This window comes from Sturnira hondurensis, unplaced genomic scaffold (assembly GCF_014824575.4).
Source record: "Sturnira hondurensis isolate 20B ecotype Veracruz unplaced genomic scaffold, ASM1482457v3 Scaffold0013800, whole genome shotgun sequence".
Classification (NCBI taxonomy): domain Eukaryota; kingdom Metazoa; phylum Chordata; class Mammalia; order Chiroptera; family Phyllostomidae; genus Sturnira; species Sturnira hondurensis.
The window spans coordinates 490,868-562,956 of NW_028086431.1; the positions used below are offsets into that span (position 1 = coordinate 490,868).

At 39.1% G+C, this 72,089-nt stretch overlaps 1 protein-coding gene across 1 annotated transcript; it reads right to left on the reverse strand.

Annotated features, from left to right (window-relative positions):
* Nucleotides 1-32,615: 32,615 nt before the first annotated feature.
* Nucleotides 32,616-49,371, reverse strand: VGLL1 (vestigial like family member 1). The gene is made up of 4 exons (XM_037061988.1): nt 49,170-49,371; nt 42,627-43,046; nt 40,735-40,791; nt 32,616-33,858 (listed from the first exon to the last, which is right to left on the reverse strand). The coding sequence occupies exons 1-4, from the start codon at nt 49,369-49,371 to the stop codon at nt 33,815-33,817; spliced, it is 723 nt and encodes a 240-aa protein (XP_036917883.1). The 3' UTR covers nt 32,616-33,814.
* Nucleotides 49,372-72,089: the final 22,718 nt, after the last annotated feature.

Here is a 72,089-nt window from a genome sequence, read left to right on the forward strand (position 1 = left end):
CTACTCAGCCATCAAAAAGAATTAAATCTTACTTTTTACAACATGGATGGACCTAGAGGGTATCATGCTAAAAAAAAAATAAGTCAGACAGAGGGAGACAAATACCATATTATTTCACTTATCTGTGGAATCTAAAGAACAAAATATACAAACAAAATAGAAACAGACTCATGAATAAACAAAAAAAGACTGACAGTTGTCAGAGGAGACAGAACTAGCGGGCCTGGGTGGAAACGGTGAAGGGATTAAGCAGTGTAAATTGGTAGTTACAGAATAGTCACAGAGATGTCAATTACAGCATAAGGAACATAGTCAATAATATTATGATAACTATGTAAGGGGTCAGGTGGGTATTTGAAGCATCAAAGGGGATCACTCTGTGAGGTACATAATTTTTTAAGGATGTCGCCATACATATGAAACAAATACAGAATAATATTAAGTGTAAACTATAATTGAAAAAATTTTAAATCTGTTAACAGAGTAGGTCTTACATTTGTATTCTTATCACAAAACAATAATAATAATTCATAAGAATAATAATAATGGAGGTGAAATGAAATTTTGGATATGATGAATGTGCTTATGGCAAAGATTGTGATGGTAATTTCACAGGTGTATACTTATTTTCAAATTTATCAAGTTAAATATGTTGGTATATAATGTTCAGCTTTTTTGTATGTCACTCATGTCTCAATAAAGTGGTTTGTTAAAAAAGGAAAATACCCTGTCTTGAGCTAAAGGTACTTGGAGACTATGAGGCTTTTCATTCAATTTTGGAGCTAATAGTATATTTCATATGTGTATTAGTTAAGATTCTTGTGGTTGCCAGTGACTTAAACCCAGGTGGAATTTTGCTTACGCAAAAATGGGACACTTAGTGGTTCATGCAACCAAGTCATCAGAACAGGGACAACTGAAACAAAGAACTTGATTAATTGACAAGATTCTTTTTCTTTCTTCCCCTGTTCTTCCTTCAGACTTCCATCTTTGCTTCTCTTGAGTGTCAGCTTCATTCTCTCAGACTAATTTCTTTCACACAGCTAGATCATGGCAGCTGGCAGTCCTGTACTCATAACTTCCTGAGTTGCTACCAGAGAGGAATTTATACTTAATTTTTCATCATCATCATCATCATCATCATCATCATCATCATTATATTGTTGTTCAAGTACAATTGTCTCCATTTTCCCACCCTTCCCACTCCCACCTCCCACCCTAAATCCTTCCCCCCTTTGGCTTTGTTCATGGGTCCTTTATATATGTTCCTTGGTGACCCTTTCCCTTTTTTCCCCTGTTATTCCCATTCCCCTCCCCACTGGTTACTGTCAGTTTCTTCTTTATTTCAATGTCTCTGCTTGCTTGCTTTTTGTTTTGCTGACTAGGTTCCACTTATAGGTGAGATCGTATGGTATTTGTCTTTCACCACCTGGCTTATTTCACTTAACATAATGCTCTTCAGTTCCATCCATGCTGTCGTGAAACGTTGGAGTTCCTTCTTTTGCTGCATTGTAATCCATTGTATAAATGTGCAGCTGTTTTTTTCTTTTAAATATGCTTTATTGATTATGCTGTTACAGTTGTCCCTTTCCCCCCCTTTATTTGCCTCACCCTGCACCCCCGGCCCACATTACCCTTCCTTATTTCGTGTCTATGGGTTGCATATATAAGTTCCTTGGCTTCTACATTTTCTATACTATTCTTAACCTCCCCGTGTCTATTTTGTATGTACCATTTATGCTTCTTGTTCCCTGTACCTTTTCCCCTATTCTCCCCCTCCCCATCCCTGATGATAATCCTCCATGTGATCTCCATTTCTGTGATTCTGTTTATGTTCTACTTGTTTGCTTAGTTTGTTTTTATTTTTGTTTTTTTAGGTTCAGTTGTTCACAGTTGTGATTTTGTTGTCATTTTACTGTTCATAGTTTTTGGTCTTCTATTTCCTAGGTAAGTCCCTTGAACATTTCACATAATAAGGGCTTGGTGATGATGAACTCCTTGAACTTGACCTTATCTGGGAAGCACTTTATTTGCCCTTCCATTCTAAATGAAAGCTTTTCTGGGTAGAGAAATCTTGGCTGTAGGTCCTTGCCTTTCAGAATTTTGAATACTTTTTCCAGCCCCTTGTTGTCTGTAAGGTTTCTTTTGAGAAATCAGCTGATAGTCTTATGAGAACTCCTTTGTAGGTAATGGTCTCCTTTTCTCTTACTGCTTTTAAGATTCTCTTCTCTTTTTTTAAAGATTTTATTTATTCATTTCTAGAGAGAGGGAAGGGAGGGAGACAGAGAGGGAGAAATATCAATGTGTGTTTGCTTCTCATGCACCCCCTACTGGGGACCAGGCCCACAACCCAGGCATGTGCCCTGACTGGGAATCGAACCAACAACCCTTTGCTTTGAAGTCCAATGATCAATCCACTGAGCCACACCAGCCAAGGCTCTCCTTATCTTTAATTTTGGGTAATATAATTAGGATGTGCCTTGGTGTGTACTTCCTTGGCTCCAACTTCTTTGGGACTCTGAGCTTCCTGGCTTCCTGGAAGTTTATTTCCTTTGCCAGATTAGAAAAGTTCTCCTTCATTATGTTTTCACATAAGTTTTAATTTCTTGCTCTTTCTCTTCTCTTCAGGCACCCCTATATTCAGATATTTGAATGTTTAAAGTTGTCCCAGAGGTTCTTAAGCCTCTCCTCATTTTTTCAAATTCTTCTTTCTTCATTCTGTTCTGGTTGAATGTGTATTTCTTCCTCCTGCTCCAACCTGTTGATTTGTGTCTCAATTTCCTTCCCTTCCCTTCACTGTTGGTTCCCTGTGCATTTTCCTTTATTTCACATTTCCTAACCTTCACTTTTTCCTCTGTTCAACTATACTCAACTAATTCTGTGGGCATCCTGATTACCAGTGTTTTGAACTCTGTATCTGATAGGTTGGCTATCTCTTCATTGCATAGTTATATTTTTCTGGAGCTTTGATCTGTTCTTTCATTTAGGCCATTTTTTTTGTCCCAGTGCACCTGTTATGTAGTATGGAGCAGAGCCTTAGGTATTTGCCAGGGTGGGGCAACTCCCTTCGCTTCACTGTGATGCTGTACAAGGGGGGGGGGGTCTGAGAGGGAACACTGCTGCTTGCTCAGCTCTTGGCCAGCTTTCAGTCACTCCCCACTTCCCCATGCTATCCACAAGGAAATTGGATCATTCTAGTGCTGATTCCTGGGTGAGTGGACTTATGTATGTTCTAGGACCCTGTGGGTTTCTCCAACAAACTCTCCTGTGAGGCTGGGAGTTTCTCCCACTGTTGCACTGCCCACAAGATTTCTCAGTCAGGTTTTGAGGCTTTATTTCCCCATACTGGAACCCTGGGTTGCTTGGTCTGTCTGGCTCTCCAGTTGTTCCTTTTTGTTTATCTGTATGCAAATGTGAGACCACCAGCTCCACTAGTCACTGCCTGTCCCAGTCATTAGCCACCACCTTGCTGCCTTGCTGTGAGTCCTTTCTGCCCCAGTGGCCCATTTCTGCCCCTCCTACAGGTCTGCATGAATGTTTCTTCTTTAACTCCTTGGTTGTTGGACTCCCATACAGTTCAATTTTTGGCAGTTCTGGTTGTTGTTTTTTATATTTGTTTTCACCTTCTTTTGGTTTTGCTAGGAGGCATAGTGTATCTACCTATGCCTCCATCTTGGCTAGAAATCTCTGTACCACAGCTGTTTGATCCACTCATTTGCTGATGGGCACTTAGGTTGCTTCCAGAGCTTGGCTATTGTGAAATGTGCTGCTATGAACATTGAGGTGTATAGGTTCATTCGAATTAGTGTTTCAGAATTCTTAGGGTATAATTCCAGCAGTGGGGTTGGTGGGTCAAAAGGCAGTTCCATTTTTAGTTTTTTGAGGAAATTCCTTAGCGTTTTCCACAGTGAGTGCACCAGCATGTATTCCTACCAACAGTGCACTAGGGTTTCCTTTTCTCCACAGTCTCTCCAACACTTGATGTTTGTTGATTTGTTTATGATGGACATTCTGACTACTGTGAAGTGGTATCTCATTGTGGTTTTAATTTGCATCTCTCTGATGGCTAGTGATGCTGAGCATCCTTTCAATTGTCTTTGGGCCCTTTGTATGTCCTCCTTGTAGAAGTGTCTTTTCAGGTCCTTTGCCTATTTTTAATTGGATTTTTTGTCTTCCTGAAGTGGAGTCATGTGAGTTATTTATATATTTTTGAGATCAAACCCTTGTCTGAGATATCATTGGTAAATATGTTCTCCCATACTGTTGATTCCCTTTTCATTTTGCTGATATTTTCTTTATTCATGCAGAAGATTTTCATTTTGATGAAGTCCTTACTCTTTCTAATGTCAAGTACTGAAAGTCCCAGGGGGGATTTTAATTGGCCTTTCTTGGATTAGGTGCATATGTCTATACCAATCACTGTGTCCAGAGAACAGAGTTTTGTAAGAACATAGCAATCGGCCAAATTCATTGTTGGAGTAAATAAAGGAGCATTTTCCAGAAGGTGAGTGCTGCTCTGGGTAAATAAAACACTAGATAGCCACTGTAGTGAGGCCTCATTGTCTTTGATGAAAGACTGCTGAGCACAATCAATAATAATGCCAGAAGATCCTATTGCATTTTTGTAATCAAAAGATGCTATAGACTGAATGTTTGTGCCCCCCTCAAAATCCCTATGTTGAAATACTAATCCTCAATGTGATGGCATTAGGAGGTGGGGCATTTAGGAGATGATTTGGTCAACAGGGTAGAGCCCTCATAAATGACATTAGTGCCCTAACAAGAGGTCCCTTGTTCCCTTCAGCCCTGTGAGAACATAAATAATAGATGCTGCCCATGAACCTGGGTGCATGCTCTCACCAGACACCAAATTTGCAGGTGCTTTGATCTAGGACTTCCAGTGTCCAGATCTGTGAGAAATAAATGTCTGTTGTTTGTAAGTCACCCAGTCTATAGTAACCCATAGACTGCAGCCCAAATGGACAGCAGAGTCTTGGAAAGCAAATAAATTGGTATGTTGAATCCAAAGGACTGAGTGGTTGAATATGTTTTACAAACTTCTTTTCTGTGATGAATGTATAACCTATGATTTTGTAAGGGACATCCACTTTCTATCATTTCACTCAAGGAGTAAGCAACAGGAACTTCATCCATTTTTATTATTCATAACAATACTTGGTATTTACATACTATGGCATTTTCATCAAAGTATCTCAGAGCACACAATTAGCAAGTATTAGTCAGTTTTTAGATGGGAAGTCAGAGGTGCTGAGAAGGCAAAGCCAGGCATGATGAGTCTGCCTGGGATGATAAACTTCTGGAAAGTACCTTTTCTAACCCTGGCCTCATCAGCCAGTTCAAAAGTTACATGAACTCCAGTCCAGAAGCCCAATTCCAGTCAGAAGTCAAGAAAAAAGGAAAGTCATGCTTTAATGGAATCAGAGACTCTCAGATATGGAGGAGGGCTTGAGCATCAGTTACAGCCCAACTAACTTTCCACCTGTGCATAAACTTTTTCTTGATTTATTCTTTGTGTTGTACTCCATCTTCTCTAGGGCAGTCATTCTCAATTTTTTTATTCACTCTCAAGGGCTTGTTCTGAGAATGACACCCATCTAGTGTTGATATTTAGACCAAGAACTACTCTCTGTTTTCCAGGATCTCAGTGTCTAGTGGAGAAAACAGATATATCTGTCTATGGTAGGTGCTTTAGTGAAGGTGTAAACATGGGAGCCCACCAGTGTAAATTCTTACCTTTCTCCAGAGAAGTCAAGGAAGTTTTTCTGGAAGGGATAACCCCATACCTGATTTTTGAAAAGATGAGTAAGAATCTCTTAGATGAACATGATAAGAGTGTGAGAAAAAAGCATGATGATGAATTCCAGGATCAGAAAGAAGGTCACTATGACTGGAAACTAATATGTAAAGGGAAAAGAACTCAGAGATATGGATGTACACTTGGAGTCATATCTTAGAGTCTTGTAGGACAATTTAAGGAGCTCAGAATATATTGTGAGAGCAACTGAGGGTTTTAATCAGGGGAAACAAGATCAGATTAATATTTTAGAAAGATCACTCTAGCTGCAGGGTAAAGAAGACTGAAAGTGACCAAAGGGGAATGGGGAGGGGGATAAGGGTGGGAAGAAAAGGAAGGGAGTAAGTAGTAAAGGAACATGTGTGAATGACCAATGGAGATGGACAATGGTGTGGGGACTGATGTGGGAGTGGGGCTGGGAGGTAGACTGGGTGGAGGAAAGCAAAGGGAGAAAATGGGGACAATTGTAATAGAGTAACAATAAAATATTTTTTTAAAAGAGTGGATTTGCCCTGGCCAATGTGACTCAATGGATTGAGTGCTGCCTGTGAGCCAAAGGGGTGTTGGTTCAATTCCCAGTCAGGGCACATGCCTAGGTTTCAGGCCAAGTCCCCAGTAGGGGGCATGAGTAGGGGGCATGTGAGAGGCAGCCAATTGATGTTTCTCTCACACACTGATGTTTCTGCCTCTTCCCCCTCCTTCCCCTCTCTCTGAAAAATAAATAAACAAAACCTAAAAAAAAAAGAACGGATTTGAGAGCACCAAGAGTGGCAGCTAGAGAGACTATTACAATAATCCAGTGAGAGATAATGATGGGTTGGAACAAGGTGGTAGTAACGAAGGAGAGAACTTGATAGATCCATAATATATTTTGAATTAGTACCAATAGGACCTCCAGGTAGAGCTATCCCAAAGGTAGTTGGAAATATCCATGAGGATTCCCTCTCTTACCTCCACCACAAATCTCTCCTTTCTTATTGCATCAAGGCCATAAGCAATCAAACACAGTATAGTAATTCCTATCTTAAAATAAATTCTCTTTTGATCCTGTGTACATGTGTAGCTATTTCTTTCCCAAACGAAAGTTTTGCCAATTTTTTTTGCAAAAAAATTGACTATACTGGCTCCATTTTATTTCTCATTCACTCTTTAAAAAATAGCTTTATCTAATATATAATTCACATGTCATAAATTTCTTCCATTTTAAGTATATAATTTAATGGTTTTTAGTGTTGTAATTGTGGTGGTGGTGGTTATACAAATCTTCAAATGTAATAAAATTGCATAGACACACACACAAGTACCTATAATATAACTGGTAGAATTTGAATAAATTCTGTGGATTTTACAAATATCAAATTCTTAACTTTGATATTATACTATAGTTATATAAGATGTCAACATCAGAGGAAAGCTATAAAAAGGCCGCTCAAGACTTCCCTGTGTATGTTTTTGTAACTGCCTGTGAATTTATAATTATTTCAACATAAAACATTACAAAAATATCTGGAGACCAGGTAAGAGACTCCAAATATGAAGTCATTTGTCAACTGAAAAGGGCTGTATACATGCCCAATTATTAGTGCTATTATTTCTCTCCTACCCTGTTGCTCAAACTTTCCCCATGTGTAACAGCCAAAAATAGTATTGCCAAAGTAAGTAGCTTTGTCCATTGTTGTCACTCCAAGCAAAACCAAAACCCTTTTTTAAACCTTGTTAAAGCTTATAGTCCTCTATCAGGCCACCTCCTCCAAGTCCTTTTCCCTTGCTTCAAGAAAGCAACATCTCTGATAAGGTACTAAAACATATTTATTAACATGGTAAGAGGCACTTATACAAGGGTGTTACATCTAGTCGGAATACGAGTTAACAAGAGCACCAGCACCCTGAAATTTACAGACTATATATGTATATAATTTTATATATAATGAGTGTGACATTTGTCATTAACTTACCAGAATCCAGACATAATAAGAACACTCTGCTCTTTTGCTTCAGAACTTAGCTTATTATTAGTTTAAGTATTTCCTACTCTCCCTAGCCTGGGTTAAGAACAAGAGCATTGGAGTAAGGTAAACGTGTGTTCAAATTCAGCTCTGACACATGGTGTGAGAATGCGGGCCATTTGTATTGACTTCTACAAGCCTCATTTCTTCATCTATAAAGTGAGGTCATAGTTACAACTATCTTAAAGTTTTCCTGGTGTGAGCCAACGAGATATTTAAAAATACTTAGCATGGTATCTTCTGGTATATAATAAAAGCTTAATACACAATAGTACTACTAGTAGTTTATTATTATTATTATTATTATTATTATTATTATATTATCATTATCATTATTATTAGTTTACCACCCACCTATAGTGGTATAAAATGTCTAGAACACATGATTTTAGATTTCACTCTTTGTAAATCTAAGTGAGGCTGGTCCTATCTGTACCCTCCCCCAAAAAATCTTGAGAAAATCTTCAGGTTTCAAGTAAGCCTTTACTTCTTTGGGGTCTATACTATGCTTTTCATTGAACTTCACTCTGACATTTAGGTTCAGTCAAAGGTAGAGTTCAAAGTGAAATTTAAAGGCACTTTTATGCAACTGAGAAAATTCAGTTACTGAGAAAATTCTGCAAAATGGAAAGTGCTAAGTTTTGCACAAATCTTAGGTCGATTTTCTTTCTTAGGCCAGACAACTCTGCTACACTGGTGGACCTATATGCCTAGAAGAGAGAAATGGCTATGGGAAGAAAAGAGGCCTCTTTCTCTACACAATAATTATTCTGGGTGTGACAGAGAAATGGTTGTGAGAAAGGTAAATATGGGATCTTGCCCAGTGGCTCAGTCCCTGCTGGATGTATCAAGTGACCTTTAGGCAGTTGTTTTCAGTCAGAGGCATGTTTGATGAGGCTGTAGTGGGCATGGGGTCAACACAAATGCCTCCTCTCCAACATTTTAGATGGGAAGTAATTGTGGACACATGATAAAACTGTCAAAGGCACATGATATCTGCTATGTAAAGTAAAAAACACAAGTCAATAGTGTTATTAGTTCCACAACACTATAACAAAATAGTTGTTGCAGTAGAGTGCATGTTTGTGCACCCTCCCAATTCATCTGTTGAAACCTAATCCCCAATGTGATGGTATTTGGAGATAGTCATTTGAGAGGTGAATAGGTCCTGAGGATAGAGCCCGCATTGATGGAGTTAGTGCCCTTCTAAGGGAGGCTCCAGAGAGATTCCACTCCACTTCTGCCATGTACAGACACATCAAGATATCTGTAACCTCAAAGAGGGCCCTCATCAGAACCCAACCAGGCTGGCACCCCTTCTTAGACTTCTAGCCTCCAGAACTGTGAGAAATAAATATCTATGGTTTATAAGCCACCCCAGTATATGTTATTCTGTTACAGCTGCCCAAACAGACTAAGACAGGTGTTTATGAAGATAGACAATTAAAACTTTAAAATCCCAAACTATCAGATTTACAAAGATAAATACCATATACAGTGATTTATATGCAGAATCTAAAGTTCAAAATAAACTACCAAACAAAATAGAAACACCCTCATACAGAGAACAAACTGATGGTTGTCAGAGGGGTAGGGGGTTGAGGTACTTGGTAAAAAAAGGTGAAGAGATTAAGAAGTACAGATCAGTAGTTACAGCATAGTCAGAGGGATGAAAAGTACAGCATAGGGAATATAGTAAATATAGTAAATATTTCAATAACTATGTATGGTGTCAGGTAGTTACTGGGAATATCAGGGGGATCACTTCATAAGTTATACAAATGTCTAACAGCCATGCTATATTCCTGAAGCTAATAAAAATAATATTGAAGAAAACTAAAATTGGACCTGCCTTTTGACCCAGCAATTCCACTGCTAGGATTGCATCCTAAGAACCCTAAAACACCAATCCCAAAGAACATATGCACCCCAATGTTCATAACAGCACAATTTACAATAGCCAAGAGTTGGAAGCAACCCAGGTGCCCGTCAGTAAATGAATGGATCAAAAAACTATGGTACATATAGACAATGGAATTCTATCCTGCAGAAAGAAAGAAGGAGCTCCTACCTTTTGCAACAACATGGATGGAACTGGAAAGCATTAAGCTGAGTGAAATGAGCCAGGTGTTGAAGGACAAATACCATATGATCTCACCTTTAACAGGAAGCTAAACAACAAAACAAACAAGCAAGCAAAATATAACCAAAGACACTGAAATAGAGAACAGGCTGACAGTGACCAGAGGGGAGAGGGGAGGGAATTGCAGGGGAAATAGGGGAGGGATTTAGAGGAGTGTATATAAAGGATACATGGACAACAACTGAGAAGAGTGGAAATGGGAGGGATGGGGGAACACGGGGGGTGGGATGGGATGGGAGTAATAGACAGAAAACTGTACTTGAAAAATAATTAAGTAAATTTAAAAAATAAAAATAAAGAAAAAATAATATTGAATATTATCTTTAAGTGAAAAAAATAAAATTAAAAATATGTCATGTTTAAATAATCAGCACTCCCACAACCTTTCAGACATATTATTCCCATAATTAAGGCCATATATTATCAATGAAAATTTCTTTCTGGGGTGCCTTTTGGGTATAGTGCTATAGTTGCACACATTTTAAATGATACATGAGACCTGTCTGAAAAAGATCCAGCTATTGTTAATATAATGAGAATAGTTTGTGAGTCATCAGTGTAACCCAGCAGCCAAGGAGAGTGGACTGGAATGTGCATGCATGAACAATGACAATTTCACTGTACTAGTCAGTGGAGGTGGTAGATGCTGTTGAAGGAGAATGTGTACTGTGTGGCCATCACATTCAAAATGACTGAATAAGCAGAGCAACAAATCTACATCAAATTTTGCATTAAGCTTGAACATTCCTTCCTGTAATCTATTCGGATGAATCTATTTAAATCATCGAACTTCTGTTGGGCAACTGGTGATTTGCAGCTTCATCACAATAGCATGCCCTCTCATGTATCACATCTGTGCAGAGCTTTTGGCAAAATCTCAAATCATCCAGATGACTCAGTCCTCCTACAGCCCAGATTTGGCACCCTGAAACTTCTGACTTTTCCCAAAACTAAAATCACCTTTGAAAGGGAAGAGATTTCAGACCAACAATGAGATTCAGGAAAATATGATGGGGAAGCTGATGATGATTGGGAGAACTGTGTGAGGTCCCAAGGTGCCTACTTTGAAGGGGACTGAGGCATCACTGTCCTGTGCACAACGCTTTTTGTATCTTATATGTTCAATAAATGTCTCTGTTGTTCATAGTATATGGCTGGCTATCTTCTGGACAGACCTGGTACTAAACAGTATTTTGTCAGTAGTAGCCACAAAATAAACCCCAGGGTGAATGGAAGATGTGGGAACATGAGTGAGCATTGTGGTTGAGGGATCCTGCAACTAGAAAACAGATTTGATGAATTTACTTTTCCACATTTTTTGAGTATTACTTTTTCAATTTTCAGGAACATTTGTAACTCATTGCTTGGTAAGGGAATAAGGAAGAAAAACCATATAGGCCTCTCTCATCCCAGCTAAAGACAAACACCTGAAAGTTTTCAGTTATCATTTCTTTAAGGAAGGTTTCTCTGACATTTTCCCCAGTCCCACTAAATTAGGGCCTTATGGGATTTCACAATCTCTCATTCCTTTCAATCAGAGTGCACGTCACACTTATAATTAGATAACAAATTGTATAATTGTGAATTCAGGGCTTATTTTTTTTCCTGCTAGATGATATGCTCTCTGAGTAAAGGGACTGTGTCCATCTTAGTCACTGCTTATCAGAAACTTCTACCTCAGAACTTGGCACATAGTGAATACTCAGTAAATACTGTATTTCTGAATTAATTCCGTTTCTTCACCCATCATTTATCTGAACTAGCTACATGGGTTTTTTTCTTACAAACAAGAAACTTGAGTAGAATGCAAACGAATTAATCAAAACAGCAAAGTCTCTGAAAAAGCTTAGCCCAGGTTTCTTTCTAATAGTTTATTTTGCAACAAGATTGTTTGTAACAGGAAAGGTATTTCATACCCCAGTGCCTGGATAGCTAGATCTGCTTCCTCTTTTCAGCAGGGCAGTAAAATGTTACACTATTCTTTTCCTCACCTCCATTCTAGTTTCATTTTTAGGTTGCTAACTTGACCTTTAATTTTCTTTTTTTTAAGGCATCAAATGCAAAGAGAGAGTAGGTATTTTCCCCAGGTGTTATTACCAAAGTGAGACATCATTTCTTAGGTTCTTTGTAGTTGGGGACCCAGTCACATTTCCTCACACATATGCCAGAATGTAATCCATCCTTATCCCAGGGACAATTTCTCTTGAAAATTTAAGCTGTGTTATTTATAGGAATCTATATTATCCAGAAGAGAATGGTGTGGTTTATGTTTTGTGCATAAAACCCAAGGGCTTATCAAACACTAGCCTTTTGAATATAGGATGTAGTAATTACTCTCCCCATTTAGTTCAGAATTTAACAAATGTACCCAATGTCCTACCACTCACCATTCCTATAGTATTTTGGCAGAATTTAAAAGCATTTACCCATTGGGAGCCTGTCTTGGAACATAAACTCCCCCACCTACAAAGCAACATATTAAGCATAATATAAACTAAAAAAAAGTGTGGCACTTCTTAAGAATTTCTTCTAAAATAATTATTAATATTTTTCTCTTATGCAAAATGTTGTAACATATTTTAATATATAAGAAGACATTACTTTTCTACTTCAGCTTCCAAAAGAGATGGCCAATCCTAATTATCTTTTGATCTCATCCTAGGATGCCACATTGACTCCTCCAGGAAGCTTCCTTATACACCCACCAACAGAGTAACCTCCTCTGGGCTTACAAAGCAGCCCCAGCAGACCCATCAGAGCACTTGGCCTTGAGCCTCCATTAGCTTGTTTCACATTTGGATCTTCCACTAGACTGAGAGCCCCTGAAAACAAGGAACACATCATTTCATTCATTCAATTCTGCCCTATCTTGCTTCTGTGCCTTCACTCCTAATCATACTTCATGGCTTTGCTTAAGCATTGCCTATTATACGAAGCCTTCCTTAAAACTTTTCTGCATTCCTCCATCCTAGACTGAAATATTGTAGCTTTGTGACCCAACTGAATTTGCTGTAATCACCTATTTGCTAGTCTGTGTCCAGTATGTGCTGGTTAATGTTTAATAACTGGTTTTCTGAAAAAAAAATCCTAGTTTAGAGTGATTGCTGTTTTCCATGTTATAAGTACTCCTACCATGGTCAATGTAGGAATACAATGCTACTAATGTGAGTTCACTCAGCATTGAGTTGGGAAGAAATGCCTAGCAACACAGCATTATATAATATTTGAACTATACAGATATAGTAAGTGTAGATAACCAGAAAAGCATACATAGTAATAAAAGGTAAAACAATGATTAGGAAGTGATAAGCTTTGACTTGGTATTACCTTTGTTTCAACTATATTTTTATTGAATTGTAAGTTCATATAACTTACCCTTTAATAACAGTGTGTTTAAAAGTTAGTTTGCAAATTTTCTGAATACTTAACAACTCATGAACCAGTAGGAGCTGGCTCCAGCACATCACTATCTCTTTGACTAGACTATAAGCTGTTTCTCTGACTGAGACTGGGACTGTCTTGTTTCTCATTGTACTTCCAGCACCTAGCACTGAGGAAACATTAACTAACATTCACTGGTGGCAGCCTGGCAAATTCATCCTTTTGTCCTCCCTATAAAAAAAATTTAAGAGAGAGCTCAGTGTTCTGTTTAACCACAAAGGCCGCTTGGCAAATGCTCTAGAGGAAGCCAACCAACCTCAGCTAAGAACAAGGTCAGATCTCTGTTATATATATAGCACCTCATGACCAACTTCCTACACACTGAGCTAATGTGCCACTCCCTGTTGAGAAACTTAACATGGTTCTGCAAGTGTTTTATCCTCTCCTTGAAGGGTTAGCTCCATCTTTCTTACTAAGGAAGCAAACAAGGATAGTACAGGTCTGCTCTTAAAGCCAAATTCACACCAAATCTCAATCAGCAAAAGAGAAATTTTGCCTTTCCAAGCTTCAGACACTGATTTAATTATTTCAGTATCCATTAGGGTTCCATGAGTTTCAAACCAACAGAGGAAGTTAGGCATCTTCCTAAGGTTTCTTGTAATGGATTTGGGTACCCCAGAGCACCAGGTTGGCCACCAGCAGGGCAGAGCCATAGCAATAGTCACAATGTGTTTGAGGCCAAATCCTCACCATAGAAGCCTACCTTTCAGGCATTGGAAATGGACTTTTTATAATCATAGCAACAGCTAACATGCAATGAGTGCTTCCTACCTCTGTGCTAAGCATCATGTGAGGCCATCCTAGTGACCTAGTTAATGAGGCCTCACAAAGTCTTCAACTGGTGCTACTCTCATTTAAATTGTCAGTATATTGGGGCTGTTGCCAATCTGGTAACATCAGACTGTTTGGTTGGGATGAAAAGGTTCTGCAGTTCAAACTGGTAGTTATAAAATTATAGCACAAGGAATATAGTCAATAATATCACAATAAATATGTATAGGGTCAGGTGAGGAATTAAAGCAGTGGGGTGGGGGTGGGGAGCCATCCTGTAAAGTACATGATTTTCTAACCACTTTGCTGTACATCTTAAACTAGTACAAAATTATATTGAATGTAAATTGTATTTGAAAAATACAAAACCTTAAAAAGAATACTGCTGTGGCTTTCTAAGAAATCAGAGGTAGGGAAAAATTCTCTTGGAGACTATTTTCTTTTTTGCCAGGACAGTGCATTCAAACTGGCAGGAGATGTGGCTTCCTCAGTAAGTACACTCAAATCGCCTTGAATAACTCCATTAAGAAGCTTGGCAAGAAGAGATCCCAGAGGCTCAGCTTTATGCCTCTCTAACATCCGTTCAGTGACTTAAAATTCGTTGGTTTTCAGGGCAGTGGGTGACACTACCCACAGCCCCCTACAGATCGTTAATAGGTTGACATTTCACATCATTTGAATAAATCAAAGTGACAGAGGTGCATGAAGTTGCTGAGTTGGGAAGATGATAATAGAGAATTGAAAGACATTTTCACTTTCTTGCTGATAAGTGAAATAAGTAAATTTTGAAAAGGAAGTGGGATGCTTTGAGGGAGGAACCTTCTCAAAGAGAGAAGTTGTACCTCTTTGTTGGCCAGTAATACACTAGTGGGGAAATGAACCCTAAAAACCAAATATGTAGAATCCACACTGTTCTTCAAAACAAGAGATCCCCGACTTCTTAAGTCCTTCTTACCTTGGAATAAAAACTCAGTATTACATGGAAAATTAGATCCAGTTTCCTTTGGGTGAAAATCGAGCCTTGGTCCACCATGGCTGTTTATCTTTATCTTTCCTTATAAAAGGAAAAAGGATTTTTTTCTACCACTGTTGAAAACACAAGCTGAGATAGGCGTTTTCTATGTATTATATACATAAACAGCCTAACACTGCTTTCGAGCTACTTTGTTCAAAATGAGTTTCAAGAATTTTGTGAGTAAAAACAAAAAGCAAGCAAGCAAATAAACCAAAACCCTAAATTGTTTTGCAGTTTGGGTCAGAAGTTGAAAAACACAATTGTGAGGCCTCATTCAGGAAGGAAGATCTTTTTCATGCTAATCAAGCACTAATTATAAAATCGGTGATAAATGGCACTGTGTGGAACTAAAAAGAAGGGGGTGGGGTGGTGCTACTTCATGATTTAGTCACCCTTGATTGGAAAGTGGGTGTTTAGGATTTGGCACCAAACCCCAGCAACTGACTTTACAGAGTGTATTTCTCTCACTTTGGGTTTTCAGTTTGGACACAGGAAGAGCAAGCCAAAAATTAAAGCCAGAAGGGATGATCTTTAAAAGGCCAAGCTCCAAGGAAGAGTGGGTTTCAGGCTCCTTTGTAACTTCTAAGATGCTGGGCATAAATGGAAATCCTGTTTGTGGGGACTAAAGCCATTCTATGACCAAGTCATAACATTGCTATTGTCAACTGCCCAGAACCAAGTCAGGGGAAGTGTATTTGGTGTTTAGGAAGTAAACCTAAAGCAAGTGGTCTCAATTTTGCCTGCATGTTAGATCACCTAAAAAACTTTTTAAACTCTTAATGTCCAGACTGCACTCCAAGTGCATGAAATCAGAATCTCTGGGAATGAGCGTTAGGAATCAGTATGTTTTAGAAGATTTTTAAAATTTATTTTTAGAGAGAGGGGAAGAAAGGAGAAAGAGAGGAAGAGAAACATTAATATGTGGTTGCCTCTCACAAGCCCCCTTATTGGGGACCTGGTCTGCAACCCAGGCATGTGCCCTGACTGGGAATCAAACTGGCAACCTTTTGGTTCACAGGCCTGTGCTCAATCCACTGAGCCTCACCAGCCACAGAAGGAATCAGGTTTTTTTTCATGTATTCACTTAATTTAATTAAGTAACTTTTTAAATTGATTGATTTACTTACTTATAGGTATCAGTATTTTTTTAACTCCGTAGGTGATTTCAATGTACTGCCAAGGTTGGGTGAGAATCATGAATCAAACAGTAATAAAGCATTGCTAAAATAATAAAGTATTCTAATGCTTATATAGTCTTGAGTTTCTTCAAATGGTATTCAACACTAATTGCCCATATTGTATAGATGACATACAATATGGGCAATTAGTGTTGGTATCTTATTTAATTTAATTTATTTGTTATGATACAAGTTTCAGGTGTACAACAGTATAATTTGAGACCTTATACACTACAAAATGATCACTCTCAAAGTCTAGTTACTATCCATAACCATACAATTTACCCTTTTCACTCCTTTTGCCTACCTCCCCTCCTTCCCCGCTGGTAACCACCAATCTGTTTTCTGTATCTATGGGTTTGTTTTTATTTTGTTCATTAGTTTATTTTGTTCATTAGATTCCACATGTAAGTGAGATCATATGGTATTTGTCTTCCTCTGAGTCTTTTCAGTTAGCATTGTATCCTTACAATCTATCCATGTTGTTACAAATGGCAAGATTTATTCATTTTTCATGCCTGAGTAGTATTCATTTTATATATGACATTTCATTTTAGCATTGAAATGTATTTAAAGTGAATACCTGATCAGGAGACCAAGTCTAGGGCCTGATACTGAGCAGATAGTAAGCTGGCAAGGCTTTCCTTCTAAGAAAGAAGGGCTCCTGATAGCTTGTAGGCTTGGCACTTGGTGTGGTCGGCCAATCATTTGTTATCAAGTAATTGAGGTGCAGCCAGAGTACGAAAGCCAGGCAGGTACATAGAATCTAGTCAGAGTAGGCAGGGTATATTTGGGAGTGAAGTTTGAGATAATGTGGAGAGGCATAAAACATAGAAGCCCCAGAGTATAGGATAGACCACTGGAACATGCTCAGGGCAAGAAGGTACTTCAATCTTTACCACACTGTAGTCCTTTATTCAGGTGCAGGTAGTGGTCACCCTTCCCTTTTGCAGGTTTTTTTGGAGTTTTAGGAGAAGGATCTGCTAAGGTATCTTCATACCAGGTTCTATTTTGTTTTATGCTCAGCATGTTCTAGTCAAGAGCTACCTCTCTGGTTGAGGACCAAGTTCTGAAGTGTCTAAGATTCTCCTGGGTAGGGAAGTTGTTTGCTGGTTTGGTGGGGCCAGGTATATCAGACCCTTTCTCCATGTTTGAAGTCCTTACTTACTATGGCCCAGTTGCTTTGTGGGTCTGATTGTTAAGATGGCACACAGTACTAGTAGGACTAGAGGGCAAAGGACAGTTTTGAGAGATGCTTAGGATGTTAAACTGGCAAGGCATGGATGATTGATTAGCTGTGTGAACTAAGGGAAAGGGAAGAATCAAGAATGACTCCCCCCAAAATTTGAGACACATACATTGTTAGTAGGATTGTAAAATAGCATATTCATTATGGAAAATACTTTGGTGGGTCTTCAAAAATAGATTACCATATGACCCAGAAATTCCACTTCTAGAGAACTGAAAACATATATATGCACAAAAAAGATGTGAATGTTTATGGCAGCATAATTTATAAAAGCCAAAATTGGAAACAACCCGAATATCCATCAACTGATAAATGGATAAATAAAATGTCGTACATTTATACAATAGAAAATTATTCAGACATAAAACAAATGAAGTTTCTATTTATGCTACAATATGGACATGCCTTACAAACATTATGCTAAGTAAAAAAAGTCAGTCACCGATATGATCCTGTTTATATGAAATGTCCAGAAGAGCCAAAATCCACAGAGAGAGAAAGTATATTGGTTATATCTAAGGGTGGGAGGAGTGACTGCTAATGGATATAAGAGATCTTTTGGGGGGTAATAAAATGTTCTAAAACTACATTGTGGGGATGGTTGCATAACTCTGTGAGTTTACTAAACAGCAGTGAATTGTACACTTTAAAAGGGTGAATATATATGAATTATATCTCAATAAAAAAAGAATGACTCCCAGGTTTTTACTTCAGCTAGCTGAGTAAATGGTGGTGTCATTTAAACAATACAGAGAAAATAGGTGGCAGAACACATTTAAGAGGAACTAGTGCCTGTGGGATGTCTAGGTACCAATGTCCTAAAGACAAGTGGGCAGTGAGTCTCAAGCTTCTGAGAGAGGTCTCGGTGGTAGAGAGAGATTTTGGAGCAATCACTTTGGCCATTAGTGGTAACTGATGTTGTGGGAAAGGATGTAATCACTTAGGAAGGGAGTATAGCATATGAGGGCTGTAGGCCAAAGGAAGAACCCTGGAGAACACAAACATTTAGAGGATGATAGAGAAAGAGGAGCTCATGAAGGAGCCAAAAGAGGAGACTTGGGGAGATTTGAGGAGGTACAGCAGAGTGGGAAGAAAAATTGTCATGTGATCCAGGAGCAGTGAGATAGAGAGAATATTCAGTTCAAATACTATGAAGTAATTCTTTGTCCACATTCTTAGTGCCAACCCATACTGACCCTGTTTTGCAGATGTGGATAAGATGAATTTTGTCCAAAGATATATTCTCTATTATTTAAAATTCTCTTTAACAAGGTAATTTATTCAATAGAATCATTTTTAATTATTTTGTTTCCCTTTTGCTACAAAATTCACTTATTTCCAGCCAGATAAAATTCTGCAACTGCATATATGGATACATGTAATAAGGTCCTTCTATGATAAATGTCCCATTAACAAGATCCATCTCTAATTATTAAAATATATATCAAACACCTTTGTCTCTTAAAATAAAATTTAATTAAACTGTTAATGTATAAGCCATAAGTCTCTGGTCATTGACATGAGTGGTATGTGATTCCTCACTGATGAGTCCAGAGCAATATTGACATAATCAACCTCAATGATGTTTTGTTTAATAAGAACATTTTAAAATTCTATTTTACAAGTCTTTGTTCCTATGACAGTTTACCCCTTACCCCTGTAGATTTCGTTCCTCCACTCTCTACTGCCCCATTATTTCTACAGGTACTCTTGGAGACAAGAGCAAGTGGTATTATACCTGGAAGACAGAAAAATGAGCTGTCAGAAAGTTGTCTGGCTCACATGTTGACAGTGATATTAAAAGCTAATGTTTATTAGGTGTTTACTATATGACTGGCATAAGCATTTACTCATTTAGTCCTCAAAATAACCTTATAAGTTAAGTACTGTTATTCTTCCCATTTAAAAGATGGGAAACACAAAGCAAAGAGAACTGAAGTAATTTGCTTGGCACTATATACAGTTAGAGAGTAGCTGGACTCTAGGAGCACTTGGCCTCAACCACTACTCTAGTTACCTCTCAGTAAGCAGTACAAAGCAGTGTGGTGCGACAGTTATGGAAATGGATCTGAAGTCAGATAGCCAAGTCAAAGCTCTGTAACCTAATAGCTAGCTGTGTTACATACAGTAATTCATGCAACCTATATGAGCTTTGGTTTCCTAATATATATAATGAGGATACTAACATTGGCTCTGCATATCTCACAGGTTAGTTGTGATAATAAAATGAGATGTATAGTAAGTGAATGCTTAAAATGATCAAGCTCTGTGCAAATGAAAATAGTTATCATTATTGTCTTCCCAGAACCTCACTAGGAAGTTGACACAGAAGGAGCTTAGTGCTGCCAGTTCAAGGAACACACATATCCTGCTCGATGCCTTTTTGTGTGACACTAAATGCACTTTACTGTAATTCTCTGTTTGGGAAATTGGCGTCCCCATTACACTGAGTTTGTCAAGAACAAGGAACAGAATTTGTTGCCTCTGTCTCCATATCACCTAGTTCAGTACCTGGCACTGAAAGGTCACTTGATACATGGTACTAGTTTGTGGTAGGAATAATGGTAGTAGCAATACAAGGAGAATCTCCAGCAGCAGCACTTCCAAGGAGTCACTTTTTCGGCTACTATAGCACTAGTCTGTGGTCATCAGAGAGCAGCAGAGAGATCTCCTTCTTCCCCGCCCTGGCCAAGCATAGCCCTGTCTCCATGCAGGCCTCTGTATCTGGGCCAGGTCTCCTTTCATCTCTAACCTTGCACGGCATTTGGCCTGTCTCCAAAGGGGTGGAAATCACACTCAGTTTGACTAAAATGTTTCCCCAAACCTAAGCAGTTTGCAAATTTCAGCCTGAAACTAGGGCAACAGGAGCAGTTTTAGTCACCAAGGCTATTTCCAATGTTAACTAAGCTGCAGCATCCATGAGGTCTGAAACCCCAGGAAAGGACAGCACTTACCACTTCTGTCATACAGAGCTCAATGCATTTAACAAAATGTCCTATAGAATTGGGGGGGGGGGAAATCCTGGCTTTAGAAGATTAAGAAATAGAGACTTCTGGGGTTTTTTATTATTTTTTATTTTTAAAGATTTTATTTCTTTATCTTTAGAGGGGAAGGGAAGGAGAGAGGGAGAGAATGTCAATGTATGGTTGCCTCTTGTGGGTCCCCTGCTGGGACCTGGCCTGCAACCCAGGCATGTGCCCTGACTGGGAATCGAACTGTGATCCTCTGGTTTGCAGGCCTGTGCTCAATCCACTGAGCTACACCAGCCAGGGCTGGGGTTTTTTAAAAATAGTGTTTTCGAAGGTCCTTTAGAGAGAACTGCCTATCTACATATTATTTTGATCTTCAACAGTTAAGTAGAGAACCAAATTAAGGTCCCATAAGTCCAGTCTGGGCATCATTAAGTGATTAAATGGATAGTAATTATTTTAGCTAGCAATGGGAAGAAGGACCCAGCATATTGGGAGAGTAGCCTGTCTGCTTGCACTGATGAGCCAACATTATTTTTTCCATTTGACACCAAAGGCTGCTGAAACTAATGGTCTTTCAAGTGAAGGCAAAAGGTTTCTATTTATTTATATGGTTTACACAAGATTCCATTTTAATATCTATTAATTACTCTATAGCAGTTGAGCATAGTGCTTAAGAGTATGGGCTTGGGAGCCAAACAAAACCAGGCTTGACTCTCAGTTCTACAACTTACCAGCTGCAGAAGCTGGGCCACTTACTTCACTACTCCAAGCTTTAATTTCCTTATTTGTAAAACAGCAACACTAATTCTTGCTTTGAAGGGTTATTTTGAAGATTCAATGAGATGATGCATCTAAAGCACTTAGCCCAGAGCCTGATAAAGGATAAGAGCTCAGTAAATCATAGCTCTTATAACTCAAATACTGTAAGAATTTTAAATATACAAGCAATTATGAATTCACCTTGAGGACAGTCAGTGGTAATGATAAGATGCTCAAAACAAGCACTGTTCAAGAAATGAGGCTTAAAGGATGATATAATTGTCCAAAGTTAGTCAGGAAATACTAGAGATGAACCTTGTGCCCTATCTGAAGCCAAATGCCATATTCCTGATTGCACTAAGCCTCCTTGGTCAACTTTGTTCTAGAGGGGCAATATACTCTTCACTCCAGTCTTAGATCTCTCACAGTCCTGGTATAACACAATGCCCTGTGCCCCCTTTAAGGTCTGTCAAATTAGCCCACTGGTCTAACTGAGACTGGCTCCCAGGAAGCCAAGTTATTTGTCTAAGCTTGCAGAGTTAGCTGAACAAGGAATACTGAAGAAGAGTGGTAAATTTATTATTTCACAGCATTGTACTTCTTGAACATGGAGTGTAATTAATATTCCATACATTCAATTATTCATAAACATGGCTGGCACTGGGATGCAGTGATGATCAGGGAATATGTAGCTCACAGTGTAGTGGGTGGAGGAAAACAGGCAAGGAAATAGTCAATGGTATCAACACATGTGATTAGTACTATAATAGAGAAGCCCCAGGAGCCATGGAAGTTCAGGGGAAGGCAGCTAATCTGGCCTTGGGTAAAGCTCGAGGAAGGATCTGTAAAGTTTATTTGTTCTATTTGTTGACCAAGAGTAATATTAATTGGTCAATGGTACAAGATCATATTCATTTATTTACTTATTGAACAAAAATTTATTGAATGAGGTCCCTGTGCCAGGCACTGTGGTAGGCAGAGGTGACTAAGACATGGGTATTGTCTTCTAAAATTTCACTCTTTCCTTTAGTAAGTGAGTGGCAATGATGCTTTTCAGTTTATTTAGAATTATCAACTTCATCAGCTTCAGGTAACAGGTAACAATAACTACATGAGTCTGAAGAACTCATTCACCAGGTTTTGCCTAGTTAAAAAATCCATTGATTGTTGTTTTTGTGTCACAAAATGTTTTGGTTCATGAACAGGAAAGTGTACCTGAATTTCTGGAACCTTATAGCATGGTTATGTGTTATGGTATTAGTTAATAGAGTCTTGAAGACAGACCTTCAGAATTTTGAGGAAGAATTCAAATTCAGTTGCAGTGATAAGAGCAGACATATCAACAGTGAGGTATGTTTCACCTACCATGGTGCAGAGGATGTATTACCTTGCATTGATAGACAGTTGAAACAAAATCCTACATGTGGTTCTGGGAAATGTTCAAATGGTGTGCTTATTATTGATTCCAGAATGTCTCTCCATGGTACCTCTTAAGAATACAGTTTCCTGTCCTGGCTGGTGTAGCTCAGTGGATTGAGTGTGGACCTGCAAACCAAAGGGTCGCCAGTTCAATTCCCAGTCAGGACACATGCCTGGGTTGCAGGCCAGGTCCCCAGTAAGGGGGTATGTGGGAGGCAACCGCACATTGATGTTTCTCTCCCTCTCTTTCTTCCTCCCTTCCCCTCTGTCTATAAAAATAAGTAAAATATTTTTAAACATTTTTTAAAGAATACAATTTTCCACACTCTTATAGTGGTTTAAAAGTCATTGCTACTTGTTTCTGATATGTCCTCTCTTTACTTATTTTCATGTACTTCTTTTGCTATTTCTGCCCAGATGGCTTCTAAAAGTTCCATCCTGGAGCTTCCAACCTTGCATTTCCTCCTGAGACTTAGAGTCTATAATAGGATCTTGGCCTTATGAGCTTTAAAGATCAGAAAACAGTTATGATTCTGATTTTCCAATTAAATACAGCAGTGGTCCCTGTGAGGTCTTTCCATGTTATTTGAGAAAAACAATAATAATTAGTTCAAACTGTGACTGTGATTCTGAATTTCCACTCTTGGTAGAGTTTAGCCATCCTGCTTGGCAGATTATATAAAAACTATTGTCAGAGAAAATTCTTTCAGCCTTCCAGGAATTTTGTCCTTTGCTAATGAATTTAATAAGTCCTAGGGATTAGCTCTTTGCCCTAGGAGAACTCTGCAAAGTTTATCCTCCTTGGAAGGCTTTAATGGGCACCTTTGCCCAGAATGACTGATGGAACCACAGTTTTTGGCTGTGAGCCAAGAAAGTTATCTTAACTTGTACTTCTCCCAATTGTCTTGAATTCCTTCTGTTGTGCTCTGGGAAAGTTGAAGAACACTGCTTCTAACAGGAGGACTTCAATAATTAGGTCCCCATCAACTGAGGTCCCCTGTCTCTTTCAGCTGTCTGCAACTACAGTGAGTTGGAAAGAATGTTGAGTTTGGAGTCAATCCAACCAGGACTAGAGTCAAGACTTCCCAGCTGTGTGCCCCAAGACAAATGACTGTGCCTCTCTGAGCCTCCATTTTATCATCAGTAAAATGAAAATAATAATAGTGCCTTCCTGATAGGGATACTGTTAAAGTTAATGAGATAATTCATGTAAAGCGACTTAGGGTAACCAACTGTCCTGGTTTGCTTGGGAATGAAGGGTTTCTTGGGACACTGGACTTTTCAGTGCTAAAACCAGGGCAGTCTTAGGCAAACCTGGATAGTTAGTCACCCCAGATGAGTATGAGGAAGATGTTTCCTTTCTTTGTTGTTATCACTAAATAGCCACAATTTCCAGGTCAGGAGATTCTATCTCATCTACATCCCCTGTCTGATCTAGACAATCTGCTCCAAGTACATGAAAGTCAGAGATTAAGACCCTCAAACTGTAAAGTGCTGTAAATGTTTAAAGTATTACTATTACTTGTATTGTATGTATATACATACATATATATAATGATATTCTAATAATTATAGGTTCAGTAGTAGGATATACAAAGCCAATGAAAAAGATTCAATATTTATTGAATGCCTATTTTCTGAACAATACTATGCTAAGCATTAGAGTCAGAATAATATACTGGGGAAAACTGAATAATACAATTATAACTTCTCTTTTTTGATAAATTTTTAAAATGAGTCTGACATTTTTTTATTTTTCCAGCTTTATTGAAGTATAATTGACACATAAAAATTCATTCAGCGTATACAACATGATGACTTGACATATGTATACATTGCTAAATGATTACCACAATCAAGTTAATTAGTACATTCATCACCACTTTTGTGTGTGTATGTGTGGCAAGGGCACTTAATATCCACTCATCAATTTCAAGTATATAATACTGTGGTATTAACTATAGCCACCAAACTGTATGTTATATCCTCAGAACTTATTCATCTTATAACTGACCAACCCTTCCCCATTTCCTCAACTCCTTAACCCTTGGTAACCACCATTATACTCTCTGACTTTATGACTTCAGCTTTTTTAGTTTCCACATATAAGTGAGATCATACATTATCTATCTTACTGTGTCTGGCTTATTTCCCTTAGCATAATCTCCACCAAATTCATACACACTATCACAAATGGCAGGATTTTCTTCTTTTTATGACTGAATAATATTTCATTCTCTGTGTGTGTATCACATCTTCTTTATCCATTTGTCTACCGATACTAGTGGATGCTTTGGTTGTTTCCACATCTTGAATATTGTGAATAATGATGTAGTGAATATGGGGCTGCAGAAAGATATCTCTTCAAGATACTGACTTCATGTCCTTTGGATATAATCCAGATGTGGTATTTCTGGATCATATGGTAATTCTATTTTTAATTTTTAGAGGAACTTCCATAGTGTTTTTCTTAGTGACTGTACCAATTTACATTCCCACCAACAGTGCACAAGTGTTCCCTTGTCTCCATATAGTCTCCCACACTTATTATCTCTTGTCTTTTTAATGATGGCCATTTTAACAGGTGTTAGATGATATCTCATTGTGGTTTTAATTTACATCTCCCCGATGATTAGTGATGTTTAGTATCTTTTCATACACTTGTTGGTCATTTGTATGTCTTCTTTTTTAAAGATTTTATGTATTTATCTTTAGAGGGGAAGGGAAGGAGAAAGGGAGAGAAACATCAATGTATGGTTGCCTCTCATGTGTCCCCTGCTGGGAACTGGCCTGCAACCCAGGCATGTGCCCTGACTGGGAATCAAACCATGATCGTGTGGTTCGCAGGTCCACGCTCAATCCACTGAGCTACACCAGCCAGGGCTCATTTGTATGTCTTCTTTGGGAAAATATCTATCTAAGCCCTTTGCCCATTTTTTAATCTGGGTATTTGGGGTGTTTCTTCCTGTTTTGCTGCTCAGTTGTATGAGTTTCTTAAATATTTTCATTATTAGTCTCTTATCAAATACAAATAACTTTTTTATTGTGCTTTGCTTCATTGTGTTTCACAGATATTGTGGTTTTTTACAGATTGATAATTTGTGTCAATCAAGTTAATCAGCCCCATTTTCCAATAGCATTTACTCACTTTGTGTCTCTGGGTCACATTTTGGTAATTCTGGCAATATTTCAAGTTTCGTTATTATTATATTAATTACAGTGATCTGTGATCATGATTTTTGATGGTACTCTTGCAATTGTCTTCGGGTGCCACAAACCTCACTCATATAAGACAGTGAAGTTAATCTATAAATGTTGTTTATGTTCTGATTGCTCCACCAACTGGTCATTCCCCCATCTCTCTCCCTCCTTGGATCCCCCTATTACCTGAGACACCATACTGAAATTAGGCGAGTTAATAATCCTACAATGGCCCCTAAGTATTTAAGTGAAAGGAATAGTCACATGTCTCTCACTTAAAATCAAAAGCTAGAAATAATTAAGCTTAGCGAGGAAGATATGTCAGAAGCTGAAAGAGGCCAAATGCTAGGCCTCTTGTGCCAAACGGCCACGTTGTGCATGCAAAAGAAACGTTCTTTTTTTTCATTTTTTAATTTAATTATTTTTCAAATAGAAACATTCTTGAAGGAAGTTAAAAGTGCTACTCCAATAAATACATGAATGATAGGAAAGCAAAACAGCCTTATTGCTAATGTGGAGGGTAAAATGCTACCAAACAGCATCGCATGCTGCAGAGAAACAGTTTGTGAAAGGAAGAATCAATCGATGTGCAAATTTCATTGTGATCTTATTTTAAGAAATTGTCGCAACCACCCCTACCTTCAACAATCACCACCATGATCAATCAGCAGCCATCAACACTGAGGCAAGACCCTCCACCAGCAAAAATATTATGACTTGCTGAAAGCTCAGATGATTAGCATTTTTTAGCAGTACAGTATTTTTAATTAAGGTATATAAATTTTAGACATAATGCTATTGCACACTTAATAGACCACAGTATAGTGTAAACATAACTTATAGGCAGTGAAAAACCAAAAAAAAATTGTCACTCTCTTTATTGTGATATTCATTTTATTGTAGTGGTCTAAAATTAGACCTGTAATATGTCTAAAGTATGCCTGTATAAGGTTTTCAAATATTTTCTACCATACCACTGATTGCTTTTTCATTTCATTGAATGTTTCCTTTGCTCTGCAGAAGCTTTTTAGTTTGATATAGTCCCATTTGTATAATTTTACTTTTGTTGGCTGTGCTTTTTTGTTGTCAGATCCAGAAAATCATTGCCAAAGCCAAAGTCAAGGAGCTTTTTTCCCTATGTTTTCTCTTAAAAAATTAAATGAAGTTTGGCACCACTTGCCTTATTTCACTTAGCAAATTGCTCTTCAGATCCATCTATGCTGTCGCAAAGGGTAGGAGCTCCTTCTTTCTTTCTGCTGCATAGAATTCCATTGTGTAAATGTACCATAGTTGGTTGGGGTTTTTTTGTACCATAGTTTTTTGATCCATTCATTTACTGATGGGCACCTAGGTTGCTTCCAGCACTGGGCTATTGTGAATTGTGCTGCTACGAACATTGGGGTGCATAAATTCTTTTGAATTACTGTTTCAGAGTTCTTAGGATATAATCCCAGCAGTGGAATTGCCAGGTCAAAAGGCAGTTCCATTTTTCCTTTTCTGAGGAAATTCCATACTATTTTCTACAGTGGCTGCACCAGTCTGCATTCCCACCAACAGGTGGGAATTCTCTACATCCTCTCCAACACTTGTTGTTTGTTGCTTTACCATGGCCAATCTGACCATTTGTGAAGTGGTATCTCATTGTGGTTTTAATTTGCATCTCTCTGATAGCTAGTTTATTTATTTCATAAGTCTCTGGGCCCTCTGTATATTCTCCTTGGAGAAGTGTCTGTTCAGGTCCTTTGCCCATTTTTTAATTGGATTGTTTGTTTTTCTGCAGTGGAGCTGTGTGAGTTCTTTATGTATTTTGGAGATCAAGCTTTTGTCCAAGATATCATTGGCAAATATATTTTTCTATACAATTTATTCCCTTTAGATTTTGATGATGTTTTAGTTTAAAAAATAATTCTTTTATTTTTATTGATGTACGTTTTGGAAGCTATTAATTTTCCTCTGGCCATTGTTTAAATGTATTCCATACATTCTGATATGTAGTGTTTTAATTACAACTATTCTTGAAAAATGTGTAATTTCTAATTATTTCACCTATTAACTAAGTTTTTAATAGAGGTTTATTTGTTTTTTAATTTCCAGATGGAAAGTCTTTTTGTTTTGTTTTGATTTGGTTTCATTTTTAAATTCTAGATTTATTCCATTTAGAACCTACATATTTTACACCACAGATTTGTTCTGCTTATTTTTAAAAAACTTTAAATAAATAGAATCCTGCTATTTCCCTATTTGGAACTCCAAAGCGTTTCTGTTTTCAGGGGAAAAAACGATATACTCCTAAGGTACCAAGCTCTTCTGACCTAGAACTGGAAATGCTTCTATTATACTTACAATAATTCTACTAGCTATTGAGGTTAAGCTAGTTAGAGTAGACACACCACTATTGCAATTAGGCTTTGAGACTTGAAGCTCCAGGGTTAGAAAATTTTGAAAATGTGTTCCAATTGTCTTCCCAAAAGTAACATTTCTGCCATTAGCAAGCTGGAAGCAAACTAACAGAAAATGATAATGTAATGCTATTTTCTCCAGATGTTATTTCAATGTATTTCACTTTCCAACTTTACAAAGGACACATTCAGAATATTTCAAATTAAATACTCTGTCGTTGCCTTCACAACATGAGCAAATCATTACCAGAAAACTAGGTTTTTGTACCATCTAGTGGTGTGTCCAAATATAGCTGACACATAAATGTTTTTTAAATTAATGATTCTTTAAGAGGCACTTTAAGGGCCCATGTTATTGTGAATTGTTCCATATGTAGATTATAGGTGCAAGGAAATGTTAAACTCCCTCACCATGCTATTATTATGAGTTTTGTGCCTTTATTCCTCACTTTGTCATGAGTACTATAGATTCAGGTCTGCAATCTGAAGATTCTAGATCTGCATTGACTACAAGGATAAGGGCAAACAAAAAAAGCTTACACTGTTAAAACAGAGAATATAACATGTTCATCACCCCTTTTCTACTCTCTCTTTTTTAAAAAAATTCTTGGACATTGCTTAAAAGTCCCCAGAACTTTCTAAGACTGGTTTTGTTTATTTTAAATGTGGTAAAAAGCACATAACATGAAATTTATCATCTTAACCATTTTAAGCGTACAGTTCAGTAATGGTGAGCACATTCACAGTTTTGTGCAGCAGATCTCTACATGATAGGGAGGAGAGAGAGATGGAGGTGGTGTTTCTTATCCTCAGGAACTCATATTCAGTAAGTCTAGGGAAGAACTGAGGAGTATTCATTTTCACCAAGCTCCCCAGGTGACAATGATGCATCCAGTGGGCTATTTGGGAATCACTGATTTACATAGACCACATAGGTCTGCAGAAGTAACCATCTGTGCTGGCCTGGTAAGTGATTTAAGATGTGCCTGGGCCCTGGCCAGATAGCTGAGTTGGTTAGAGCATTGTCCCAATATGTCAAGGTTGTGGGTTCAATCCTTGGTCAGGGCACATACAAGAATCAACCAATGAAAGCATCAATAACCAGAATAACAAATCAATGTTTCTTTCTGTTTCACATTAATAAATAAAAAGTAAATAAAAATATATGCCTGAGCCTGACCTAGGGCTCCAATCTGGCATCAACCTTAACTCTACCTCTGTGTGACAGTGAATCAAACTCACTAACCTGACCCCCCAAATCTACCCTTCAAATTTGATTTTCAACTGTTTATCAAGCTGAATGTTCCACTCCCGCTGGTCTAGTCTGATTAGCATCTATTCCATATGTCTTGAGATTTCTTTCTGTGTCTGCTCTAAAAATAGTGCTATATGTTTTTTAGCTGGGTATTTCAGGAAGCAGGCACTAAAAGTTAGGGATATGAGAAGTTTATGGGGTCTTGGTGGGTAATACCTATGAAAGATAAAATAAAGAGGAAGCAGAGTTGATCAGAGAAGAAACTCAGTACATCGTGCAGATCTGGCAGAGTCTCAAATGATTCAACAGGAAATCTAGCTCAAATATTTTCCATTAGAGGAGTACCATGCTGAGCAGAAATGGCCAGGCCCTAGTACACTTAAAATCTTTAGTCACTGGCTGGGGCTCCCCACGAAGATTATAGCCTAAGCAGATCCTAAGTTACTGCTAATAGATGAAGGCACTCAACTAACCGCACTCTTTGCAGTTGGAAAATCCATGGCCACCATGGTTCTTTCTTCTGTTCTTCAGTTGTACAGACCCTATCCTCCTCTTTGAGCCCCAGTATGGCAACTGTCTAGAGGTCATGTCATAACTACTACATTTGTTTCAAAATACAGGCTATTAGAGCAGGAAATGACCTTAGGAACATCTCATATTAGAGATAAAGAAATTGAGACCCAGAGTGTGTGTGTATGCATGCGTTCATGTGTGTGCCTGTGTGTTTGTGTGTTTGAGAGAAAGAGAGACTTATTCAAGACAACACAGCTAGCTAATCAAAGGCAGGATTGTAACCCAGGTATCCTCTCAGTTCAGGTTTGCAGTAGCATTAAAAAATTGCTTTCTTCCCTGGCTGGTGTCCCTCAGTGGATTGAGTGCCAACATGCAAACTAAAGGGTCTCTGGTTCGATTCCCAGATAGGCACACGCCTTGGTTTCAGGCTGAGTCCCCAGTGGAGAGCGAGTGAAAGGCAACCGCACATTGATGTTTCTCTCCCTCTCTTTAATTTAAGAAATTGCTTCTTATTTTGAAAGATTAGTGGAGGAAGAGTTTTCACCTAAAAAGCAACTAACTGCTGCAAATAGACTCAACTTGCTTCCAGGCATGCAGAATCACTAAAATGAAGAAAAAATAACCAAACTTCTCTTTCAGAAGATCTTTGAGACTTAATTTAGTCTTAAATATATAAGGAAATGGTGATAAAATTGTAATTTTCATGGAAATGCTTTAACTTGTTCATTTCTATAATAATCACTAATTTATAAAAATTCAGTGACATATTATCTTAAAATCTCATGCATTAAAGGAATTGAAATGGACCAGTGCATTATTACTAAACATTTTGAAAAAATAAATGGTTTACAAAATTATTTTCCAGTAATTATGTCAAGCCAGGGAAACAGTTATGAAAAAGGCAGAGGTTATTGTTTGTGTGGCAGTAAGATAACTCTTATATTCTGGTTAGCATTTTTTTGTGAAGGGGTGATTTTATTTTCAGTGTTACACATGATACTGATTTTTAGAATGGAAATGCATAAACATAGGTCTCAATTGGATGTGCAAACAATTATCTGGAATTCTAAAAAGACAGTCTTTGCTTACCAGTAAAAGGAAATTGTCACTTTTTTTTTGCTTTTTCAGGACAGGAATTCTTCATGTGACTTTACAGCCCATGTAAAGCAATTCTCATTCTTCCATATAGTAAAGTTCAGGAATGGGTATGCATTGGTAGGGGTGGGGGTAGGAGGTGGGGTGTTGGGGGTGGGCAGCAACTGGTGAGCCAGAGTCTATCAAGCCACTGCCCAATTTCTCAAAACTGTAGAGAAAAATGTAAATGAGGTTTATGGTCACTAGCTTTATTGGGCCCCAACTTTCCTGTTTCAAACCTTGATCAGTCTGCTAATTCCATGTGCCGTTTCAACTAGAATCTCATAAGATTATTACTATGTGTATAGATGAAGTCATGCAAACACACAGGGGCCAACAGCACAACTTTTGTGTGTGAAGTGTGGCACACATCTTGTGTGCACTTTTAAATGCAAGAGTAAAATGCCAAAGTGAGTCAAAGAAATGCTTTACAAATTAGCCTGTTGGACATAAGGTGGGAAAGGGAAAAAAGAATAGATGTAGAAAACCAGAAATCTAAGTCTGAGGTTTTAAGTAGGGGTTGATCTGGGCAGGAATTTACCTATGTGTCAAAGCAGGGTTTTTCAGAGACCAGAGGCCCTTTCTTCCCTGTTTATCAAAAGGGAATAATTAATTACTTCTTCCAGCTTTATTCAAGTATATCCAAACTGAGGGATTTTCAGGGATATGTTATCATTTTACCCAGTCTACATAAGATGCTGGCTCTCTCGGAATGACTTCTTTCCCCTAAGTATCATATTAGGAGCTCAATTCTGAAGGTACATGTTAACTCAAGATAAGCACGCACTTGTATACATTATGTGTCACAAGCACTAGAATCAGCCTCCATCTTGAGTTTTCCCAACTAGACCCTGACATTTGAAGGTAAATAACTTTGAGAGAAAATATACTATGTAATTTTTTTTACTAATCTAAGAAACATATAACACACTGGAAAAACTGTTTTTGACATCAAAGAAATACTGCATTACTAACAAAGTCATCAGTTCGCTCACACAAGACCTGTGGTCTTTATTTGCATAGTAGATGAGAGAAAAAATATCTAAGAGTCACCCTGATGTTGATAAGTACTATGGTAGAGAAAAGAGCTCTGAGGTCAGAGACATAGTTTCAGCACTAGCCCTGCCCCTGGCTATGTGATCTTGGGAGGCTATTTACCAACTCTGAGTCTCAATATCCACATGTATTATGTGACAATAATAACGCCAATTCCAGGGTTATTAGAAACTTTGCAAAAGGTCATGAATGTAAAACAATTTAGGATTAAGTATAACATAATCCACAAAACTGAAGTTTTATTATTCACTCTGTCAGCTGTTACACAACAACAAGTAGGGTATGAATGGGGCAATATTGACAGCAGGGGCTTCCAGGGTTGTCATGTGGTAAGTACTAAGCTCACAGTGGACACAAGGCTGTCTACTAGGTTAGAGAAATGAATGAGTTTGGAAAAATTTGTCTTTTCATCTGAAACAATCTGCAGGGAGGTTCTATTGCTATGTCTTGGACAAGTCATGCCTTTTGCCACCTCTAGTTCATCTAAGATACAGTGGGTTATCTACATGGGTGGTCCTGATGGTTCTGTACTGAAAAGAAAGTTAATTTTCCAAGATTTTACTAACAATGAAAGAGTTAAAGGAAAGGTTATGTTGCTCATGGAAGACAGGTTGCCCCTGTGGAAGGCTGCAAGGTGCTCCTAAGGTCCAGATGAATACCAATGGTGTGTACGAGTCCCCATCCTCAGAGTGAGAGCAGACAGGAACACATGGAACTGCAGCTAAGAAACACTCTGGATACAGAACTTACTCTAGGTCCAGTTTGGAATGAGGCAGTTCGCTAACTAACTAATTTACTAACTTTCAATAAGTTAGTCCCTTAATTTCTCAGCAATTCTAGTTGAAGTCACTTTCTTAGAATTGAAAAATCAAATTTTCCAAGTAAAAAGTATTTTATTTATCAGGACAAGCCTGAGACCTTTACAGCCTCCTTTCAGACTCTGAGGATACAGAAAATGTCCAGCCTCAAACTATTCTCAATGGATCTTGCCCACCCCATTTTCATTTTGATTTTGGTAAAGGCAGGAGTAAAGCTGGTCACAATCTGGTTAAGGTTAGAAAGCTTCAGGCTGGTCCTGTATCTCTATTCAATTGGAAAAGTGGGACAACCTCAGAGGATCCCTCACAGTCAGTCTTGGTTTGAAAGACCCTGTTTGTGGAGAGTAAGGGGACTATGATTTCTAAGTAGGAGAGCAGTGTGTGTAGAGGCAGGGTGGGATGAGCAAGCTGCTGGGCCTCCATGCTCCCCATCCCTGAACAGCTTTTCTAATGATTTTATACGTTAGAGGTTCACTTAACAAGTTTGAAAACCCCTGCCATAGGGCACAGGCACCAACAAAGAGAAGTATTCAGTGTTAGGGAGGACAGAAACTTGCTCCAGACTTGGTGCTCTTTAGTGGTGAAAAGAGAAAATGATGGCGATGTCTTCAGATTCTATAGATTCACAGCAGAAAATCATGAGTAGAAATTCTCTTCTTCAAACTGAAGTTCAATAAAAGAACATATCTTTTCTTCTCTCTGAAGACTGGCTTTCTGAAAAAAAAAGATAAGCATGATGAGAAGAAGCTGGCTTTGGGGGTCAAGGAGCCCAGGTGTGAACCCTAACTTCACCACTGCCTAGCTGTGTGACCTTAGACAAGTTACCTAGCCTATCTGAACCCCAATTTTTCCATATATTACATGGAAATACTAATGACACCTACCTTATTTTCTCATCTGTGAACAGAATGTAAATAGCACCTCCATTGTAAGTAGGTATTGGTTTTTATTTTGCTTCACTTCTGTAATTCCTGTTATTCTCATCTCCTAGTGACCTTTTACTTCACTCTACCTCAGCCAAACATTCCCATAGTCACATGCTAGACTTTGAAATCACCTACCCAGGTGACACCCTTGTCATCTCAATGTCAAACATCCACTGTTCAACCATCACCTCCTATGTCATTGACTTAAGTAGTCTTATTTCTGCACTTTAACATAATCTAATCCTCAATTCATCCCATCAACCTCCATGGCACACCACCCTCCATCTGTCTCTGTTTCTTTCTTATTGTAGCTTAGATACCATGATCCCTTGTGATAATATCTCACTTACAAATACTCAGCTCCTTTCCTTTTCCCTCATTCATCATGCTCACTTGGTAAAACATCAACCCTGTTTAAGCCTTACCATTGACCTTCTCTGTGTATTACACTAACCTAGTACCACTGATGAAAATCACACAACCCAGCTGACATTTTCCACTTGAAACTCATGATCTAAGACTTGAGATCAGCACTAAGAAATCCTGCTCATATTTGTCTATGAGCAGGCTTGCGTTCCCAATGCTCAAGAGGACTTTTTCATACTTTTCCACCTTCTTCAATAGCACACATTCCCACTCTCAGCTTATGATCTTGCCCCATAGTCCACTGAGGAAATAGAAATCATTTGATTAGTACTCTGTAGACTCCCCACAAACAAGTCTATTTGCGCTTGTGTCCTTGTTTTTCTTTTGTATGCTTGCAACAGTAGAATGTCCCTTCTTCCTAGCAAATGTCAACACTTCCATATGTCCCTTCCATGTTCTCAATGACTTTACCCATGAAGTTATCCTCATCCCCCTTCATATTTTTTAAAGATTTTATTTATTTATTTTAGAGAGGGGAAGAGAGGGAGAAAAGCATTGATGTGAGAGAGAAACATTGATCAGCCACCTCTCACACATGCCCCATCAGGGGACCAGGCCAGAAACCCAGGCATGTGCCCTGACCAGGAACTGAACCAACAACCTTTGACTTTGCTGAATGATGCCTGGCCCACTGAGCCACAGCAGTCAGAGCCAAACTCTTCATTTTGGTTGGAGCTTTCCCATTACCATATAAATCAGTTCTAATATTTGCCTTTTAAAAAGCCCTCCCTCCAAAAATAGTTATTTAATTAGATTATGTTAACATCATTTATAGGTACCTTTCAGCAAAAATGAAAAGGCTTGGCCAATTTGCATTTTAAAAAAGCAGAATCTTTGGGATGCATAGGTACGATGTCAAATTTCTCAGGTTTAGGAAGCCAAAAGGGGAGTAAATTTCAGTAGATAAGGTGGTGGGGGCTCTGGGCCTAGAGCACAGAGCGGCCGGTGGGTGTGGGTACCTTGTTAGAGGAGGAGCACACTTATTGCGCACTTCCACGAGTACATGCAAACCATATGTAAATACATCTTTTTGAATTAGCAGGTTACAGTAATTGCAATCAGTGGCTTTACCCCCTCGCCTATTCCACCCGACTCTGTTAGTAAATCAGACTGTGGAATGGACATGGGGGCTCTGTGGGGAGAAGAGAAAGAGAGAGGATAGGTGGGGATGATAGTCACCCTCAGTACCCTTTTCCTATTCATATTAAAGGACGGAGTCCAGATTATGCCCCTTATCATTTCAGGAATCTTACAGTCCCGAGGTATAAATTTTTCGCCTTCAGTGCCATGGCTAGAAGCCACAGTTCTACCTCTGAAGTGGCTACTTGCCTGGGCAGCCTTTGGCCTCCAACTTTCAGAAGTTGATCCCTCTAGAGAGGGGATGGACTGGGCCAGTTTGGGAGAGGTGAGTAAAATGACAAAGACTTGGGGTGGGGTTCGGGGGTGGGGGACAACCCTTCCTTCCAAACAAAACCATGTAAAACTAAACTAATAAACAAAAGCATGCCCCACAAGGAAAAAAATAAAAGAGCAGCTAAAGCCCTGCCTGGTATGGCTCAGTGGATTGAGTGCCAGCCTATGAACCAAAGGCTTGCCAGTTTGATTCCCAGTCTAGGGCACATGCCTGGGTTGTGGGCCAGGTCCCCCTAGGAGGGGCGTGAGAGGTAACCACACACTGATGTTTCTCTCCCTCTCTTTCTCCCTCCCTTCTCCTCTGTCTAAAAAATAAAAAAATAAAATATTTTTTAAAAAAGAGAAGCTAAAAATCTGCCTACAAGAGACCCACCTCAGAAAAAAACATCTACACAGACTTAAAGTGAAGGGTTGGAAAAAAAAAATGTTCCAAGAAAATGGACAGGAAAAAAAGACAGGGTAGGAATACTTGCAGAAGACAAAATAGATTTCAAAACAAAGGCCATAAAAAGAGACACAGAAGGACATTTCACAACACTCAAGGGAAGAGTCCATCAAGAAGATATAAACATTGTAAACATATATTCACTCAACATAGGAGCACCAAAATATATAAAGAAAATCTTAGAGGACTTCAAGAAACACATTGACAGCAACACAATTATTGTTGGGGATTTTAACACACCACTGTCAAAAATGGACAGATCTTCCAAACAAAGTATCAACAAGGATATTGTGGCACTGAATGACACACTAGATCAAATGGACTTAATTGATATATAGAGAGAGGCTTTCACACAAAAGAAGCAAAATGCACATTCTTTTCAAGTGTACATGGAACATTTTCAAAGGTAAGTCATATGACAGGACACAACACAAGCCTCAACAAATTCAAGAAAATTGAAATCATATCAAGCATTTTCTCCAACTACAAGGGTTTGAAACTAGAAACCAACCTCAAGGAAACGAAACCAAAAACATTCAACTTCATGCACTCTGAATAATTCATTATTAAACAATAAGTGGATTAACAATGATATCAAGGAAGAAATCAAAAAGTTTCTGGAAACAAATGAAAATGAACATACAACAGCCCAAAACCTATGGGACACAGCAAAGGCAGTCCTGAGAGGGAAGTTCACAGTGATACAGACCTACTTAGAAAAGATAGAAAATTTTCAAATAAACAACCTAACCCTACATCTACAAGAACTGGAGGAGCACCAATAAACAAAAACTGTAGTGAGTAGAAGGAAGGAAATAATCAAGATCAGAGCAGAATTAAAAGACGTGGAGACTAAAAGAACAATTCAAAGAATCAATAAATCCAGGAGCTGATTCTTTGAAAAGATAAACAAAATTGACAAGCCTTTAATCAGGCTCATCAAGGAAAAAAAGGGAGAGGACCCAAATAAATATATTCAGAAATGAAAAAGGAGAAATTATAACTGATACCACAGAAATACAAAGGATAGTAAGAAATTACTATGAACAACTCTATGCCAAGAAATTTGACAACGTGGGTGAAATGGACACATTTTGAGAAACAAGTAATCTTCCAAAACTGAATCAAGAAGCACAAAGCCTGAACAGACTGATAACAGCTGATGAAATCAAAGCAGTAATCAAAAAAATAAAATCTCTTGACACACAAAAGACCTGGACTGGACACTTTCACAGGAGAATTTTACAAACCATTTAAGAAAGAGCTAACCCCTATTCTCCTCAAACTACTCCAAAAAATCCAAGAGGAAGGAAGACTCCTGAACTCCTGTTATGATGCCAGCATCATCCTAATCTCAAAACCAAACACACGAGAAAAAAAGAAAACTACAGGCCAATATCACAGATGAACATAGACACTAAAATACTCAACAAAATATTGGCAAACTGCATTCTTTAATACATTAAAAGGATCACACACCATGACCAAGTGGGATTCATCCCAGAGATGCAAGGATGATACAATATTCACAAATCAATGCAATGTAATATGTCACATAAACAAATGGAAGACAAAAATCACATGATAATATCAATAAATATGAAAAGAGAATTTGATAAGGTACAGCACCCATTTATGATACAAACACTCAGCAAAGCTGGAATAGAGGGAGCATTCCTCAACATGATAAAGATCATATATGAGAGACCTACAGCCAACACCATACTCAATGAGCAAAAACTAAAAGCTTTCCCACTAAGATCAGGAACATGACAAGAATGTCTGCTTTCACCACTTCTATTCAACATAGTATTGGAAGTCCTAGCCAGAGATATCAGATAAAAAAAGAAATAAAAGGCATTCAAACTGGAAAGGTGGAAGGAAAACTGTCATTGTTTGCAGATGACATGAGAGTGTACATAGAAAACCCTATAGACTCCACCAAAAAACTGCTCAACCTAATAAATTAATTTGGCACAACAGGGGGATACAAAGTCAATATTCAGAAATCAAAGGCATTTTTGTACAGCAACAATGAAATATCAGGGACAGAAATCAGGAAAAAAATTCCCATTTGGTACAGCAACAAGAAAAATAAAGTAATTAGAAATAAACCTAGCCAAGGAGGTAAAAGACCCGAAACCAATCCAGAGTATTAGGCAAATCCTAAGAGCTAAACCTCCCAAATAGATATCAAATACATATACTTCTTTCTCCACTTACGCTACCTAGTCCGGGCTGTTATATTTTCATGCTTCTTGCCTCCAAACTGATCTCTTTGTTTTCATTCTTGTCTTTCTCCAATCTACTCAGTTTATGTGACCTTATTAAATCCACAGTGAACTTAATAAGGGTCTCCCAGGGTTCACCAAGTCACTTAGAATATGAAATTCAAACTCCCAACATTATCCAAAAGATTCTCTGTCACCTGGCCCATGTCTACCTCTCCAACATAGTCTTGTGCCACTTTCCCTTGCCCACTACTCTCTGGCCACAGTGACCTTCCTCCCATTCCTAACACATTTCTGGGCCTTTGCATGGGGTAGCTTTCTTCATCTCCTTTTAGCTCTACCCTAACTCTCCCTAAGACTGGCTCTCCCACTTTTTTGGGGGCCCCTGCTTACATGTCATTTCCTCCAAGAAGCTTCCTTTGACCACCTTATTCAAAGTTGGCACCCATCTTTCCCTATTGCAACACCTTGTATGTTTCCTTCATAGCACTTAATCATAACATGTAAAAATTTTGCTTTTTCCCTTTTTCTTGGGGAGAGGGGGCTTTGCCTTCCCCATTAGATTATTAACTCTATGAAGGGAGGGACCAAGACAGTTTTATTCATATATATTATATGAATAAAATCCATTATATATACAAATATATTATATATTATATATATAGAGAGAGATGTATACACACATATACACACACTCTGGCAAATAGCAATATCAATATTCTTATTATCTATAGGCATTGAAGCAATATACATTCAGTTTCTAGTTCTATAAATGAAAAAAATCAAATTTTCTAAAAATTTTGGCACCGAAGTTTTTGGGAATCACCTCAAGAAAATCTCTCTCACCCTGGCTGGTGTAACTCAGTGGATTAAGCATGGGCTGTGAACCAAGGGGTTGCTGGTTCGGTTCCCAGTTCGGGCACATGCCTGGGTTGTAGGCCAGGTCTCCTGTAGGGAGAGACAAACACACATTGATATTTCTCTAACTCTTTAGAAAAGAAAAAAAAGAAAATCTCTCTAACTACCCTTCTGGCTGATTGGTTTCCTGCTGTACATGGTCACTACATCATAGGTAACTGACAGCCCACATGAGGGGACTAGGCCATATTGGAAGAATAGGAGGAGATTCTGCCTTCCTTCTTTTGACAAATACTTACCTGAGACCTCAGGTAGAAAATCTTTCAAAACTACCAAAATTCCTCCCAAGAGGTTTATTCAATCCACTTTGAAATTAGATTAATACAAAACATGTAAAGAATCAAACATACAGAGGCAACTGAGTCCTTTGCCAAATCTACCAAAACAGGAAGTAAGGTCTCAGAGTCTGTGCGTTTCACTATCTTCACCTGTAGTTCTCACCATCAAGTGAGACTGGGAGACTGGCTTAAGAGCATGCATGGGCCTTGCTGGGTTTTCCTAGTCTTTTTGTTTAAAGCCCTAAGAAGTCACCTTCTTTCCGGTCACCTCACTTTGCTGCCTCCCTCTGCCCAGAACGACAGTGGTAAGATGGCCACCTCCCCTCCATTATTCTCCACATGGAAAGCTTATTACCTACCCCTTTCCCAAGGTAACATTGCTCCTATGCATGCTTTCCAAGCCTTCTGCATCCCTCCCTATTTTAGGATAGTATGCTGGCCACAGATATACAGTGAACCCATACACAGTAAAATAATCTTACCAGTTGCTACTTTTCACTGTTGTATACTTGATTTAAGTTGGAATTATTTTTGATGTTTATGCTTATTGTAATTTATGATTTTGATATTATGATACTGTGAGAGCAGAGAGATTATACCTCTGCTGTCTGCTGTGATCTTAAGGTAAGTCTTTTCACCTGTTTGCAACTTGTTCATTTTTCTGAATCACCTCAGTTAAATACAGCTCCGATTTTTTTTAAAAACTCGATAAAGTCGATTTTATGTCAAAATTAAAAAACTCTCAAGGATTTTATAAGTTACCAAGTGCATAGGATCTTTGAGACTCGGATGAAACAAATTCAAACTATGAAAATACTAAATAATAGAAATGAGGGTCTTTTCAGTTGTTAGAGATCCTGGTATTATATTATAAGCTTTTCCTCCAGTTTGTTCTCAAGATGTAGAGACACACTATCAAAAGCAGAATATATACTTACTTTCATGTGCAAGGCTGTCGCTGGCAAGGCTGACACTTGCAGGTCCATGAGCTGGAGGAAAATAGTTATTACCTAGAAAAGAAAAACATGATTGAAAATGAAATCTATAGGACTGGGATAGAAAGTGCCCAGTTTTACTCCAGGTCTCCCAAATCACTTGCCCCTCAGTTTATGGGCACCTAGCATATTTTTTCTTAGATGTTACAAAAACACAGAACTTTCTGTTTTTAAGGTCCCCTGGGCCTTGTTCGCATCTTCTTCTAGGCAATGTTTCTGATTAAGGGTTTCTAACTTCTTCAACAGATCAGGAGCCATCAGGCACTAAATAATTCAACTAGTGTAAACATTAGTAGAAAAGTGTGAAGAGTTTGTGACAGTCAAGATTTTAGTGATACACCTTTAAAAATGTATTTAAAAATAAAAATGTACCTGGAGGCTAGGGGACTAGAATAATGCCTGCATTATAGTTTTACCATGATGTGCCTTGCATATAGTAGATGGACACTAAGTATTTGATGAATTGGATTTAAACTGTATAGAGTTATGTTTGTGAGGCAATAATTTGTGCCATCTGCACTCTAACCACCTGTTCAAACAGAGCTCTGCTGTGTATATGCACAGGCATATACAAAAACACAGTTGGCCAAATTTTCCTTCTAAATACAGTAGGAACAGATGTTTCACAAAGAGTACATGGTACAAATTTTCGTGTTTCCCAAGCATGACATTTTAATAATTTACTCTTTTTAAGTACATTACTAATCAAACTCTGGAAATGATGGACTGGTATTTTAATGGAAAATTTGTTTCAACATTAGGATAGAACACAGTGCTTGACTTATGGAGGCTATGCTGAATAAATCTTTTGTGTACAATATACTTAGTTCAGAGTAAAGGTAGCTTCTACCAATTTCTCTCAGAAATGGGACACTAGAACCCCAGATAAGTATCAACTAGGGAGGTATAAAAGAAAATTCACTTAGAGTGTGGAATGCAGAGGATTCAGACTTGGCTTGATGAAACTATAAAATATATATAATTCCCAGTATTTCATGTAAAAGGCAAATCTTGTGGTACAATGTGTTGGGTTTTTGTTTTGGGGTTTGGGGGGGTTTGTTTGTTTCTTTGTTTGTTTTTTTGTGAAAGTACACTTCAGGCCAGATCTTCCTCTATCCTTTTACAAAGAACAGAGTCCTGGGTTTTTTAATGGGTATTTTTCATGTAGTAGGCACTAATTAAATAGTTGCTGAGTGAGTAAATGAAGAAGTATTTTAGTTCAGTGGGAGGGGTAATGATCAGGGAATGGGAACCCAAGAGAAACTGAGCAAGAGGAGCCCAGTGCACAAGCGTGAGCCACATACAGCCAGGCACTGTGACAGTCTCCAGGCAGCAATGGGGCTGCAATTTCTCCAGGCCTCTGCAATTTCTTTGAGCTTTAATGTGTGGAGCTGATGGCTAGTATAGATTACCCTTGTTTTTGCCCAGGAGCCTGGCATCACAGCAAGTTGCCAGCCTGTCTGGAGGATAGAGTTTGAGCTTGTAGGTATTCCATAGTTTGGTTTTACAAATGGATTATTTGGTGGTTTACAGTGAGGTGAATGTAAACCCCACGATTTTAGGCAGCAGCCCATCATTTTTCTAGGATAAGTCCAAATCAACAGACTGGGTGAATATTGTCAGCCAGGTTCATCTGGCTGGCTCTCTATGTAACCCTTGATTTATTAAACTGTCAATGTCAGTGAAGCCTAGTGAAGATATAGAGAACATTTAAGCAGAACATTCTGTCCCTCAGAAGCCTCATGTCCAGACTGGCAGCAATTAGTCTTGATACCCCACCTCATGCCAACTCACTCTCAACCCTAACGAATGAGAGGCAAGCCTCCAAGTATCTGGAGGGATTTACTTACAGTGGCCTGAGTTGAAAGGCTGGTTGAAGGGAGATCCTGTGCTTCTGGTTGCCTGCCCAGAGCTGCAATTCTCCCACATGGCAGATTGCTGAGGAAGGGCTACACATCTCTCTTGATGGGGAAAATCTAGGAGTGACTCGTATTCCCCATCAGGCTGGGCCTGTGAAGCTAGGTGCCCAGAGAACACATGAGGGTATTCAGGCTCTGGGGAGCTGGTGCTGGCTGGAGTAGAGAAATGAAACAGCTGGCCCGGCTCAACAGAGGGACTCCCAGTCAGGGGCTGAGGGTATTGAGTCATAGCCATGGGCTGAAACCCATTCATGCTGCAGTTGTCAGCATCATTTGCAAAAGATACTTCTGGCTGTGGCTTTGTCCATTCAGAAGAGAAACACCACTCATTTGGAGATGTGTTCAAATCATCTCCAATTTGGAGATATCCATCTAGGAAGGAAAGATTTAGAACATGTGTTAGATGTTTATTATTGTCAAAATGGAAGTAACTTAATTTTTTCTGGTTAATACTTACTATATATTTTTTTAGATTATTTATTTATTTATTTATTTATTTATTTATTTATTCATCTTTAGAGGGGAAGAAGAGAGGGAGAGAAACATCAATGTATGGTTGCCTTTCGTGCGTCCCCTGCTGGGAGTTGGCCTGGAGGGAACCAGCCTGCAACCCAGGCATGTGCCCTGACTGGGAATCGACCCTTGATCCTCTGGTTCGCAGGCTCGTGCTCAATCCACTGAGCTACACCAGCCAGGGCTATATATTTTTTTATTTGAAAAGTATAGCTCTGGCTGGTGTGGCTCGGTGGATTGAGTGCTGGCCTGCAAACTAAAAGGAACCAGTGGGTTGATGGTTTGATTCCCAGTCAGGACACATGCCTGGGTTGTAGGCCAGGTCCCCAGTTGGGTGTATGCAAGAGGCAAGCAATTGATGTATCTCTTGCATATTGCTGCTCTCTTTCTCTCTCCCCTCCTGTCTCTAAAAGCAAAATTAATAAAATCTTTTAAAAAGAAAAATATAGAAAGGGTTTTTAAACTGTCACACAGTCATCATAATATCCAGAGAGCATAAAAAGCCCTAACTTACATGGCACAGACATTCTGCCCAACATTTCACATTGTTTACATTGAGCAACAGGTGATGGTTGGCCTCTTTTAATGAAATCAAGGGCAAGGAAATATATATTAAGATTTGTTCCTGGGGATAAATGCTATTTTTGAAAACTGATATCTGCTGACCAGTAGCAATTCAGGACACTGTATAGCACAAATAAAGTGATTAAGCTGACTAAGTATAACCATTGTCTGTGTTTCATATTCAGTGAGGGTACTGCATGTCCTCAGCACAAATTAGAAACAATGTGTTGCCTCAACAACTGGGCAGTTTCCATCTGAACTGGCCTTACTGATCTTGTACTTATGACCTAGGCACTGTATGCAGGGTCCTTATGTGTTTTCAGTATTTCTTTGAACTCCTTCCCTTCCAGAAATGTTAAGGAGAGTGTGTGGTGTGCCACTGACCAAGGTCCCATTTGGTCACTGAGTGCACTAGAGAAGTTTGGATGGGAGCCTGAGGGGAGGCACACACTGTTCCATTCCCAAGTTCACAGCAACTCAAAAGTGGGCCTTGAGTGGCCTTTTAAAAGCCACCTTTCCATACCAGGCTTCAGTGTTGGTGTCCCATGGAGTAGAGATCCTGAATTGTGGCAGGCCACCCTTTATCAGGATTCTTGGGCCAACTGCTCCAGCAACCATACCCATCCATTCTGTAAACTAATGAAGGTATCCTAAACCACAGCCTGGACTGGTTCAAGGTTGCCGCTGCTACTAGAAGTGGCCCTGGTGACTTTCTTATACAAGTCTTCCCTCTTAGTTACCTCTGGAGATGAGACAGGGAGCCCCAGGAAAGACTCTGCTCCCTTCTCAAACCTCAAACTACATGAATGAATGTAGAACAGGTAAGAAACACTTTGGATCTGGGATACTTGGAGGAGGCTGAATTTTTCTTTCAACAGGAATATAAGATTCCATTCCATATACTCCAACTCTGAACACAAAGACCCTGCCTCTTAGTCCCATCTATGCCTGTAGAATTCCTGAGGTCTCTGGTCTTAAGACTAGATCCTGTTCAGAGAGTGCTAGCATCCATTTTCTACTCTCTCCCTTTAGGGTAAAACTGGCAAGCTATGCTCCTGCTTCCTAAGAAAACACAGAGACACTTCCCACACCTGCCTATATACACTTTTGAGAACCCCAGAACCCTCTAGAAAGCATTTCTAGGTGTTAAAGACTTTCTTTCCACCCAAGAGGACTCTATTCTTGCATGGTAGCCTTTCTCCCCTATTCCAAACTAGTTTCTATACACAAACTTAAATGTTACCTCCTCAGAAAGGATCTCCCTGAACCTGCAATCTAAAGTTTGTTATCCTGCTGCTATCTGTGACTTTGCTCTGTTTATTTCCTTCACAGCAATAGTCCTAATCTGTAATTTCTGCATTTATTCATTCACCCATTCATTCATTCATTCACTATTGGCCTTCCCCACTAGCCAAAAAACTTTGAGAGGACTAAAATCATTTTTCTTGTGTTCACCACCATATCTTCAGGAACTTGCACAGTGCCTGGCCCATAGTAGGCCCTGACTAAATATTATTATAATGAATGCACACATGTATGCATGTACTCACATATGCATATGTGTGCTTATGCACACATGTGCACATGCACATGCAAACATGTACCCACTCTGAAACACATGCATACACACAATACTTCCTCACTAGATCTACACTGAGGAGAGCAGCATGCAAAGTGTGGTTAAGAGCACAGATTTTGATGTCAGACTGGGTGGGAGTCTAATCCCAGCTCTGCTTCTTCCTAGCTGTGTGACACTGAACACACCACCTACCACTTCTGAGCCTTACAGGACCGTTGTGAAATTTAATGAGATAATCTATGTAAAGGACTTGGCACAGTATCTGGTACATAATAGGCACTTAGTAAGTAATAGCTTTTGCTGGTATTTTTATTAATCATTGTTTTGGCTTATAAACCCAGTTTGAGCTCACATGCATAGGTTTCTTTCCTAGTCTGCAACAGTCTGTGTAATTAACCCAGGAAAAACAAAATGGTAATGTATGAGGCCAGAGGGTCTTCCCTGCCCTCAGTCACCCATTGGCAAGAAGGGAGGGGGAAAAGTAAGCAGAAAAGCCCATAGCAGCAGCACTTCAGGGCTGATGTGGAGGATCAAGTAGATACTTCCTATAAAAGATATTTCATGAAAGGATTATTAGTCCAGGAACAGGTATGAAGGCACCATGGACATGAATAATGGTGTGGGGATTGACAATGGAAGTGGAATGCAGGCTGAATGGAGGGGGGCAAAGGGGGAAAATTAGGACAACTGTAAAACATAATAAATTGAAATTTTAATTTTTTAAATTTATTTATTTTAATTGTTGTTCAAGTACGGTCCCAGCCCACCCCCCAGTGCTTCCCACCTTCCTTCCATTTCCATCCCCCTTAGTTTTTGTCCATGTGTCCTTTATACTTGTTCCTGTAAACCCTTCCCATTTTTCCCTGAAATTCCCTCCCCTCTCCCCTCTGGTCACTGTCAGCCTGTTCTCTGTTTCAATGTATTTAGTTATGTAGTGAAATAAGCCAGGTGGTGAAAGTCAAATACCATATGATCTCACCTTTAACAGGAATATAAACAACAAAACAAACGAGCACGCAAAATATAACCAAAAATTGAAATATTTTTTAAAAAGAAATAAAGAAGCAAACTGTTAAAAGAGAGATATTTCAGAAGCCTGTGATCAGTATGTGTCCATTTCCAGGTAAGAATACATCAGAGATGGGAAGGAACAACTATAAATCTAGAACAGCTTTTGTTTATTGGGCACTTACTATGGAGAAAACTCTTTGATTAACACTCTGCATACATGGTCTTATGTGATCCTCACAGCAACCCAGATGAGAAAAATACAGACTCAGACAAGTTAAAGTAATTTGCCTAAGGCCACAGAGTTAGCAATGGTAAAGCTGTCTGATTCCAAACCTCATGTTCTCACTGCATATGGCTCCCCAACATTTCAAAGAGTACAGAGTGCTGGGCACTTTCCCACACTACTGGGGTTGGAGGGGTGGCAGGTGGGCATAACATTTCTGGGGAGCAATTTATCAGTACATATCAAAACTCTAAAATTTGTGCATACACTTTGACCCAGTCATTGCACTGATAGCAATTTATTTTAAGGATATTATCAATGATGCATTAAAAAAAAGAATGATGCATGTAAAAATTTAGCTACAAGATTCAAAGTGGCATTTATAATACAGTGAAAGATTGGCAATAATCTAAATGTCTAAGATTTAGTATCTCTAACAAAGATACTCTTGAGTTACTAAAATGATGTTGTAGCAGAATATGTAATGGCATGGAGAGAGATATACAACTATTGTCAATTATTAAAAAGTTACAACCCATTTTTCCCAAAATAATGTTTTGTTGTAAAACTTAGTATGTGTGCATAGCCCATGTGGTTTTGTGTCCTGATTGTTTACCCATGTTTTCTAAAATCTTCAAAAATTAACACATTATTTTCATGCTTAGAATGTTCTTTTAAAATAAGGAAGTTTACTTACTTTAAATTTCCTTACTTTAAAAGAAGGAGTTTTTAATTTTTATGAATGAATAATTTTTGAGCCAATCTTTGATCCAAACAACCAAAGTTAGCAGACTTATCTGTGCTTGAAGAGCCTGGGGTTTTGTCCCTTCTCAGGAGCCAGATAGATCCTCTGAATCCCACTTTCCATATATAAATTCCCCAAATGTCTCAAGATCAATCATTCCCTCTCCTGATGTGAAGTACTCAGAACACTCTTGAACATCACCTCCCCACCTCTCCACCCACTCCCCACCTCCTCCCCACCTCTCCACCCACTCCCCACCTCCTCCCCACCTCTCCTTGTTGCCGTGTTAACAACAAGATCTTCTACAGCATTTCCTTTAGTGTGTGCTACTACCACACCCCCTTCCACATGTTTACTTAACTCACATGATTTTCTAAGAAAATCACATCACCTGACTGGAAAAGGAATCTCTTGGAGAGAAGTAAATTTTGCAAAGGTGAGTACATCAGATATATATATCAACTTCTTGTTCAAAGTCAAAGAGTAAATCCAAAGTCATGGCATCTGAAAAAAAAGGTGAGCTCTTCCCCTGCAGGCAGAGGCCATAGCTGGCCACTTTGCATGAAGTGTCCCACTTGGAGGCATATACATCCTTCAGTGCGAGCAAAACATTCAACATGTGTGCTCAGCAACTTCAATAAAAAGCTCTTAAAAATCAATAAGACCCTGGTCTATTTCCAAACTTCAAAAGGTTATGAAGATCCTCATCAATTCACATCCAGCTGGAAGGATGACTTCTCTATTAGGCACAGCAGGCACAGTGCCTAAAGCCCATAAATACTCTTAGGAGACCATGAAAATGTTTTAACTGCTTTTAAAATTGAAAGAAAATGAATATAATAATGATAATGAATGTATAAGATGAATGCAGCCTGGATTATGTTTGTTTTTATGCCAATGCCGTCACAAAATGTCCTTTTTTGTATCTTTATGAGGAATGGGCCTATAAAGGCAAAGTGTCTAGGGTCCATTAAAGTCACACAGCAGCCCTGGCCAGCTTAATCTCTGTGGCTTTCTTTAAACCTAGATATTTTAATGAGGACACTTTGACATAGCTCTTGAGATAATTGTTTTGAGATGTAAGAATATATATTTTTAAAAGTTACCAAATAATGAATGCAATAGACACCCCTGATCCTGTTAAGGGTGGGAAGAGGTATGTGGTGAGGTTCTTCTACCTACCTGTCTCTGGTCCTATCCCTGACCACCAGATCATCCACTATTAGTGGAGAGGAGGCTGGGTGTACCTATATAGGACATGCTTTTTTCATATAATGAATCCTTTGGTGTTCCTGTCCCTGTGTGGCCAGCAATAGTAGTAATAGTAATCACAATTATAATAATAATACTGATAATGGTGATAATGGCAAATAGTTATGGTGCACTTATTGTGGATTGAGCAGTGAACCCAGCATTTTACACAATTAAGGAAACAATGAAATAAGTAAACTAATTTGATTGAACAGTGTCCATTTTCACATTAAACTTCTAAGAAATGGGTGGCAGCTTCTCTCTAGACCAGGGATGTCAAACTCATTTTCAACAGGGGCCACATCAGCCTTGCAGTTGCCTTCAAAGGGCTGAATGTAATTTCAACTCCTTAACAGTTAAGGAGTAGTTCCATTTATACAGTCCTAAAATTATTTTGGCCCTTTGAAGGCAACCACGAGGCTGGTGTGGACCCCAGTGAAAATGAGCTTGACACCCCTGATCTAGACAATGTGATTTACCTTCAGCAAATACATATATGTTTATGTGCATTAAGAGAAATCAGAGAACTGTCTTTCAATGACAGCCTTGATAGAGAAGTCCAGCCTCCTACCCTCCCAACATGCTTACCATTACTTAGGACCACATCTTCACTCTGGGGCAAGGGTCTCAATTCCTGGGGTTCCTTGATATTGCTCAGAGCTCTGGAGAAGTGTTCATCCACTACACTGCTGGTGTCCCCTTGAAAATAGGTGAAAATGACACACCGGGAATTCCACTCAGTTTTTACAGGCCTCTCCATCTGGGCAGCACTCATCTTCGTTTCTTCCATTGTGACACAGGCGATTGCTGCAGATCAAATGTGAAATATTACTGGCACTGTTTTTACAAGTGGCTTGGCTATAGTTCGGTTAACAGCATACTTGAAGGCAAGCAGTTAGCTTAATAACCATGTTGTACTGATCTGAAGATGAGTTGAGGAGAGTGGTCTGATCAGTGTTCAGGAAACAAGACAGAGCTCTACGAAGCATTAAAGGGGCCCTTCCTCACAAATGAGAAGAATTTTCTGGCAACATGACTAGAAGAGCATCAGGAAAAAATACCAAAAGGACCCCAACTAGTGTGACTCAGTGAAGGGTCACAGGTTCAATTCCTGGTCAGGGCACATGCCTGGGTGGTGAGCCAGGTTCTCAGTTGGGGGCGTGCAGGACACAACTGATCAGATGTTTCTATCGCACAACACTAATGTTTCTCTCCCTCTTTCTCCTTCCATTCTGCCCTCTCTAAAAATGAATAAATAAAATCTTTTTTTTTAAACGACAGTGAGCCCTGGCTGGTGTAGCTCAGTGGATTGAGCACAGCCTGCAAACCAAAGGGTTGCCGGCTCGATTCCTAGCCAGGACACATGCCTGGGTTGTGGGCCAGGTCCCCAGTAGGGGGCATGTGAGAGGCAACCGCACACCGATATTTCTCTCCTTCTCTTTCACCTTCCCTTCCCCTCTCTCTAAAAATAAATAAAATCTTTTTAAAAAGTAACAATGAGGCCAAATTACAAAGTAACTTGCCTTCTGGGGAAGTGCTTTCCTCCTCCCAGAACTACATATAGATCTTCCTAGACAAAAGGGTGAGCTCCCCTGTAGAGCTGGCTAAGGAATCCAGTGGATATTGACAATTTCAGTTGTCAAAGTAAGCATTGCTTTCCACCTTTTCCACTTCCATGCAAGAGAATAAAACACATCAATTTCTCCCACTCCCCCTGATGATGGAATCTGTGTATGATGGTGGCCTGTAGCTACCCTCCACCTCATCTTAGAAACTAGCAATTACAAACCCTACCAGTCTGAGGCCTCAAGGGAGTTATATTCTGAACCAAATGCAGATCTCAGCACACACAAACACACACACACACACACACACTTTTTTAACACTAGTATATTGTGGTAACATTGGCAAAAAACAAAAGTGCCTGAAACAGCCCTGTCTGGTGTCGCTCAGTGGATTGAGTGCTGGCCTGTGAACCAAGGGGTCACAGGTTCAATTCCTAGTCAAGACACATGCCTTGGTTTCGGGCCAGATCCTCAGTAGGGGACACACAAGAGGTTACCACACATTGATATTTCTCTCCCTGTCTTTCTCTCTCCCTTCCCCTCTCTCTAGAAATAAGTAAATAAAAATTTTAAAAGTGCTTTAAACATCAGCTCTACACATGACCATACCCTCTGCACCTAGAACAGGGACTGCAATAGAATAGATAGATGTTCAATAGCCGTTTGCCAAATTGCCTTAAACTTGGCCTCCATTGTACCTGTGAGCTTCTTGAGTGCACACAGCAGGCACTCAAGACATGCTGTGACTCTTTTGACTGAAGAAGTAGCACATCTGATTGCTTCTTTACTTTTAGCTACCTATGTGCTCAGGCTAAAGACACACGGAGAATCTATTCATTCTTGTGAATATAATGAAAATGAGGAGAGTTGAAGAGCCCGGTCTGTGAGATCTTTCAGTATGAGTCCATTTCTTATTCATTTCTTTATTCCTAGCACCTAGCACCTAGCACCTAGCACCTAGCACAATGTAGGTAGGTATTCAGTAAACAAGGGCTGAATGGCTGGATGCCATTTCATGCACAGACAGCACAATGCAAGGAAATCATGTCAATTAGAGAAGTCAGAGGATCTGGGGTTGGCTTTTGGGAAACCACATGACCTCTCTGGGCTTCAAATTCCTTTTGGGTAAGATGAAGAGACTGGAGTATATGAATTCTGCGGCCTATTATTTTATGGCTCTGCTAGAAGTGTCAACAGATTATGATGGGGATGTTAGGAAGGAATCTTACAGTCAGTAGGGACACTTAAAGAGCTCTCCTTTCAGAATCATTCTAGCCCCAGTTATAATTGGACTATATTTTCTTTTTTCTTTTTTTTTAAATATTTTATTTATTTATCTTTTTAGAGGGGAAGGGAAAGAGAGAGGAAAGAAACATCTATGTATGGTTGCTTCTCATGCATCCCCTGCAGGGAACTGGCCCCTGCCAGAAACTGGCCTGCGACCTAAGCATGTGCCCTGACTGGGAATCGAACCGCGATCGTTTGGTTCGCAGGCCCGCGCTCAATACACTGAGCTACACCAGCCAGGGCTGGACTATATTTTCTACAGAGGCTTTTGATTAAGCACTACCTGAAAAATGAATCTATTGTATCCTTATTTCAAAAAACATGTGAACAACCACTTTGAAAAACTGGCAGTTTTCTTATCAAGTTAAACATAGGCATACCACGTGACCCAGCAATCCCACTTCTAAGTACATATGGCCAATAGAAACACAAACATATAGCCACACAAAGACTTGTACATGAATGTTCATAGCATCTTTATTTATAATAGCCCCAAAGTGAAAAACAAAAACCCAAATGTCTATCACTAGGAAAATAAATAAATTAGCTGTGACATTTTCATACAATGGAATGTTATTCAACAATAAAAAGAACAAAATACCAATCTACACAACTGCATGGAATAATCACAAAAACATGGTGAGTGAAAAAAGCCAGAAAAAAAAGAAACATATATGATTCCACTTATATAGAACAGGCACAAATAATATCTAGTGATAGAGGTCAGAAAAGTGGTTGCCTATGGGGTAGAGATTGGGAAGAGGCAGGAGGAGAGGCTGTTGGGAATGTCCTATGTTTTATATTGGATGTATACATTTGTCAAAAGTCATCAAATTGGCCCTTAAGATTTGTGCATTTTGCTGTAGGTAACTTATTCCTCAATGAAAATGTACATGATATATTCAGATATTCAGAGTTGTAGAAATACAGCAAAGGTGTTATCCTTGAGCACATTATGAGATAAGTCAGAGAAAGACAACTACTGTATGTTATCACATAAATGTGGAATTTTAAAAAGCCAAACTTATAAAAGCAGAAAATAAGATGGTGGTTAGCAGAGGACAGGACAGATGTTGTTTAAGGGTACAAACCTGCAACAAGTTGTAAATAAGCCCTAGAGATCTAGTGTACAGTACAGTGAATATAGACAACAGTGCTGTATTGTTATCATCAAAACTGTGAACTAGAACTTAATTATTTCAACTGCTAGAAAGGATAATTATATAACATGAGAGGTGTTAATTATGGCTGCAATGGCCATCATATTAAAATATATAATTTTTTCAAATTAACATGTTGTACACCATAAAGCCACACAATGTTGTATGTCAAATATATTTCAAAAATAGCAAAAATAAAATACAGCAAAGGTGTTAAGAATTATAAAGTGATGATGAATATGGAGGCAGTACTTTTCCTAAAGCTACAGTTTATAGAATACCTACTTTGTGGCAGAAATATATCATATATATTCTTCAACCTTTTCAACCCTCAAAGTACTTATTATCCTCATTTTAGAGATGAGCAAACTGAGGCTTAGAGAATATGAAATAAACTGCCCCAGCCACACAGCTACATGGTGGCAGAGCTGGGATTTGAACCCATGTCTCTCTGGCTTCTATGTCTGTCCTTTTGCCCTTACTATCTACCTGGGGGGACTAATAATCCCTTCTCCTCTGTGGGCCTCAGTCTCCCCATCTACCAAATGTGAGGGCATGGCCTCTAATTTCTTGAGGACCTTGAGCCAGGACCCTAACCCAGTGATTTGGTTTCTTCTATATAAGGCAAGCAGAATATTTGTGCATTCCCTCAGGGTTTCCCTTTGAAGTCTCTTTCTTCAAGAGCCTCTTAGTACCTTTGTAGGTTCTATTCACAAAACTGCCTCTGGCCACTGCTCTAGGCTCAGGCTTGAAACAGCTTGCCATCTTATCTTACTAAGTCTCCCTGATGCCACAACAGAAGCAAAGGGAAACTGCTGGCTGGACCCTTGGAATTTTAGAGCCCTGAAGCACATTCCTAGTATCCCTGGGATACTAGAACATGGGCCACCTGGCCACAGGCAGGAACGGGTATAGATGGAAAAAGTCATGGGCAACATCTTAGCCCCATCACCTTGGAGGACTGAACCCCTAGAACTGAAGATCCTGAATAAACCGCAAATACAACCTCTGCCCCTGTGTTACTTCCCAAACACACCGACATGCATTCAAAGGGAAGCCATGAGCTACTTGTACCAATCCAGCTCAGGAACAGTTCTCTTCATTGCACTTGGCGGTCAATGGACAGGATCTGTATTTGAGAGATGTTAAAAGTCTGAGAACTGCTATATGGCTTAATCTTTTGCAGATCTACATCTCACCACACCTCTGGAGAAACTTGAGTAGTTTTATCCTCCAATGAACCTTCTGTGAGGGATCTCTACTTACAAGTGAATTGATCAGGGTGGATCTGGCTTAGAAGCAGATGCCACAAAGCTAAAACTGAGGAGATATCAATGAAGCAGGAGAAAGGATGGGGCTTCCTGGAAAAGGTGTTTCTGTGTCAGTGCCTGGCTTGCAGTAAAAGCCTCTTGCAGACAAAATCTTGCCAACTGTGCAATGACAACAGCAAGAATATAAAAGTACACAGTAACTTACAATTCCCCCAGTGCACAAAATATACAGACACCAAGAGCTCCAAGTATACCTCAAAATATTACCCAATCTTTTGCACAAATATTATAACATGGAATACAATACCAGCTATTTGGCCTCAACTCTACCACAGTCTACATGCATGGACACACCACCTTTCTGCAAAATGGTTACCAGCACCCAGGGTTGGGCTGGGGAGTCACAGAAGTCATCACAAGGATCATTTTGAATAAAAGCCCCAAAGGGACTATATTGCATCTCACTAAGCAAAGCATATGATGCTCACCATTCCCCACACCCTGATTCCTTTCCAGTTGAATTTCCATCCCTCCGCCACCAAAAAAAAAAAATGTCCCCAGCTTGTCGTACCTTAATTCCCAACTATCAGTGGAGACAGAGCAAGATGCAGATGCGAAACTATGGCGGGGTGAAGGTGTGTTTTGATGGTCAGAGCTGTCTGGCCCCCTTTAGAGCAGCTGAGAGCTTGCAAGAACAGGGACTGGAGATTGTGTACCCTCCACTCACTGCTTTCTGCCCCTCTAGTGGGACTATACAAGGCATTTCCTTCTAGCTATCTATTAAGAATGCAGAAAATGCACTCCAACAAGTCAATCGGGTTGGACATCTGCAGGAATGAGGAAAATAGGTAGCTCTTTCTTATTTCTTTCTTTTTGCATTAAAAAAAAAAAACACTTAGCTATATTGTCTCTTAAAGTAGGTGGCCAATTGTTTGCCCAGAAACCACACACAGAGTCACCTCTGAAACATCAGTTGTGGGTCTTGGATCAAACTGATGCCACTTTGAGTCTCAGGAATTGAGAGTCTATTTAATTCATTACTATTTTCTCCCTCTTTCCCCATGGTAAGAGAAGGGAAGCCCAGATCTCCAGGATTCTGGACTTGTCCCAAGCTTCTGTACCCCAAAGGAAGTCAGGATGTCTCTGAACCTGCAATAGACTTCAGCTGGAGATTTGGAGCAGGGGGTCCCAATCCTCATTCTGAAAAACTTCAATATTACTTCAAGAGGTAGCACCATCATTGTGGCCCCAAACCCTGAAGCCATTATTTGCTCCCCTCATTCTCTGTTTCAACAATATTAATTTAGCAAATATTTATTGAATACCTACTGTGTACCAAGCAATATTCTGGGAGTTCTGTTATATAATGAACAAAACAGACCACACCTCTGCCTTCACGGAATAAATACAGACACATTATATGTTTGTGTGTACATATACATATATGTAGGATGAAAATAACTTACAAAGAGAAATTAATCAGGAAAATTCATACAGAGTGCTAGGGTGAAGTGACCATTTATACAGGGTGATCAAGAAAGGATTTTCTGATAAGAAGAAATTTGAGCAGAACCCTGAGGTGGAAAAAAACATGTTGATACCTGCTGTCCTGATATCTGAGGGAACATTGAATACAAAAGGTGGGATCCTGCTCACTTAGTCTGTGCACAGAAGAGCGAGTGGGCCAATGTGGCTGGAGAGGAGGGAGTTAAGGGGGAGATAGACAAGATCATAAATGGCCTCATCCACCAGCCTAAGTCCTTCAAATTTTCCTCTAAGTGAGGAAACCCACCAGTGGGTTGGGAGGAACACATCAACAAAATGCTCTACCTTCAAAATGCACTCTAATCCTTTGTCACCATCTCCTTAGTCCTTTCGCACAAGCTTACCCTAGTCCAAGCCCCCACCATTTCTCCCCAAGACCACTGCCACAGCCTCAGCTGAACTTCTACTTCTACCCTTAGCCCCGTCCAATCCATTCACACCCAGTCACAGAAATCATTTTAGAACATGCACAGAACCCACTCAGTCTCTTCTTGTTTTTTTTTCATGTGTGATAGGTTTTTAAAATTGAGATATAATTTTGACATATAGCTCTATATTAGTCTCAGGTGTACAGCATAATGATTCAATATTTGTATATACTGCAAAATGATCACAAAGTAGGTCTAGTTAATGTCTGTCACCATACATTGTTACAAACTTTTTTTTTCTTGTGATGAGAACTTTTAAGGTCTACTCTCTTAGCAACTTTCAAATATGCAATACAAAATTATTAACCATAGCTCAGGAGTAAAGCGTTTGACTTTAGTGACTCCTTGTTTAAAAGCTTCCAATGACATCTCTCCCAGTCTCATGGCTACACATCCCTGCATGACCTGGCTCCTTCCTTGCTGTCTGTTCTGATCTCTTACCACTTTCTCCTCACTCCACTTCAGCCTCACAGAATTCCTAGTTGCTCCTCAAACAGGTTAAATACCCTCTAGTCTTTATCCTCTCTATTTCTTCTCCCCAAGATGCTCATTCGGACATCCTCATGACTTGCTCTCTAGCTTCATTCAAATCTCTGCTCAGTAACTTCCTCCGAGAAGCCTTCTCTAAATGTCTGAGAAGCTGCTTCTCAATTTCTGTCCTATTAAACTACTTTTTATTTCTTATAGCACTTTTCAACTCTTGACATCATATTGCTTTTTATCTTTACACTTTGTCACCTCTTCTATAAAATAATGCTTACAATATAATAAGGGGTTTGGTAAATATTTGTTGAGTGAATGAATAAGTAGTGGTAAAGAGAGAAATTACTGAACTATTCACATAAATAAATGTACAACTGTAATGGTAATAAATCAATATCTGGAACTAGGAGAGCTTTACTAAGGAAAGCTGGCTTCATCCGAAGTCTTCCCTGAGCAAATAATGCTTAAACTGAGATATGAGAGGCCTAGAGGAGTTAACCAAGCGAGGAAGGGAGGGATGAGTGTTTCCAGCTGAGAAAACCACGTGTGCAAAAACCCTGTGGTGGGAGGAGCCTGGTGATTATGCTCAACAGTAAAAAGGAGTGCCATGTGCACCTAGAATGGAGGTAATGGGAGAAAATATAGTGAAACATAAGCTGAAAAGGTAAGCAGGGGCCAGAGCAAGCAGGAGTTTGCAGACCATACGAAGGAATTTTTTCTTTTTCCTAAGAATAATAAGCTTTTAAAGGGTTTATAGAGATATGTGATAATGAATGTGGAGAAGGGGAGGGTGAGAGAAGTGACATACTCAGATGTGCATTTTGAAAACATCTATTCAGACTTTACTGTAAACAAAGGATTGAGAGAGCAAGTAGATGTGAATAGACCAGTTAGAGGGCTATTTGAATAGTAGGGAGAAGCATCTAAAGATTATAGAAGGAAATGGAAGGATTTAAGATATAGTTAGAAAATAAAATTGATAGATTTGGTACTGAATTGATATGATATGAGGAGTATCAAGGATCAGCCCTAGTTTTAGATATTGCATAAGTTGATTGATGGGTGTGCCCTTCACTAAGCTATGAAACATTTCAAGAGTATCATCTTTAGGAAAGAAAATAAAGATTTCTCTTTGAACCTGTTGGTTTTGAGGAGTTTTTGAGCCATCTACAAAGAGATGATATTTTCCAATAGGGAGAGAGGTCTGAGTTGGAGATGTAAATTTGGGGTCTGATGGTATATACTCACCCAAGGAGAGTGGAGAGTGAGACATAAAGAAGGACTAAGACCAAGCCTTGCATAACCACAGCATTTAATGGTGGAAGGTGGAAGTGATGAGCCAGCAAACATTACTGAGAAAAAATGTGCAAGGAGGTGGGACATGGGAAATGAGGTGGGAAATTAGGCATGGCTCAGTTGGTTGGAGTATTGTTCTGTAAACTGAAAGGCTGAGGGAGGGTTCGCTTCCTAGTCAGGGCACATAGTCTCTAGTAAGGGTGTGTCCAAGGGGCAACCAATCAATGTTTCTCTTCCTCTCTCTTTTCCTCCTTTCCCCTCTCTCTGAAAATCAGTAAGCATGTCCTCAGGTGAGGATAAAAATAAAATAAAATGATCATGTTCATACCCTAAAGCTTAAAAAAGAACATGTTTCCAGATGGTGGAACTGGTACATAGGTCAAATGCTGCTGAGAAATGGGACAATCTGATGCCTGAATTTTTTTTGTTGGTTTTAGTAGCATAGAATTCATATAAGTGAACTTGGTGAGAGATATTTGCTGAAGTATGAGGTCAGAAGCAGATTCAAGTAAAATGAAAAAAGATGGAAGGACTGACAATGTGGAGAGTACTTTCTAGGAGTTCCGAGGTGAAAGTGTAAAAAGATAACCAGCATCTGGTAGTGGGAGCATGAAGGGTCAAATGAATTTGCTGTTCCTTTTTCCTAAAGTGATAGATTTCAACATGGTTAAAAGCTAATGGAAAGAATCCAATTAAGAACAAGAGGCTGAATACACTACAAAACAAAGGTATTATTAATAATTTAAAATTCTGGAGAAAGCAGAAGGAGAGGGTGGGATCAAAGTCGAGGCTGGCTTTAAATAAGAGGAGGGAATGGCCACAGGATAGGCACAGACACACGAAATTTATAACATTGGTACCTATGATATATATTTCTTTATTTACTTTTAGTGGTAGGAGAATTGGACTAGGAGGCAAGAGATTTTGATTCTTGTATAGGATCTTTTCTTAAAGAGATTTGCTACCTTAGGATATTTGCTACCAAATTGCTCATTTGTTTGCTCATTTTTAAATTGATAGAGCTCTATTAGATTTTCTCTAAGGTTTCTTACAGATATACTATTCTAAGCATCAAGAGAATGTGAAATTCAAAATAGTAGAAATTTAACAACCTAGAATGTTCATTTTTAAAATTATTTTCAAATGCAAGTACTCCCTTTCACGTCAAGGGGATGAACTGAGCCAATGTATTTAATCTCATCTTTTTTCCAAAATCACACTAGAAGCCAGAAGAAATATAAAAATAAGAAAGAAAAGAATCCAGAGTGCTAAAAAATCAGAAAATATATCTCCAGCAGACAAGAGAAACATAATGACAGATTATTATTCAGTGCTTTCCATGGGCTAGCTACTGCACTATATGGTTTACATGTATTAAAATACCTAAATAATTCTGAAAATAGGTACTATTATTATCCCAGTTTCAAATTTTGTAAACAGAACCACAGGGAGCTTAGGAGCTTGTTGAAGCCAGACAGTCTGACTCTGGAGTCTGTATGGTAAACCACTGTAATATAATCTTTCACCAACAATAAGAAATTTCTACAAGTTATATTGTGGAAACTACACTCTGCTAGCACGGGAATAAGAAAATATTGGATAAGTGATTATAAATCTTCCAAAGTCCAGAAAAAACTCAGAATTAGTAGGGGCTAGTAGCTAGAGTGAGTCATGGAGCAGAAAGCAGACAAGTTAGTTAAAGGTCTGCCAAAACAACTGGGCAGACTTCCAACTCCGTGCACAGTGAGAACCTCTTTCTCAATAAAGTACTTTTTGTGCACAGAGACAGAGCCAAGTGTGGACTTTGTTGTTGGAGAGAGAAGTAGGGAGTGTCCAGGTAATTTGGGGACCACCATAAGGGTATGGAGACAAAAGACATCTTGGCACAGCAGTTCAATCCTCTAAAGTACTATATATCTAATAAGACATTTTCCCAACCTCTGATTGCAACTTGCTCCCTATCCATGCTTCATAAATGGCAATCCTCCTGTTGGCACACCCCCAGCCATTCACCTGCACAGCTCTGTCACATTCAGAGAGAAAGCCTGCAGGTAAATAGTGACCTTGACAACTGCTGAAGTCTCCAAACCAGCTGCCAAAATGTAACTATCTAATCATTCATTTGAATGGCCACATCACCAGAACATTCAAGAAAAACCAAGAGCATGAAAGAGAAACACTGGAATGAACAAGCCAAACAACAGACTTCTGAGGGAAAAGTTAATGTGGAAAATGTTTAAAATTCCTAATTAGCATCTTGAGAAATGTCCAAGAAGATATTGCATCCATAGAGCAAAATTAGTCTGCTATAGAAAAGAAGTAATCAGAGAATAAAACAGAGTTCTTGCAAATTGAATACAATTGCTGAAATATAAAAGATAAGCAGCAATGGACATAACTTTAAAACTGTCTTGGTACCTTCAAAGCCCAAGTCATGGAAGATTAGTGGGACAGACTACAAAGTACAAATAGGAATTTCATATTTTTTTAAAGATTTTATTTATTTATTTTTAGATAGAGGGAAAGAGAGGGAGAGAGTGACAGAAATATCAATGTGTGGTTGCTTCTCATGCACCCCATATGGGGGACCTGGCCTGCAACCCAGGCATGTGCCCTGACTGGGAATCGAACTGCCATCCTTTGGTTGGCAAGCCTGCACTCAATCCACTGAGCTACACCAGCCAAGGTAGAAATTTCATATTTTTAAAGATTTAAAATTACTAGGGAGCAGATGAATTAATCAACTGATGATAATGAGATTCATTTTGAAATCAAGTTAGAGGCCTATCTCAAACTTCAGTTATCCTATTTCTCTCCCACTTCAATTTCTTCATCTCCACTGAGTCATTTCTGTCATCACTCAAATATGCCCATGTATCTCCCATTTTTCATGCCCCAACCACCTTCATTTCTATTCCTCTCTTCCCCTTCACAGCAACACTTCTGGAATTTGTCCATGATTGGTCACTATCTCTAACTTCTAAACTTTCCTTGTGATCCTAAACCTACTCCAGTGGGGCTTCCATTTTCTACCACTCCAGTTTGTCTGCTCCTGTCAAAGTCATCAATCCCATCAATGTTACTAAACCCAATGACATCTCTATGTGCTCACCCTACTCATCCTCTGAGAGGTATTTAGCAGGATTGGTCACTCCCTTTTATTCTTCAAACATTCTCTTCAAACATTTTCTATGGCACCACTCTGTCCTGTTTTTCTTTGACTTCACTGGCTCTTTTTTGCCAGTCTTCTTCACTAAATTTCAAAATCTTGGGTTGCCTCAGGGATTGACCTGATCTGGGCTCTCTCCTTTGATTCTGTAACCTCTCCTTTGATGGTTCTAGCCCCAAAGGAGTTTTACATACCTTCTATGTAACTATGACTGATTTACATCTCCAGCCCAGACCTCTCCTCTAACAGGCATCTCAAGTTCCACAGTATACTTGCAGAAATTTCTTGGTGGTGAAAGATCACATAACAGTGGTTTACCATATAGACTCCAGTTTTAATAAGTTTAAAACTGATCTCTTAACTCCCCCACCCCAATTTGTTCCTCATGTTTTATGCAAAGATAAATACCATAAAGGTTAAATATATGAATATATAAATTAAATTTAAACTACAAAGTGAACATATAGAAACATATATATGGGAAATACATTATGATAAGTATAATACTGAGCTGGGGAAGGTCTTGCTAAGCATGACACAAAGCCCAGGAGTTATAAAGAGAAAGACACCACTTGACACACAGAAAACTTGTATGTGCCTAAAAGCAACATAAAGTTACAAGGAAAGAGGCAGGCTGAAAGAAATTTCTTGCAGTACCTATAACAAATGGTTACTATCTACTATATAAAAGAACTTTTTACCAATCATTAAAAAAAGGCAAACAAGCCAATAAAAAACTTGATGAAAATGTATGAATAACCAAATGAAAGCCAAAAAATGCAGAGTCAGTAAACATTTGAACCTCTGCGTAACTTCTCTAGTTATTGGGGAAATGCAAATTTAAATGGGATACCACTTTCAATGCTCAGATTGGATAAAATTTAAAAGATCAATAATACTTAGTATTAACAAAAATATGGAGAAACTGAAAACTTCTACACATTTGTGAGTGGTGGCATGAGTTCAACACTTCTGAAGAGCAATTTGGTCAAATCCATCGAGATTTAAAATACAAGATTTTATGGGGCATCAACCTCAGTTTATAAAATCTATTTTAAAAAATACTAAAAGATATTTAAAAACAAACTGACATTTTATAAAAGCAAACTACTGGTTTATAAGAAAATAACTGAAGTTAGCTGTGAAGTTTCAGTATAAACACAGGTTCATCTGTGCAAGCCTCCAGACAGACTGATAACACTAAAAACCAAACTAAACCAAAGAATGTCAGTCTATAGAGAAGTGCAGTAAAGTTACCTCTTTATTGGATGGGTAGAGATTGTGGCAATTAAATAAAGCAAAGTTTTCCTGGGGAGGAGGTCAGGGAACAGGGGACAGGACTTGCTGGGTAAAAGGAACTGCCATTGATAGGCCTTCAGTAATGTGGTGAGGTGAAAAATAGAGAGAGCATTCTAAAGTCCTGTCATTAGAGGGATCACAATACCTGATATCAAACTTCATTACAAGGCCACTGTAATCAAAACGGCCTGGTACAGGCATAAAAACAAGCACATAGACCAATGGAATAGAACAGAGAGCCCAGAAATAACCCCAAATCTCTACAGTCAATTAATATTCAATAAAGGGGGCAGTAACATAAAATGGAGTAATGATAGCCTCTTCAATAAATGGTGTTCGGAGAACTGGACAGCTACGTGCAAAAAAACAAAACTCGAGGACCAACTTACATCATACACCAAAATAAATTCAAGGTGGATAAAAGACTTAAATATAAGCTGTGACACCATTAAAGTCCTAGAGGAGAACATTGGCAGGAAAATCTCAGATATTTCACGCAGCAACATTTTTACTGATATGTCCCCTAGAGCAAGGGACATAAAGGAGAGAATAAACAAATGGGATGTCATCAAAATTAAAAGCTGCTGCACAGCTAAAGAAAACAGTATTAAAATAAAAAGATAACCAACTGTATGGGAAAACATATTTGTCAATGATTCCTCAGACAAAGGTTTAATCTCCAAAATATACAAAGAACTTACACGACTCCATTCTAAGAAGACAAGCAACCCAATTTAAAAAATGGGCAAAGGACTTGAACAGACACTTAGCCAAGGAGGACATATACAGGATCCAGAGACACATGAAAAGATGCTCAATATCGCTAGCTATCAGAGAGATGCAAATGAAACCACAATGGGATACCACTTTACACTGGTCAGAATGGCCATCATAAACAAAGCAATAAACAACAAATGTTGGAGAGGTTGTGGGGAAAAGGGGACCCTAGTTCACTGTTGGTGGGATTGCAGACTGGTGCAACCACTATGGAAAACAGTATGGAATTTTCTAAGAAAACTGAAAATTAACATGCCTTTTGACCCAGCAATTCCACTGTTAAGGAGTATATCCTAAGAACCCTGAAACACCACCCCAAAAGAACCTATGCACCACAATGTTCATAGTAGCACAATTTACAATAGCCAAGAGTTGGAAGCAACCTAGATGCCCATCAGTGAATGAATGGTTTAAAAAAACTGTGGTACATTTACACAATGGAATTCTATGCAGCAGAAAGAAAGAAGGAGCTCCTACCCTTTGCAACAGCATGGATGGAACTGGAAAGCATTATGATGAGCGAAATAAGCCAGGTGGTGACAGACAAATACCATATGATCTCACCTTTAACAGGAATCTATACAACAAAACAAACAAGCAAGCAAAATATGACCAAAGACACTGAAATACAGAACAGGCTGACAGGGACCAGAGGGGAGAGTGGAGAGAATCACAGGGGAAAAGGGGAAGGATTCACAGGAACAAGTTAAAAAGGACACATGGACAATAACTAAGGTGGGGGGTGGAAATGGGAGGGAGGTGGGGAGCACTGGGGGGGTGGGCAGGGCTGGGAATATAAGACAGAAAACTGTACTTGGACAATAATTACATTTAAATAAATAAATAAATAAATAAATAAATAAATAAATAAATAGTCCTGTCATTAGGTAGGTCTCAGTCTTTCAGGAGCCTGTGCCTCTGGAATGTGAACTTCGATGTTTTTAATTTTTTTTTACTTCCCTGCTTAGGTGGTACAGGATAGCTAGAGGGGATTAGGGTATTTCCCTTTATCCTCTAGGTAAATTAGGCTCCGGTTAACAAGTTTCTCTTGAGGACAAGCATTGTTAGGGTTGGCAGGGTGGGAGGATTTAGAAAAAAAAAGAACTCAAGGAAAGGGACAACTGTGTAGTGATTGCAGCAGGGTTAGGGGTGGGTAGAGGTGAAAGTGGGTAAATGGTAATAAAAAAAGTACAGTAAAATAAGATAAAATAAAAAATAGAGTGCTCTGGTATAATTAATTCAGAATGGTTTCTTCCCCTCTCCCTCTGACAGAAGCACAAGGGAATTTTTCTTACATATTTACTGTGAAAATCTGATCAATCTCCTGGAGGTAAATGCACAGAACTGTGGGGACCCACATATGACTGGGTTCCCCCGGAGTTTTTTTCTCCCTCAGACTTGTCCATACCTAGCATCCAGTAATTCATCAATTACACTTCAAGTTTTCCTTCCCCAGAGGTGTCTACTCCAGTAGTTGTGATTCTTTGTAGTTGTGAATTCTTTGTATTTGTGTGTCAGTTTCTTCAGTTTGGGGGTACCAGTTTGCCCTGTGATGAGCCTTGCAAGAGATGTTAAGTTTTTTATAGAAAGGAGGGTGATATTAGTAAGCAACTCAGATTGACAGCAACTCAGATTGGTCAGCAACTCAGAAAGAAGACCATCAGAGAAGGAATAAGTTGAGGTTAAAAAAATTCTTATTCTTTCCCTTAACCTTACATTCTCCTCTAGAATTTGCTCCATGCTCTGAAAAAGTCCTCAAAATAATCGACTGTAGTTGCTATCACCAAACTCTTGCCTCCCGTTCTCTTCTCATGTCCTTCCCAATTTGAGTACTCTGCTGAAATGGTTCTTATCAAAGATAACTGATCACCTCAGTTTCCCAGAAGCAAAGATCCATTCTCTGTCCTCATCTTTACCTCCCAGCAGCATTTGGCACAAGTGATGACTCCTGCCTTTCTGAAATATTGTCTTCTCTTGGCCTCCAGAAACCCATAGCTCCTCTTTTTCCTCCCATACCACTGACCATTCATTCTCAATCTCTTTTTCTGGCTCCTTCTTCTCTGTCTCACCTCCAAATGCTCATATGCCTGGTGGGTTGGTCCAGTTCTCTCCTTTCTCTATTTTCTGGGGGCTCCTCATCCTGTCCCCTTCTTTGAATGTCATCTAGATGCTGATATCACCAAATTTAACTTTGCAGCTCTGACTTCGTCCCTGAGTTTGGAAGTCATATATCAAATTGCCTATTTGACATATCCCCATAAATATCATAGAGACAGCTCAAACTTAATATGGCCCCAATAAAAATTAACTCTATCCTACTATGAGCCCTGTGTTTTTAAAATCTTATCTCAGTGGTTTTGTTACAGATAACTAGTACACCCCTTTCCTTGCCATACTTGAAGTTCTACAGATTCTTCTAAGACTGTGAAGCTCCTCACATAATACAGCACATTTATGATGATTATTCCCAACACTGAAAAAATATGTGGTGGCCTCATATGGGCCAGTCACTTTTCCAGGCACTAGAAAGACAGCAGAGACCAGGACAAAGCCATGGCTATTACAGAGCTTGCACGCTGCCAGGGTGGTGAAAGTGTGATGGGGTGCAAAGTGGGGGCCCCTGAAAACAGCAGAATGTATTCCTCACAAGCCTTGATTGGGAGAAGGGAGAAGCAGATGATATGGCATTTAAGATATTTGCATAACAATGGCAAGTTAATTGCCTTACCTTTCCTGAAAGGAAGGGAAAACTGTATAACTGACATAGATAGCCAGGGAGGGCAGATGCCCACCCTGATACTCCTGTGCCACTGGGACTCTTGCCCTGGCTAAAGATGGCAGCCAAAAGAAGGTAAAAAATATGGGGGAACTGGCAAAAATGGCACATTGTAGGAAGGGCTAAAAGGGTGTAGGAGAGGAGAGAGTCTACCACAAAAAGAAGAGGTCCAGAATAACTGAGAGAGACACAGGAGTGCATCATGAATTCTGGAAGGGGAGAAGGTTAGACTAGGGAAGACTGTGGCAGAGCTGATAAAGCTGCACCAACCTGCCTAACCAAGCATGGATTCATGGGAGATGCTTGGAGCTGAACTGTGACTGGGAATGCTGAGTTGCAGACTTCTGCTTCTCTGAAGGATGTATGGAAAAGACGCTCTCTTGGGATGTGTGCCTCCCTGGACCCCACCATGGCCCAGTGTAACACAGCACATATTTTTCTGAACCACTACATGGAGGCTGAGAACAGCTCAACCCAGATCATGAAGGAGAGAGCTGCTACAAGAGGATGGTAACTCTGAAACACACAAGTGCACCTTCCAGAGGGGATGGAGATCTGTTGGTGGGAATCTGAGGGACAGATAAGGGTATTGGGAACTTCTGGACATGGTTTTGGCTTGTAGTCTTTTGGGGAGCATGGGAAATGCTGGATGTTGTAGGAGAGGATGGCTCTGAGCAGGAGTGATCTCAGCACTCTTGAGGTTGGAACTATGTTAATAAAAGCTGTTTCCTTCACCAGTAATGATTGGGTCAAGTGTCAAGGCACCACGTGACTGACCCCCCATTGGCTCAGTTACAGAAGGACTGGGTTGGGGGATAAGTAACAAATAAAAAAGATGACCACCCTGGCTGGTGTGGCCCAGTGGATTGAGTGCTGGCCTGTGAACCAAAGGGTTGCTGGTTCAGTTCCCAACTAGAGCATGTGCCTGGGTTGTGAGCCAGGTCCCTGGTGGGGGACACACAAGAGGCAACCACACACTGATGTTTCTCACCCCCTCTTCTCCCCTCCCTTCCCCTCTCTCTAAAATTAAATAAATAAAATCTTTAAAAAAACAAGATAATCTATTGCTCTAAAGAGGGTTCATCAGTAACCATCCAGGGGGAGAGGTAGGGTGGATAGCATTCCCAAGCAGGTGATACTTAAGCAGTCTAAAGGATGAAAGAGATCCAGCTTGACTGGGGAAAGATCATTTTAGTCTGAGGCACGTGCAATGGTCCTAAGTTATGAATGTGAAACTGTGATAATGCCAGTGTGACTGAAGAGTGGTACACTAGGGAGAGTTCTGCATTGATTCTCAAGAAACAGGCAGGGCAAGATCATTCAGAGCTTTGTGAGCAGCTACGTTTGGATTTTATTCTAAGTGCTACTGGAGTATTTTAATAAAAAGCCACCAGGATGTTTTAAGCAGTGACTTTTTAAAATTTTCCCAGCTGTCATGTAAGAAATTACTTGGAAGGGAACAAGAACACAAGTAGGAAGTCCAGCTTAGAAGGTCTTTGAGAGATGACAGTGGCTCGTACTACTGTGGTAGGAATGGACATCGGGAGATGTATTAAGATTTTTTGTGCATTTGGAGTTAGAGCCAACAGGGCTTGGGGTGGGAAATGAAGGTGAGAGAGAAATCAAAGACGATTCCTAGATTTTTTGTTTGGAGACGGGTTGCTGAGCTGGCAAGACTAGAAGAACAGGATTACTTACGTTGACATTGAAATAATCAAGAATGGTGATGAAGAGAGAGTGCCCATTTAGTTGCTAGATGAGATGCTGCCTAATTTATGAATTGCTTAATAAAGTCCATTGAGTCTTCAAGTTTAAAAAAATGGTTATGTGGTAGTGGTGAAGCCAATAAAACCTCTTCAAATGAATGAATAGGAGTGTGCCAGTGTATCCCTAGGATAAATAAATTAATTAATTCACCAAATATTTACTGAGCTTCTGTTATGTGACAGGCACTGTTCTAGGTTTTAAAAGTGGTATGACAGAATCAATGCCATAATTTTTTGGCTGTCTTGTCTCATCATAGATTACAACTACCATTCCAGGAGGGTCCATGCCTAATGTTGCCTTTATTCTTACTGTCTAACATATTTTTACTCTACAGCTCATCTAATATATTATTGGGCACACTCGACCCCAATCTATACTTGTTAATGGCTAATTGATTGAACCAAATTACACTAAAAAGATTTCATGAGTGTAAATACTCTAATCAAGTCTAACAGTACTAGAATCTCAGTATGTTAACCAATATATTCCCAGCAAAAGCAATGACAAAATTTTAATACTCCAATCTATACTTTCTTAAGAATTACCTAAAAACCAAAATTTATATTGTATATTTTATTCATTTTAATATATACTTTATTGGTTGTGTTATTACAGTTGTGCCAATTTTTTCTCCCCTTTATCCTCCTCCTACCTGCACCGCCACCACCCTCCAACATTCCCCACTGCTTACTTTATGTTCAAGGACTATACATAAAAGTCCTTTGGTTTCTCCATTTCCTATTCTATTCTTAACCTCACCCTACTTTGTGCCTACATATTATGCTTCTTATTCCCTGTACCTTCGTCCCCATTCTCCTCCTCTCTACTGATAACCCTCCATGTGATCTCCATTTCTATGATTCTGTTCCAGTTCTAGTTGTTTGCTTAGTTTTTGTTATTGTTTTTTAGGTTTAATTGTTGATACCTGTGAGTTTGTTGAGTCATTTTACTCTTCATAGTTTTGATCTTCTTCTATTTCTTAGGTAAGTCCCTTTAACATTTCAGCCCTGACTGGTGTGGCTCAGTAGTTGAGTGCCAGCCTGTGAAACAAAGTGTTTCTGGTCAAATTCCCAGTCTAGGGCACATGCCTGCGTTTCAGGCCAGGTCCCCAGTAGGAGTCATGCAAGAAGCAACCACACATTGATGTTTCTCTCCTTCTCTCTCTAAAAAATAAAATAAATAAAATCTTTAAAAAATGTTTCATGTAAGTACTTGATGATTATGAACTCCTTTAACTTTGCCTTATCTGGGAAGCACTTTATCTGCCCTTCCATTCTAAATAATAGCTTTGCTGGGTAGAGCAATATTGGATGTAGGTCCTTGCTTTTCATCACTTTGAATACTTCTTGTCCGTCCCTTCTACCCTGCAAAGTTTCTTTTGAGAAATCAGGTGATAGTCTTATGGGAACTCCTTTGTAGATTAACTATCTCCTTTTCTCTTGCTGCTTTTAAGATTCTCTACTTATCTTTAACCTTGGGTAACTTAATTATGATGTGTCTTGGTGTGTTCCTCCTTGAGTCCAATTTCTTTGGGAGTCTCTGAGCTTCCTGGACTTTCTGGAACTCTTCCTTTGCCAAAGTGTAGATGTTTTCCTTCAATTTCTTCCTCTTTCTCTTATCCTTCTGGCACCCCTATAATTTGAACGTCAGAATATTATCCCATAGTTTCCTAAGCCTCTCCTCATTTTTTTGAATTCTTGTTTCTTCATTCTGTTCTGGTTGGATGTTTATGTCTTCTTTTTGTTCCAAATCATTGATTTGAGCCCCAGTTTTCTTCCCTTCACTGTTGGTTCCCTGTATATTTTGCTTTATTTCATTTTGGTTAGCCTTCATTTCTTCCTTCATTTTGCAAGCTCAATCAATTCTGTGAGCATCCTGATTACCACTGTTTCAAACTCTGCATCAGATAGGTTGGCTGTCTACTCATTGCTTAGCTCTTTTTCTGGATTTTTGATATGTTCTTTCATTTGGGTCATATTTTTTTGTCTTGGTGCACCTGTTACATTGTAAGGAACAAAGTCTTAGGTATTCACCAGGGTGGGGCAGCTCTCCTCACTGCATTGTGGCGCTGTCTGTGGTGGAGGGGTCAGAAAGGGAACGGTGTTGCTTGCTTGGCTTTCACCCTACTTTTAGTCACTTATCTCACTTCCCACAAGCATATTGGGTTCTTCTGCTGCTGATTCCCCAGATGAGTGTGCTTATGTACATTCTAGGACCCTGTGGGACTCTTAATTGAACTCTCCTGTAAAACTGGAATTTCCCCCTGCTATTGCAATCACCACAGGTTTTTATAGCCAGAGGTTTTGCATCTTTAGATTCCTGTGCTGAAACCCTGGGTTTCATGATCTTCCTTGCTCCCCTGTTGTTCCTCCTTGCTTATCCACATGCAAATGTGGGACCACTTGTGCTGACACCTTGCCTTGCCACACTTCCTCTCTGCCCCCATTTCTGCCACTTCTACCAGTCTAGATAAATGTTTCTTTAAGTCCTTGGTTGTTGGACTCCCATGCAGTTTGGTTTTCTGGCAGTTCTGGTTATTCTTTGTTTTTAAGTTGGTTGCTATCCTTCTTTTGGTTGTGCGAGGGAGCAAAGCCTCCATCTTGGTCAGAACTTCCCAATGGTTTTCCTTATTTATGTCTCTGCTCCTCCAGGAGGGAGGTGTCATCCTTGACTCTCCAGTAGCATCAGGAGGAGGGGGTGGCACAGGAGGCCCTACAGCTGCTTGGGGGCCTCAGTGGCAGGCTCCATGGCTTCTTGGGCCAGTTGGAGCAGATGCAACATGAGCAGGCGCAGACCACACAGGCCCTGCAGAAACTAATGGGCTGTGCATCATTATATTGTATATTTTAAGGTAGTATAGAAATATTTTAATTTTAAAAAGAGGTGATAATATCACATTTTCAAGCTTTAAAAGTTAGACATATATTTGAGCCTAGAAATATTTATATTAATGTGTTGCAGTCTTATCATCATTGTTTAAGTCTAATTTCTACAAGAAAGACAGAAATGGCAAATCCCAAAATACTTATTCTTAGAGTTTTACTCTTCTAATATCAGCATGGCTATTTCAGCAGAAACATTAAGGAGTGGTACAAGAAGGAGAATACGGGAAACAGAAAAACCACCTCTGTGCTGCTGCTGCTGCTGCTGTCCTAGCTTTCTTTATCTGGCCCAGGACTGCCAGTATATTTTAATATCACAGCCTGTAAATTCTACAGCTAACTAAACTGTAAACACAAGCCAACCTGCTTATACTGTCTATTTGAGAACAATGCATCTGCCATACAATAACATCAGTATCCTCTTAGTTCCAAATGAAAAGTAAAACTTATCTGTAGATCTCTGAACACCTAAAAATACTTTAAACTATGAAGTATTTTTCTCAAGCAATCAATCCCTGTGATAATTATTCAAGAATTTAAGCTATTTGCAATATCAATTTTAGGAAGAACAAATTTTAACATTTTTTAAAAAATTTAAATTTTCATACAGTTGACATGCAAACTTGTATTAGTTTCAGGTGTGCAGCAGCATAATGATTAGGCATTTACAAGGTCTGTTCAGAAAGTATCCAGCCATGTACTATGAGAAATAGAGACATTTATTGAGGAAGATGCAAGAAACTTTATACATAAGACAATGATGCCTCAGCGCCCTTCAAAGCAGGCAACTTGGGATCTCACACAGTTCTCCCACCATCTCTTCCACTGTTCAAAACACTCTGCAAATCCTCTGGTGGAATTGCCATAAGCTCTGACTATGCTGTGCCTTATGTGGATGTGCAGTAACAGGCAACTTCCATTGGGACAACTAGGCTTTCATTTCTGGATCATAGACATAGACCCACAATTCATTTCTGACTATGATATTTTTTAGGAAACCTGGTTCAATGGTAGCAGTTTGAAGCCAGTCAATAGGAACTGCAGCATGATGTTCTTTCTGCTCTGGCAGCAGAAGCTGCAGAACAAATTTTGCCACAATACATTTCATATCAAGACCCTGCATCAAAATCTTGGATGCAGTAGTTTTTGGAATCTCCAGATCGGCTTCTAGTTCTTGCACCATCATCGCCAATCTTTGTTGATCACAGCCCATACATGTTCAACATTCTCAGGTGTTCTGCTTGTTTTAGGTCTTCCAGAACATGCATCACTTTCAACAGATTCTCAACCATTTTTGGAGAGTTTGTGCCACACTCTTATCACCCCCCAAAACCTTCTGAATCATCTGAGTAGTTTCCTTGGAGGACTGTTCAAGCTTAACACAAAATTTGATGCAGATTCATTGCTCTACTTATTCAGTTATTTTGAAATGCGGTGGCCACACAGTACACCTGCTCACTCAATGGCATTTACCACTCCCACTGACTAGTACAGTGAAGTCATCTTTGTTCACACATGAACATTCCAGTCCACTCTTCTTGGCTGCCAGGTTACATCAATGTCATGCAAACTATTCTCATTATATTAACAATGGCTGGACTTTTCTCAGACAGATCTCATATATAACTTATGATGTGATCTACACAGTAAGTCTAGTACTCATCTGACATCATAACCATGTACTGTAGTTATTACAATTATTATTATTTTATCCTTACCTGAGGACATGCTTGTTGATTTTTGTGAGGGGGTGGGAGAAAGGGAGAGAAACATTGATATGAGAAACATCTATTGATTGCCTCT

Excerpts from the sequence above, each read along its gene's own strand:
- VGLL1 (XM_037061988.1), bottom strand. The coding sequence starts at position 49,371 with ATGGAAGAAACGAAGATGAGTGCTGCCCAGATGGAGAGGCCTGTAAAA. Across the intron at positions 43,047-49,169 it reads AGATGTGGTCCTAAGTAATG|ATGATTTGAACACATCTCCA; the intron begins GTAAGCATGTTG and ends TCCAAATTGGAG. Across the intron at positions 40,792-42,626 it reads GCCTTTCAACTCAGGCCACT|GTAATAACTATTTTCCTCCA; the intron begins GTAAGTAAATCC and ends TTTCTTTTCTAG.